Source organism: Pseudophryne corroboree, chromosome 9 (assembly GCF_028390025.1).
Source record: "Pseudophryne corroboree isolate aPseCor3 chromosome 9, aPseCor3.hap2, whole genome shotgun sequence".
Classification (NCBI taxonomy): Eukaryota; Metazoa; Chordata; class Amphibia; order Anura; family Myobatrachidae; genus Pseudophryne; species Pseudophryne corroboree.
This window is the reverse complement of record NC_086452.1, coordinates 91,423,766-91,495,854: the sequence shown is the minus strand read 5'-3', so window position 1 is coordinate 91,495,854 and position 72,089 is coordinate 91,423,766. Positions and strand designations below refer to the sequence as shown.

At 46.4% G+C, this 72,089-nt stretch overlaps 1 protein-coding gene across 1 annotated transcript; it reads right to left on the bottom strand.

Annotated features, from left to right (window-relative positions):
• Positions 1–25,344: 25,344 nt before the first annotated feature.
• Positions 25,345–44,144, bottom strand: LOC134957596 (protein kinase C delta type-like). Its single transcript, XM_063939609.1, has 10 exons — positions 43,618–44,144; positions 40,838–40,938; positions 39,536–39,706; positions 36,918–37,009; positions 35,634–35,696; positions 33,126–33,264; positions 28,915–29,037; positions 28,513–28,641; positions 27,745–27,959; positions 25,345–25,495 (listed from the first exon to the last, which is right to left on the bottom strand). Exons 1-9 carry the CDS (start codon positions 44,096–44,098, stop codon positions 27,813–27,815), a joined length of 1,446 nt encoding a protein of 481 aa, XP_063795679.1. The 5' UTR covers positions 44,099–44,144; the 3' UTR covers positions 25,345–25,495; positions 27,745–27,812.
• Positions 44,145–72,089: the final 27,945 nt, after the last annotated feature.

Sequence of the window (72,089 nt, the reverse complement as noted above, 5' to 3'; positions counted from 1 at the left end):
CTCATTATTGTTTCATACTGTTAACTGGGTATAGTTATCACAAGTTGTACGGTGTGATTGGTGTAGCTGGTATGAGTCTTACCCTGGATTCCAAATCCTTTCCTAGTAATGTCAGCTCTTCCGGGCACAGTTTCCCTAACTGAGGTCTGGAGGAGGGGCATAGGGGGAGGAACCAGTGCACACCAGATAGTACCTAATCTTTCTTTAGAGTGCCCAGTCTCCTGCGGAGCCCGCTATTCCCCATGGTCCTTACGGAGTACCCAGCATCCACTACGGACTACGAGAAATAGAATTACCGGTGAGTAAATTCTTATTTTTGTGCGCAGTATATATATAGTAGTAGGACAGTGCATAATTTTGCTGACCACCAGTATATAATATATAGCAGTACGGTACAGTAGGCCACTGCTCTACCTACCTCTATGTCGTCAAGTATACTAACCTCTATGTCGTCTGGTATACTAACCATCCATACCTGTGGTGCATTTAAGTTTTTGTGCGCAGTATATATAGTAGTAGGATATTGCTATTGATATATTACTGGCATATAATTCCACACATTAAAAAATTGAGAACAAAAATGTAGAGGGTAAAATAGGGAAAGATCAAGATCCACTTCCACCTCTTGCTGAAGCTGCTGCCACTAGTCATGGCTGAGACGATGAAATGCCATCAACGTCGTCTGCCAAGGCCGATGCCCAATGTCATAGTAGAGAGCATGTAAAATACAAAAAAAAAAGTTCAGTAAAATCTAAATTAAAAGCGTCCGAGGAGAAGCGTAAACTTGCCAATATGCCATTTACGACACGGAGTGGCAATGAACAGCTGAGGCCCTGGCCTATGATCATGGCTAGTGGTTCAGCTTCACATGAGGATGGAAGCACTCATCCTCCTGCTAGAAAACTTAAAGGAGTTAAGATTGTAAAAGCACAGCAAAGAACTGCGTTCTTCTAAATCACAAATCCCCAAGGAGAGTCTAATTGTGTCGGTTGCGATGCCTGACCTTCCCAACACTGGACGGGAAGAGGTGGCGCCTTCCACCATTTGCCCGCCCCCTGCAAGTGCTGGAAGGAGCACCCGCAGTCCAGTTCCTGATAGTCAAATTGAAAATGTCACTGTTGAAGTACACCAGGATGAGGCTATGGGTGTTGCTGGCGCTGGGGAAGAAATTGACAAGGAGGATTCTGATGGTGAGGTGGTTTGTTTAAGTCAGGCACCCGGGGAGACACTTGTTGTCCGTGGGACGAATATGGCCATTGACATGCCTGGTCAAATTACAAAAAAAAAATCACCTCTTCGGTGTGGAATTATTTCAACAGAAATGCGGACAACTGGTGTCAAGCTATGTGTTGCCTTTGTCAAGCTGTAATAAGTAGGGGTAAGGACGTTAACCACCTCGGAACATCCTCCCTTATACGTCACCTGGAGCGCATTCATCACAAGTCATTGATAAGTTCAAAAACTTTGGGTGACAGCGGAAGCAGTCCACTGCCAACTAAATCCCTTCCTCTTGTAACCAAGCTCCTGCAAACCACACCAACAACTCCCTCAGTGTCAATTTCCTCCTTAGACAGGAAAGCCAATAGTCCTGCAGGCCATGTCACTGTCAAGTCTGACGAGTCCTCTCCTGCCTGGGATTCCGCCGATGCATCCTTGAGTGTAACGCCTACTGCTGCTGGTGCTGCTGTTGTTGCTGCTGGGAGTTGATTGTCATCCTAGAGGGGAAGTCGGAAGACCACTTGTACTACTTCCAGAAAGCAATTGACTGTCCAACAGTCCTTTGCGAGGAAGATAAAATATCACAGCAGTCATACTGCTGCAAAGCGGATAACTCAGGCCTTGGCAGCCTGGGTGGTGAAAAACGTGTTTCCGGTATCCACCGTTAATTCACAGGGAACTAGAGAATTGATTGAGGTACTGTGTCCCCGGTACCAAATCCCATCTAGGTTCCATTTCTCTAGGCAGGCGATACAGAAAATGTACACAGACGTCAGAAAAAGAGTCACCAGTGTCCTAAAAAATGCAACTGTACCCAATGTTCACTTAACCACGGACATGTGGACAAGTGGAGCAGGGCAGACTCAGGACTATATGACTGTGACAGCCCACTGGGTAGATGTATTGCCACCCGCAGCAAGAACAGCAGCGGCGGCACCAGTAGCAGCATATCGCAAATGCCAACTCGTTCCTAGGCAGGCTACGCTTTGCATCACCGCTTTCCATAAGAGGCACACAGCTGACAACCTCTTACGGAAACTGAGGAACATCATCGCAGAATGGCTTACCCCAATTGGACTCTCCTGGGGATTTGTGACATCGGACAACACCACCCATATTGTGCGTGCATTACATCTGGGCAAATTACAGCACGTCCCATGTTTTGCACATACATTGAATTTGGTGGTGCAGAATTATTTTAAAAACGACAGGGGCGTGCAAGAGATGCTGTCGGTGGCCCAAAGAATTGCGGGCCACTTTCGGCATTCAGCCACCGCGTGCCGAAGACTGGAGCACCAGCAAACACTCCTGAACCTGCCCTTCCATCATCTGAAGCAAGTTGTGGTAACGAGGTGGAATTCAACCCTCTATATGCTTCAGAGGATGGAGGAGCAGCAAAAGGCCATTTAAGCCTATACAGCTACCTACGATATAGGCAAAGGAGGGGGAATGCACCTGACTCAAGCGCAGTGGAGAATGATTTCAACGTTGTGCAAGGTTCTGCAACCCTTTGAACTTGCCACACGTGAAGTCAGTTCAGACACTGCCAGCCTGAGTCAGGTCATTCCCCTCATCAGGCTTTTGCAGAAGAAGCTGGAGAGATTGAAGGAGGAGCTAAAACAGAGCGATTCCGCTAGGCATGTGGGACTTGTGGATGGAGCCCTTAATTCGCTTAACCAGGATTCACGGGTGGTCAATCTGTTGAAATCAGAGCACTACATTTTGGCCACCGTGCTCGATCCTAGATTTAAAACCTACGTTGTATCTCTCTTTCCGGCAGACACAAGTCTGCAGAGGTTCAAAAACTTGCTGGTGAGAAAATTGTCAAGTCAAGCGGAACGTGACCCGTCAACAGCTTCTCCTTCACATTCTCCCGCAACTGGGGCTGCGAGGAAAAGGCTAAGAATTCCGAGCCCACCCGCTGGCGGTGATGCAGGGCAGTCTGGAGCGAGTGCTTACATCTGGTCCCGACTGAAGGACCTGCCAACGATTACTGACATGTCGTCTACTGTCACTGCATATGATTCTGTCACCATTGAAAGAAGGTGGAGGATTATATAAGTGACCGCATCCAAGTAGGCACGTCAAACAGTCCGTACGTATACTGGCAGGAAAAAGAGGCAATTTGGAGGCCCTTGCAGAAACTGGCTTTATTTTACCTTAGTTGCCCCCCCTCCAGTGTGTACGCCGAAAAATTGTTTAGTGCAGCCGCTCACCTTGTCAGCAATCGGCGTTCGAGGTTACTTCCAGAAAATGTGGAGAAGATGATGTTCATCAAAATGAATTATAATCGATTCCTCCATGGAGACATTCACCAGCAATTGCCTACAGAAAGTACACAGGGATCTGAGATGGTGGATTCCAGTGGGGACGAATTAATAATCTGTGAGGAGGGGGATGTACACAGTGAAAGGGGTGAGAAATCGGACGATGAGGTTGACATCTTGCCTCTGTATAGCCAGTTTGGCAAGGAGAGATTGATTGCTTCTTTTTTGGTGGGGGCCCAAACCACCCAGTCATTTCAGTCACAGTCATGTGGCAGACCCTGTCCTGAAATGATGGGTTTGTTAAAGTGTGCATGTCCTGTTTATACAACATAAGGGTGGGTGGGAGGGCCCAAGGACAATTCCATCTTGCACCTCTTTTTTCGTTAATTTTTCTTTGCATCATGTGCTTTTTGGGAACTATTTTTTGACGTGCCATCCTGTCTGACACTGCAGTGCCACTCCTAGATGGGCCAGGTGTTTGTGTCGGCCACTTGGGTCGCTTAGCTTAGTCACCCAGCTACCTCATTGCACCTCTTTTTTTCTTTGCATCATGTGCTGTTTGGGGACTATTTTTTTTAAGTGCCATCCTGTCTGACACTGCAGTGCCACTCCTAGATGGGCCAGGTGTTTGTGACGGCCACTTGGGTCGCTTGGCTTAGCCATCCAGCGACCTTGGTGCACCTCTTTTTTTCTATGCATCATGTGTTGTTTGGGGACTATTTTTTTTGAAGTGCCATCCTGTCTGACACTGCAGTGCCACTCCTAGATGGGCCAGGTGTTTGTGACGGGTCGCTTAGCTTAGTCACCCAGCTACCTCATTGCACCTCTTTTTTTCTTTGCATCATGTGCTGTTTGGGGACTATTTTTTTTAAGTGCCATCCTGTCTGACACTGCAGTGCCACTCCTAGATGGGCCAGGTGTTTGTGTTGGCCACTTGGGTCGCTTAGCTTAGTCATCCAGCAACCTCGGTGCACATTTTAGGACTAAAAATAATATTGTGAGGTGTGAGGTGTTCAGAATAGACTGGAAATGAGTGGAAATTATGGTTATTGAGGTTAATAATACTATGGGATCAAAATGACCCACAAATTCTATGATTTAAGCTGTTTTTGAGGGTTTTTTGTAAAAAAAAAAAAAAAAAAGAATCCAAAACACACCCGAATCCGACAAAAAAATTTCAGGGAGGTTTTGCCAAAACACGGCCGCGGAACTGAATCCAAAACCAAAACACAAAACCCGAAAAATTTCCCTTGCACATCACTATGTTAGACACACACGGCTGGGGCTCTTCAGGATCGCGTGGCCGCACTTCGGGAGGTGGTAAGTGGGTCCCGCTCGCGGGACCCGGTCTTTATCGCGATCCGACGCGGTCAGTGGGAGGCGGGCTGCGCGCGCTGGTGGTGGACACTGTGGATATAGGCGATCCTACTAGATCACCAGGGCATGGGCGCAGGTCAGGTTTTCTCTTAAAACCGATTTTAATATCGCCCACAGTACCCGGTGGTTTTGCCAGCAAGGGGGATAAGGCTTAGACCTGAAGCCCCTCGTCCAGCCCCAGCGCGCCATTTCCAGCAAGTGTTCCCGCCCTGGAGCTGCATCTCTGTCTTTTCCTCACTCCCTGTCAGTGTCTGCGGCGCCATTACTCCTCAGCTCACTGTTCTTGGGACTGCTTGGGCAAATCCTCCTATGTATTGTAAAGCCGCCTGGTTGTCAGCGCTGTGCCTTTACATGACACTTAAGTATTCTACCTGCCTTTTTAGTCAGTGTTAGTAAGAAAGAGTGCATTTAGTCATGGGTTTATAGTACAATTACCTTGTGATATACATCCAGTTTCTTACTGTGTAGTGTTATATCTACTGACTATATAGCTGTGTAAGCTAGTCCAGTACAGTATTATTGTCTGTAATAACCTCTGCATTGTACAAACTCTGACTATTTGTGTGTGCATTGATAGCTGAGTGGTGTCCATCTCGTGTCTTTCACTCAACTTGCTATCTCTATATTCTATAACCTGAGGGGGCTTGGTGCGTCAGGTGTTATTTAATATAGGATTTTCACAAAGATATACTGTATTACGTATTTTTCTCTGTGATTTTGTCACCATATCTCTCCTTTATCTCTGCTGTTGCTGACTACACTGCGCAGGGGCTTGGGTTTAGGGATATAGTGCTGCTAATAATTGTACTGTGTTACCTCATACTGCAAGTTATATCATGTCTGCTTCTGAGGGTAACGGTTCTGGGGCGGAACACACTGCAGGTGTTGCTGAAGCCACAGGCACATATGGGGAGAATATAGCAGCTGTGGGCTCTGGTTCTGGGGGTTCCTTGCTCCCCAGTGGGACTATGGCAACGGAGGCACATACTGACCCTCCGTGGGCCGCTTTTTCCGCGCTTCTGTATATGCTAGTTCATAAACTAACACTCCCTATGGGACCCCCAATGCCGGTACAACCGTATGTGGTCCCTGCAGCTAACCCGCCGTGGGCGGATGATTTATCTGCTCAATTAAAGAAATTGAACCAGTCCCTGGCTACTAAAAAGCCTGACCAACGCTCACCTAAGTCCAAGAGGTCCTCTAAGCGAGCGCTCGTCTCCTCATAATCCACTGCTGTCACTGACACCTCGTCTAATGAAGACAGTACATACACTGACCCCACAGGTTCTGACTCAGATACCGCTGATGGGGAGGGTAGTTCACATGTGGATGTTCCTGATCTTTTAGAGGCTATTAAGTTAATTCTGCAGATTACGGATGATCCCGAGCCATCCGTTCCTCCTAAGAAACCAGATAGGTTCAAGCGTCAGATGGTGATTAAACAAGTTTTACCTCACTTTGACCACCTAGTGGATATACGTCAAAGCCTGGGTACGAAGTTTGTGCCTCAAAAGAAGATGCTGGCTCGCTATCCCCTCGCGCCAGAGCTGTCTAAGAATTGGGAAACGCCTCCTCCAGTAGACTCACATGTGGCTAGGATGGTGGTTTTCTCAGCTCTACCTGTCACTACCATCATGTCTCTAAAAGAGCCTACGGATAAACGTGTCGAGGGTTGTCTAAAAGCGATTTACACTCTCACGGGTGCTGCACAAAGGCCCACTATTGCAACTACAGGGGCGGCAGAGGCTATTGAAGCATGGGCCTTGGAGTTAGAAGCTGAAATCTCCTCTGACCATGCTAGACAATGCTTGTCATATATCGTCACAGCTTCTCGCTATATTAAAGAGGCGGCTTCTGATGCCGATATCCTAGCAGCCAAGGCCTCTACTACGTCAGTCCTGGCTCGCAGGATATTGTGGCTGAGATCCTGGTCTGTGGAAAACCCGGGAGGTACTCCATTTCAAGGGGGATATTCTGTTTGGGGAGGACTTAAATAAGATAGTGGCTGACTTGGCTACTGCCAAAACTGCCTGTCTGCCTAATACAGCTCTTTCTGTGTTGAAGGCCAAAGGCACGTCCTTTCGCCCCTTTCGTCCTTCAGGTAAAGTAAAAGGTCAGGTGTACCATAAGCAGGCCCGCACTTTCAAACCTGGTAAGCCGAAGCCCAAAAGAGCCTGGGCTGCCCGTCAGCCGGCAGCCAAGATCGATAAGCCTGTCGCATGACGGGGCGGGCCTCCCCCTGGGAGATCTCAGGGTGGGGGGCCGGCTACTAGAGTATACCCAGGAATGGTTGAAGACCACTTCAGATGCCTGGGTATGGGAAGTCGTCACTCGAGGTTACGCCATAGCCATTCAAAAACCGACCCCCTCATCGATTTTGCCTGACAGACGTCCCGTCAGACCAGACAAAGGCAAACACTCTGCATTCGGTGGTACAGACCCTCCTGCATTCAGGAGTCGTAGTACAGGTGCCTCTTGCTCAGAGGGTCCGGGGGTACTATTCTCCGCTGTTTCTAGTCCCAAAACCGAATGGGTCCTGCCGGCCCATTTTCAACCTCAAGGCACTGAACAAGTTTGTGAAGGTTTCCAAGTTCCGTATGGAAACCCTTCGCTCTATAGTTCTAGCCTTGGAACCTGGGGACTACATGGTCTCCCTGGACATACAGGATGCTTACCTGCATATTCCTATAGCAGTGTCACATCAACAATACCTGAGGTTAGCTATTGGCAACCTCCATTACCAGTTTCGGACGTTACCTTTTGGTTTAACAATGGCTCCGCGAGTCTTCACTAAAGTTATGGCGGTGATGACGGTGGTACTCCGCCGTCAAGGGGTCAGGATACTGCCGTATCTGGATGACTTGTTAATCCTGGCAAATTCCCCAGATCTTCTCCTGCGTCATCTGGATATGACGGTCCGGTTTCTACAAGCCCACGGGTGGCTCATCAACTGGAAGAAATCCTCCCTGGTCCCTGCTCAGAGCATGGTGCATCTGGGAGCGCTGTTGGACACTCACAACCAGAGGTTGTTCTTGTCTCAGGAGAAAGTCCTGAAACTTCAGGACAGGATTCGTTGCTTCCTTTCTCGTCAGCAAGTGTCGATACATTCGGCAATGCAGGTGCTGGGCCTCATGGTATCAGCATTCGACATGGTGGAGTATGCTCAATTCCATTCTCGCCCCCTCCAGAAGCTGATTCTAGCCCAGTGGGATGGCCTGCCTCACCGGATCAGGTCTCAAATGATCTCTTTGACTCTGGAGGTCCGTCTGTCGCTGCTTTGGTGGCTCCAGGACTGATAATTGTGCAGAGGCCGTCCCTTCTGGATATCCAACTGGGTCCTGTTGACGACAGATGCCAGTCTAAGAGGTTGGGGCGCGGTGCTGGAGCAGCACTCCTTGCAGGGTCGGTGGACCAAGGAGGAATCTCTCATCTCGATCAACATTCTGAAATTGCGGGCGGTCTTCAATGCATTGAACCTAGCCCAGCATTTGATTCAGAACCGTCCTGTTCAAGGACAACGCCACTACAGTGGCTTACATAAATCATCAAGGCGGCACTCGAAGCCGTTTGGCAATGAAGGAAGCCGCATGGATTCTACGTTGGGCAGAACGCCATCTACCGGCAATATCGGCAATATTCATTCCGGGAGTCCTGAATTGGGAAGCAGACTTTCTCAGTCGTCAGGACGTGCATGCCAATGAGTGGGGCCTCCATCCAGAAGTGTTTCAACTCCTCGTGGAAAGGTGGGGTCTTCCAGATGTGGATCCGATGGCGTATCGACACAATCACAAGGTTCCGGTCTTCGGAGCAAGGACAAGGGATCCTGAAGCAGGCTTCCAAGTTTAGTACAGCCAAACTTTTGGCTTTTCTACAGCAGGGCCTAGATTTAAGCCTGCGTATGGCCTCCCTCAAAGTTCATAATTCTGCCTTGTCGGTGTGGTTTCAGAGAAAAATTGCGACTTTACCTGATGTTCATACTTTCACTCAGGGTGTGTTGCGTATCCAACCTCCCTATGTCCCGCCTGTGGCTCCTTGGGACTTGTCGGTGGTTTTGGAGGCGTTACAAGAGTCTCCATTTGAACCTCTTGGTACAGCTGACCTTAAGTGGCTTTCCCTTAAGGTGGTGTTTCTGTTGGTTATTGCCTCTGCTAGAAGAGTGTCGGATTTGGGTGCCTTGTCTTGTAGTTCCTCATATCTGATTTTTCGCCGTGACCGGGCGGTTCTTAGGACTCATCTCGGATATTTGCCTAAGGTGGTTTCTTCGTTCCACCTTAATCAGGAGATTGTGGTTCCAGCTTTTGTCTCTCCTGATTTGTCTCCCAAGAGTCTTTGGATGTGGTACGGGCTCTCCGTATCTATGTGAAGAGAACTGCTTTTATTCGAAAGTCTGATTCTCTCTTTGTTTTGTTTGGATATCACAAACGTGGCTGGCCTGCTCACAAGCAGACCCTGGCCAGGCGGATCAGAATGGTGATTGCGCATGCTTATGTGAAGGATGGTCTGTCAGCTCCTGTTCACATTACGGCCCATTCTACTCGGTCTGTTGGACCTTCTTGGGCGGCCCATCATGGTGCGACCCTTGATCAATTGTGCAAGGCGGCTACGTGGTCCTCCGGGAACACGTTCATAAGGTTCTATGCCTTCGATACTGCCGCTTCCCAGGATGCTTCCTTTGGATGCCAGGTTCTTGTACCCGCTACAGTGCGTCCCCTCCCATAAGGAAGTGCTTTAGGACATCCCCATTGTCCAGACTTGTGGAGTCCAGTGTACCCCGCAGCAGAAAATGAGTTTTATGGTAAGAATTTACCCTTGTTAAAACTCTTTCTGCGAGGTACACTGGGCTCCACAAGGCGCCCACCCTGACTCACTTAGCTTTTTTGGGTTGATATGGCATTAGCCGCTGACACTTCTCTTGTTGTGAGAGTGTGGTGTATGTGGCTACTAACCGTTGTCGTCTCTTTTCCTGCTACTGCATTGGGCTGGTTAACTAAACTGAGCTCCTGTGCTGGGAGGTGGGGTGATATAGGAGGCGGCGCTATGCATCTTGGGAAGAAGGTCAAAGCTTTGATCCTGTTGGTGCCTCGGATCAAGAGCCTACTCTACACCCCATTGTCCAGACCTGTGGAGCCCAGTGTACCTCGCAGAAAGAGTTTTAACAAGAGTAAGTTCTTACCATAAAACTCGTTTGAGCACATCTACGATCAGTCTTCAGACATGTGGGGGGACGCCCAGCACAGGGCTAGTCCTCCCCCCATGTCAGACCCGACCCCCCCTCCCACACAAGTATAAAAGCATTGCACAGCGGTGATTCTTTTGTACTTTAGGAGTAGCTCCCTGCATCTTGCGAGCTGGCAGGAGCTACTTGTCACTGTGAAGGTCACACAGCCGCCGTGGCCCACTCCTCCAATGGTCCAGGCACGCCTGCGATCAGGTTTGAATTAGGCCCATTCTGTGTGACACACTGAGAGAATAGGCCAGCATGGTCGTGTGACACACTGGGAGATTCAGACAGAGTGTGTGAATATGTGACACACAGGGCCGGCTCCAGGGTTTTGAGCGTCCCGGGCAGGCGATGGGGGCGTGGCTTCATACAGGGGGCGTTGTCACTTACGCCCCCTGTACAGTAGTAGCGCCGATGAAAGATGTGCGGTGCGCGATGACGTCATCGCGCACCGCACAGCAAAGGTCCTCTCCACGAAGGGGAACTGATGCTTCGTGTCTAGTTCCCTTCGTGGAGAGGACCTTTGCTGTTCAGTGCGCGATGACGTCATCGCGCACCGCACAGTAAACGTCCTCTCCACGAAGGGAAACTAGACGCTACGCGTCTAGTTCCCTTCACGGCGGGGGACAGCGGCGGGGGACAGCGGGCAGCGGGGGGCGGACGGCACATCAGCAGCGGATCTTGCCGTGGTGCGGCGCCCTCCGGATGGCGCCGGCGCCCTGCGGAAGGCGGCGCACCGGGCAAAAGTCCTGCTTGCCCGTGGCAAGATCCGCTACTGGTGACACACACTACATTGCAATTTAGATTTCAATTTGAAGCCGAACACACCCCACCCAAATCTAACTCTCTCTGCACATGTTACATATGCCCCACCTGCACTGCACATGGTTTTGCCCATTAGAGAAAAATGTTGCTGCTGCGATCAGGTCTGAATTAGGCTCAAAGCACAGTAGGCATCATGATGAGACATTCAAACCAAGAGCTTACTATCTAGTTAGCAGGGCCAGCTCCAGGCACATTCGACTGGAGCGGCCTAACAGGGCGCCGGCTATTTAAGGTCGGCTGCCCATTTCACATATGGTGCTGGCCGTCAGCCAATCAGGAGCCACTGCTGCCGGGCCATGAGCTCTGATTGGCTCAAGGACTGGCGCCATATTTGAGATGACTGGCACCGGGGAGAGAGCAGCCGCAGCACCGACGACATCGTGGTGGGTCACGGGTGAGTCGTCCAGTCTGGGGGTTGAGGGCGGGATGGGTGTCTCTTGTCCCTGCTGCCGTAGCTCGATCTTGTCCCTGCTGCCTGCATGTAGCTGAGGTCCCGGGAGTGAAGTTGGATACAGTTATCTGGCACTGGGGGCATTTGTGTATCTGACAGCACTGTGGGGGCATTTATGTATCTGGCAGCACTCTGGGGGCATTTATGTATCTGGTAGCACTGTGGGGGCATTTATGTATCTGGCATCCACTGTGGGGGCATTTATGTATCTGGCATCCACTGTGGGGGCATTTATGTATCTGGCATCCACTGTGGGGACATTTATGTATCTGGCATCCACTGTGGAGGCATTTATGTATTTGGCGTACACTGTGGGGGCATTTATGTATTTGGCGTACACTGTGTGGGCATTTATGTATCTGGCAGCAGTGCTGGGGGCATATAATGTGTATCTGGCAGCACTGTGGGGGCATTTATGTATCTGGCAGCACTGTGGGGGCATTTGTGTGTCTGTCATCCAATGTGGGGGCATTTATGTATCTGGCAGCACTGTGGGGGCATTTATGTATCTGGTAGCACTGTTGGGGCATTTATGTATCTGGCAGCACTGCTGGGGCTTTTATGTATCTGGCAGCACTGCTGGGGGCATATAATGTGTATCTGACAGCACTGTGGGGGTATTTGTGTATCTGGCAGCACTGTGGGGGTATTTGTGTATCTGGCATGGCACTATTGGGGGCGTATGTATATCTGGCACTACTGAAACGTTTTGTGTATCTGACAATTGAGTTGATCGCAGCAGCAACTTTGTTAGCAGTTGGGCAAAACCATGTGCACTGCTGGGGGGACAGATATAACATGTGCAGAGAGAGTTAGATTTGGGTGTGGTGTGTTCAATCTGCAATCTAAATTGCAGTGTAAAAATAAAGCAGTCAGTATTTACCATGCACAGAAACGAAATAACCCACCCAAATCTAACTCTCTCTGCACATGTTATATCTGCCTCCCCTGCAGTGCAGTTGGTTTTTCCCAATTGCTAACAAACTTGCCGCTGCGATCAACTCAGAATTACCCCCAATATACTGGGGACGTTATATGTGTGTAACACTGCTGTGGGTGTTATATGTAAGCTGCTAATTGTGTGTGTACAGGGGGTGTGGAAATAAATATATATTTAGAGTTTCATAATATAAAGTTGCAAGACCATGCCCACTTTCTCAGGAGCGCGCACGCCTTAGGCATTAGAGGGGTAGGGGGCACTTTAAAATTTCTTGCTTGGGTTGCTAGTAGGTCTGGAGCCAGCCCTGCTAGTTAGTACATATGTGTCCTTTATACTGTGCTCATGTCGCACAAAATAGCCCTTCTCACCGCGCCAGGTTCCGTGCAGCTTGCCTGCGCCAAGTGTCTTATTCACATAATTAAAACAACTGGGAGAAAACTACATTGCTTGCTTTCCCCGACCAATTTAGTGAGTGACTGCTGCCGATTCAGGTATTGATGTTTCCAAAGATAACCGGCATTACACAGAGTGGAGGAGAATTTCCCACCATTATGTACTGTACAGGAATAACGCCGAGATGGGGAGGAGACAGATGGCCGCTGAGAAAGCCAGTTAACGCTGCAGGAGAGGTTAGTACATCCCACCCAGAGAGAGCGAGGAAGAAGGGGAGAGACAACGCAGAGGGAGAGAGGAAGAACGGGGAGACAGCAGATAGAGAGAGATGAATAGGGGGAGATGGAAGAGAGAAAAGGAACAGAGGGAGATGGGGGAGAGAGAGAAGGAACAGAAGGAGATGGGAGAGAGAGAAGGAACAGAAGGAGATGGGAGAGAGAGAGAAGGAACAGATGGAGATGGGAGAGAGAGAGAAGGAGCAGAGGGAGATGGGAGAGAGAGAGAAGGAGCAGAGGGAGATGGGAGAGAGAGAGAAGGAACAGATGGAGATGGGAGAGAGAGAGAAGGAATAGATGGAGATGGGGGAGAGAGAAGCAACATAGGGAGATGGGAGAGAGAGAAGGAACAGATGGAGATGGGAGAGAGAGAAGGAACAGATGGAGATGGGGGAGAGAGAAGGAACAGAGGGAGATGGGATAGAGAGAAGCAACAGAGGGAGATGGGAGAGAGAGAAGGAACAGAAGGAGATGGGAGAGAGAGAGAAGGAACAGAGGGAGATGGGATAGAGAGAGAAGGAGCAGAGGGAGATGGGAGAGAGAGAGAAGGAACAGATGGAGATGGGAGAGAGAGAGAAGGAATAGATGGAGATGGGGGAGAGACAAGGAACAGAGGGAGATGGGAGAGAGAGAAGCAACATAGGGAGATGGGAGAGAGAGAAGGAACAGATGGAGATGGGGGAGAGAGAAGGAACAGAGGGATATGGGATAGAGAGAAGCAACAGAGGGAGATGGGAGAGAGAGAAGGAACAGATGGAGATGGGGGAGAGAGAAGGAACAGAGGGAGATGGGATAGAGAGAAGCAACAGAGGGAGATAGGAGAGCGAAAAGGAACAGAGGGAGATGGGAGAGAGAGAAGGAACAGAGGGAGATGGAAGAGAGAGAAGGAATAGGGGAGATGGGAAGAGAGAGAAGGAACAAAGGGAGATAGGGGAGAGAGAAGGAATAGGGGAGATGGCAAAGAGAAAAAGAGCGGAAGAATAGGGGTATACGGGGTAACAGGAGAGAGGAGAAATAGGGGGAGATAGGAGTGAGAACAGGGGGAGACTGTATACAAAGTTCAGCACCTCCCAGTAGAAATTTAGTTACAGGGAAAGTAAACAGCAGAAGGATGAGTGGGAAAGGGCAGGGGGAGTGGGGGAGACTCAAAAGGGTGGGGAAATATTAGCAACATACCGTACGGGCACGCGCGCGGGGGTGGGAGGGTACCTAGAAACCCTTCCCGGCAAGCGATGTATCATGCAGCTCACCGATGTGCAGCTGCATCCTCTGTCCATACACTATGACCGCTGGCTGTATGTAGCGGAATCAGCTCCTCCCAGGCTGTTCACACGGTAGAGCTTGTGAAGCAGTGGCGACAGACTGTCTTCACTCCCCAGTCCTACACAACACACTAACTCAGCAGCAAGGTTTGTGTGTGCAGGTGGGGGAACGGGCGCCGGTAGTTATGCTGGACGCATACCTCCCAACTGTCCCAATTTTCACAGGACAGTCCCGTCTTTTTGGGACTGTCTCGCTGTCCCACCTGCGGGCCACAGTGTCCCGCAGTTGGGGGGGGGGGCAGTTGGGAGGCTCCTGTACTCGCTGCTCTGGTTAGCAGAGCAGAGGTGAATAAATGCTGTGCGCACAGCGTCTATTCACTAGAGACAGAGGAAGAGGAGGCATGACAGCAGCTCACAGAGTGCTGGGCATGCTCCCAAAGTGATGAAAACTGGGGCGTGGCTTGCGATCGCAGCACTCCCGCGAAGCCACACCCTCTCTGGAGGCCATGCCCCCTATTTCCGGCGGGGCTCCGCCAATGTACCTCTTTATCAGCCACCAAAGTTGGGAGGTATGTGGACTAGTGATGAGCGGGTTCGGTTCCTCGGAATCCGAACCCGCCCGAACTTCACCCTTTTTTGCACGGGTCCGAGCAGACTCGGATCCTCCCGCCTTGCTCGGTTAACCCGAGCGCGCCCGAACGTCATCATCCCGCTGTCGGATTCTCGCGAGACTCGGATTCTATATAAGGAGCCGCGCGTCGCCGCCATTTTCACACGTGCATTGAGATTGATAGGGAGAGGACGTGGCTGGCGTCCTCTCCGTTATAGTAGAACTTAGTTAGTTATAAATTGTGGGGAGGATTGGGGAGTCGGGACGGGGAGCAGCTGTTAGGGAGTACAGTGCAGGGTATTGAGTTTAATCCGTTGTTTCTCTGCCTGAAAATAAACGCTCCACCATATCTGTGCTCACTCAGTGTGCTGCACTGCTGCATGATATATCTGTGCTGAGTGCACTGCTCACACTGCCTAATTGTGGGGACTGGGGAGCAGTTATAGCAGGAGTACAGTCAGTGCACAGTTTTGCTGACAGTGACCACCAGTCCAGTATACGTTTGTCTGCCTGAAAAACACTGTAGTGTTTTTTTTTCTTTTTTCATACTAGTTTAGCAGTCTGCTGACACTGTCCACCAGGTCTGTTATACAGTATATTATAGTTGTATATAAGCACTAAGCAGCAGTACGGTAGGCCACGGCTGTACCTACCTCTGTGTCGACTCGTCACTCGTCGTCCATAAGTATAAGTAATACTATCCATCCAGCTACATTGTATACCTGTGGTGTTTTTTTTTCTTTCTTTATACTAGTTTAGCAGTCTGCTGACACTGTCCACCAGGTCCGTTATACAGTATATTATATTTATATATAAGCACTAAGCAGCAGTACGGTAGGCCACGGCTGTACCTACCTCTGTGTCGACTCGTCACTCGTCGTCCATAAGTATAAGTAATACTATCCATCCATCTACATTGTATACCTGTGGTGTTTTTTTTTTCTTTCTTCATACTAGTTTAGCAGTCTGCTGACACTGTCCACCAGGTCCGTTATACAGTATATTATATTTATATATAAGCACTAAGCAGCAGTACGGTAGGCCATGGCTGTACCTACCTCTGTGTCGACTCGTCACTCGTCGTCCATAAGTATAAGTAATACTATCCATCCATCTACATTGTATACCTGTGGTGTTTTCTTTTTCTTTCTTCATACTAGTTTAGCAGTCTGCTGACACTGTCCACCAGGTCCGTTATACAGTATATTATATTTGTATATAAGCACTAAGCAGCAGTACGGTAGGCCACGGCTGTACCTACCTCTGTGTCGACTCGTCACTCGTCGTCCATAAGTATAAGTAATACTATCCATCCATCTACATTGTATACCTGTGGTGTTTTTTTTTTTTTCTTTCTTCATACTAGTTTAGCAGTCTGCAGACACTGTCCACCAGGTCCGTTATACAGTATATTATATTTGTATATAAGCACTAAGCAGCAGTACGGTAGGCCACGGCTGTACCTACCTCTGTGTCGACTCGTCACTCGTCGTCCATAAGTATAAGTAATACTATCCATCCATCTAAATTGTATACCTGTGGTGTTTCTTTTTTCTTTCTTCATACTAGTTTAGCAGTCTGCTGACACTGTCCACCAGGTCCGTTATACAGTATATTATATTTATATATAAGCACTAAGCAGCAGTACGGTAGGCCACGGCTGTACCTACCTCTGTGTCGACTCGTCACTCGTCGTCCATAAGTATAAGTAATACTATCCATCCATCTACATTGTATACCTGTGGTGTTTTTTTTTTCTTTCTTCATACTAGTTTAGCAGTCTGCTGACACTGTCCACCAGGTCCGTTATACAGTATATTATATTTATATATAAGCACTAAGCAGCAGTACGGTAGGCCACGGCTGTACCTACCTCTGTGTCGACTCGTCACTCGTCGTCCATAAGTATAAGTAATACTATCCATCCATCTACATTGTATACCTGTGGTGTTTTTTTTTTCTTTCTTCATACTAGTTTAGCAGTCTGCTGACACTGTCCACCAGGTCCGTTATACAGTATATTATATTTATATATAAGCACTAAGCAGCAGTATGGTAGGCCACGGCTGTACCTACCTCTGTGTCGACTCGTCACTCGTCGTCCATAAGTATAAGTAATACTATCCATCCATCTACATTGTATACCTGTGGTGTTTTTTTTTCTTTCTTCATACTAGTTTAGCAGTCTGCTGACACTGTCCACCAGGTCCGTTATACAGTATATTATATTTATATATAAGCACTAAGCAGCAGTATAGTAGGCCACGGCTGTACCTACCTCTGTGTCGACTCGTCACTCGTCGTCCATAAGTATAAGTAATACTATCCATCCATCTACATTGTATACCTGTGGTGTTTCTTTTTTCTTTCTTCATGCTAGTTTAGCAGTCTGCTGACACTGTCCACCAGGTCCGTTATACAGTATATTATATTTATATATAAGCACTAAGCAGCAGTACTGTAGGCCACGGCTGTACCTACCTCTGTGTCGACTCGTCACTCGTCGTCCATAAGTATAAGTAATACTATCCATCCATCTACATTGTATACCTGTGGTGTTTTTTTTTTCTTTCTTCATACTAGTTTAGCAGTCTGCTGACACTGTCCACCAGGTCCGTTATACAGTATATTATATTTATATATAAGCACTAAGCAGCAGTACGGTAGGCCACGGCTGTACCTACATCTGTGTCGACTCGTCACTCGTCGTCCATAAGTATAAGTAATACTATCCATCCATCTACATTGTATACCTGTGGTGTTTTTTTTTTCTTTCTTCATACTAGTTTAGCAGTCTGCTGACACTGTCCACCAGGTCCGTTATACAGTATATTATATTTATATATAAGCACTAAGCAGCAGTACGGTAGGCCACGGCTGTACCTACCTCTGTGTCGTCACTCGTCGTCCATAAGTATAAGTAATACTATACTATCCATCCATCTACATTGTATACCTGTGGTGGCTTTTAGTTGTGCGCAAAATATGGAGAACAAAAATGTGGAAGTTAAAAAAATAGGGAAAGATCAAGATCCACTTCCACCTCGTGCTGAAGCTGCTGCCACTAGTCATGGCCGAGACGATGAAATGCCATCAACGTCGTCTGCCAAGGCCGATGCCCAATGTCATAGTACAGAGCAAGTAAAATCCAAAACACAAAAGATCAGTAAAAAAATGACCCAAAAATCAAAATTAAAAGCGTCTGAGGAGAAGCGTAAACTTGCCAATATACCATTTACCACACAGAGTGGCAAGGAACGGCTGAGGCCCTGGCCTATGTTCATGGCTAGTGGTTCAGCTTCACATGAGGATGGAAGCACTCATCCTCTCACTAGAAAAAAGAAAAGACTTGCGGCAAAAGCACAGCAAAGAACTGTGCGTTCTTCGAAATCCCAAATCCCAAAGGAGAGTCCAATTGTGTCGGTTGCGATGCCTGACATTCCCAACACTGGACGGGAAGAGCTTGCGCCTTCCACCATTTGCACGCCCCCTGCAAGTGTTGAAAGGAGCACCCGCAGTCCAGTTCCTGATAGTGAAATTGAAGATGTCAGTGTTGAAGTACACCAGGATGAGGATATGGGTGTTGCTGGCGCTGGGGAGGAAATTGACAAGGAGGATTCTGATGGTGAGGTGGTTTGTTTAAGTCAGGCACCCGGGGAGACACCTGTTGTCCGTGGGAGGAATATGGCCATTGACATGCCTGGTGAAAATACCAAAAAAATCAGCTCTTCAGTGTGGAAGTATTTCAACAGAAATGCGGACAACAGGTGTCAAGCCGTGTGTTGCCTTTGTCAAGCTGTAATAAGTAGGGGTAAGGACGTTAACCACCTCGGAACATCCTCCCTTATACGTCACCTGCAGCGCATTCATAATAAGTCAGTGACAAGTTCAAAAACTTTGGGCGACAGCGGAAGCAGTCCACTGACCAGTAAATCCCTTCCTCTTGTAACCAAGCTCGCGCAAACCACCCCACCAACTCCCTCGGTGTCAATTTCCTCCTTACCCAGGAAAGCCAATAGTCCTGCAGGCCATGTCACTGGCAAGTCTGACGAGTTCTCTCCTGTCTGGGATTCCTCCGATGCATCCTTGAGTGTAATGCCTACTGCTGCTGGCGCTGCTGTTGTTGCTGCTGGGAGTCGATCGTCATCCCAGAGGGGAAGTCGGAAGACCACTTGTACTAATTCCAGAAAGCAATTGACTGTCCAACAGTCCTTTGCGAGGAAGATTAAATATCACAGCAGTCATCCTGCTGCAAAGCGGATAACTGAGGCCTTAACAACTATGTTGGTGTTAGACGTGCGTCCGGTATCCGCCGTTAGTTCACAGGGAACTAGACAATTTATTGAGGCAGTGTGCCCCCGTTACCAAATACCATCTAGGTTCCACTTCTCTAGGCAGGCGATACCGAGAATGTACACGGACGTCAGAAAAAGACTCACCAGTGTCCTAAAAAATGCAGTTGTACCCAATGTCCACTTAACCACGGACATGTGGACAAGTGGAGCAGGGCAGACTCAGGACTACATGACTGTGACAGCCAACTGGGTAGATGTATTGCCTCCCGCTGCAAGAACAGCAGCGGCGGCACCAGTAGCAGGATCTCGCAAACGCCAACTCGTTCCTAGGCAGGCTACGCTTTGTATCACCGCTTTCCAGAATACGCAAACAGCTGAAGACCTCTTACGGCAACTGAGGAAGATCATCGCAGAATGGCTTACCCCAATTGGACTCTCCTGGGGATTTGTGACATCGGACAACGCCAGCAATATTGTGCGCGCATTACATCTGGGCAAATTCCAGCACGTCCCATGTTTTGCACATACCTTGAATTTGGTGGTGCAGAATTATTTAAAAAACAACAGGGGCGTGCAAGAGATGCTGTCGGTGGCCAGAAGAATTGCGGGCCACTTTCGGCATGCAGGCACCGCGTACAGAAGACTGGAGCACCACCAAAAAAACCTGAACCTGCCCTGCCATCATCTGAAGCAAGAGGTGGTAACGAGGTGGAATTCAACCCTCTATATGCTTCAGAGGATGGAGGAGCAGCAAAAGGCCATTCAAGCCTATACATCTGCCCACGATATAGGCAAAGGAGGTGGAATGCACCTGTCTCAAGCGCAGTGGAGAATGATTTCAACGTTGTGCAAGGTTCTGCTGCCCTTTGAACTTGCCACACGTGAAGTCAGTTCAGACACTGCCAGCCTGAGTCAGGTCATTCCCCTCATCAGGCTTTTGCAGAAGAAGCTGGAGGCATTGAAGGAGGAGCTAAAACAGAGCGATTCCGCTAGGCATGTGGGACTTGTGGATGGAGCCCTTCATTCGCTTAACCAGGATTCACGTGTGGTCAATCTGTTGAAATCAGAGCACTACATTTTGGCCACCGTGCTCGATCCTAGATTTAAAACCTACGTTGGATCTCTCTTTCCGGCAGACATAAGTCTGCAGGGGTTCAAAGAACTGCTGGTGAGAAAATTGTCAAGTCAAGCGGAACGCGACCTGTCAACATCTCCTCCTTCACATTCTCCCGCAACTGGGCGTGCGAGGAAAAGGCTCAGAATTCCGAGCCCATTCGCTGGCGGTGATGCAGGGCAGTCTGGAGCGACTGCTGATGCTGACATCTGGTCCGGACTGAAGGACCTGCCAACGATTACTGACATGTCGTCTACTGTCACTGCATATGATTCTCTCACCATTGAAAGAATGGTGGAGGATTATATGAGTGACCGCATCCAAGTAGGCACGTCAGACAGTCCATACGTATACTGGCAGGGAAAAGAGGCAATTTGGAGGCCCTTGCACAAACTGGCTTTATTCTACCTAAGTTGCCCTCCCTCCAGTGTGTACTCCGAAAGAGTGTTTAGTGCCGCCGCTCACCTTGTCAGCAATCGGCGTACGAGGCTACTTCCAGAAAATGTGGAGAAGATGATGTTCATTAAAATGAATTATAATCAATTACTCCATGGAGACATTTACCAGCAGCAATTGCCTCCAGAAAGTACACGGGGATCTGAGATGGTGGATTCCAGTGGGGACGAATTAATAATCTGTGAGGAGGGGGATGTACACAGTGAAAGGGGTGATGAATCGGACGATGATGATGAGGTGGACATCTTGCCTCTGTAGAGCCAGTTTGTGCAAGGAGAGATTGATTGCTTCTTTTTTGGTGGGGGCCCAAACCAACCAGTCATTTCAGTCACAGTCGTGTGGCAGACCCTGTCGCTGAAATGATGGGTTGGTTAAAGTGTGCATGTCCTGTTTATACAAAATAAGGGTGGGTGGGAGGGCCCAAGGACAATTCCATCTTTTTTCTTTTTTTCTTCTTTGCGTCATGTGCTGTTTGGGGAGTATTTTTTGGAAGAGCTATCGTGCGTGACACTGCAGTGCCACTCCTAGATGGGCCAGGTGTTTGTGTCGGCCACTAGGGTCGCTTAGCTTACTCACACAGCTACCTCATTGCGCCTCTTTTTTTTCTTCTTTGCGTCATGTGCTGTTTGGGGAGTATTTTTTGGAAGGGCCATCCTGCGTGACACTGCAGTGCCACTCCTAGATGGGCCAGGTGTTTGTGTCGGCCACTAGGGTCGCTTAGCTTACTCACACAGCTACCTCATTGCGCCTCTTTTTTTTCTTCTTTGCGTCATGTGCTGTTTGGGGAGTATTTTTTGGAAGGGCCATCCTGCGTGACACTGCAGTGCCACTCCTAGATGGGCCAGGTGTTTGTGTCGGCCACTAGGGTCGCTTAGCTTACTCACACAGCTACCTCATTGCGCCTCTTTTTTTTCTTCTTTGCGTCATGTGCTGTTTGGGGAGTATTTTTTGGAAGGGCCATCCTGCGTGACACTGCAGTGCCACTCCTAGATGGGCCAAGTGTTTGTGTCGGCCACTAGGGTCGCTTAGCTTAGTCACACAGCTACCTCGGTGCAAATTTTAGGACTAAAAATAATATTTTGAGATGTGAGGTGTTCAGAATAGACTGAAAATGAGTGGAAATTATAGTTATTGAGGTTAATAATACTATGGGATCAAAATGACCCCCAAATTCAATGATTTAAGCTGTTTTTTAGGGTTTTTTTGAAAAAACACCGGAATCCAAAACACACCCGAATCCGACAAAAAAAATTCGGTGAGGTTTTGCCAAAACGCGTTCGAACCCAAAACACGGCCGCGGAACCGAATCCAAAACCAAAACACAAAACCCGAAAAATGTCCGGTGCACATCCCTACTTCCTACTACACTGGCTAGAACACCTATGGTGCCTGAGTGCCCATGCTGCGCAAACTTTACAGCTGTCTTCCTAGCCCTGTCATAGCTATCTGAAAATGACTCAGAGAAAGTCCTAGGGCGATCACCGACCGACATCCTAGCAGACGCCACATCCACCAGAGCATCCAGATCATCTGACAGCTCTTCCTCAGACCCTGCAAATAAAGGAAAAGACCCATCACAGGCCGACAAAGAGGACGGCCCTGCAACAGTATTAGCAGTAGAGATAGGAGAGAGAGGAGAAACCAAAGGCACAGCAGAAGGCAAACCAGCTGTTGCTAAAGCCTGGTACATCTGGGCAACTATCGGGGTTAATTGATCAATGGATCTTATCTGCCGTCAAATTCTATGTTTCTAAGATCAGCGGAAAGGGGTAAAGGAGACAAAGATGTATTCTCGGCCGCAACAGGTGACATAACAACTGACTGGGACAGTAAGGGGTTACCAGCCGACAGACATTAGAATCCCTGTCTCTATGCCTGTGTGGGGTAGGTAAGGGGCATCCTGCCTGCTGAGAAGTAGCCAGGGAGGATACAGCCTGGTTGCCAGCAGCCATAGTGTCTAAAACAGGCAGTGATACAGCAGCTGCAGTCAGGAGGGAAGGCACAGCAGTAGCTGGCACTTGGCTGTCATCAACCTCAGGGGAAAATGGCCTCCAATGCCCTTTCCCCCTAGCCCTCCTGCAGCAAGCATAATGGCAGTCATGATGGGACACCCTACTGACTGCATTGTGGGTGGCCGGCAACCTGTTTAAACTTTATGCCCCACCTACAACAGGAGAAACCCAAGTGGCAGGTCCCACAACCACCTCTAAGCTTCGCTCCCGGTTAGTGGCTGCTGTGGGCACACGCCTTCCGCGTATCAAGCAAGGAGTGCTGACTAGAAGAACCCTGCTAAAATAGCCAGACCCCCCCGGGAGCAACAGTGCTGGCCGCATCCAGCAAGCCACAGCATGTTGCAGTCCCATGTCAGGTGACAGATGAGTCAGTCAGACGGGCAGTGGCTGCAATCTGGCGGTGGGAGCGCTGCATGCTGGTTCCACCAAAAGAAGGAGGACAGGGAGAATAGGAAGAACGGATAAGGAGTACAGGGAGCAGCATAAAGAACAAAAGCTAGAGAGGGAGAAATAAAGGCCTGGAGCAACTAAGTAAAGAAAGAAAGACAAATGACAGCAAAAACATTTAAACACCAAATTTATTCAAATAATAAAAATATTTATAATAAATTATTCTTTTATAATAAAAAGAAATGAGCAATGTGACTACACAGACAGTGTCACCTCTGGTACAGCAAAGCCTAGAACCCCATCCCTAAAAAAACCTAACTGGATAAAAATAAACTGTGTATCTCACACAGATATATATAGTAGGACACTAAAAATTAAAATCTAAATGTAAAAAAAAAAAAAAAAAAAGCCGGCCTCCAAACCGCCCCCTCTAGCCGGGCCAATCACACACCTTATTTTGTGTTGTTATGGTTCGATGGAAAAATACATTTTAACTCACTTAGGGGCCCATTTATCAAGGGTTGCATATAATGCGATCTGGACTGGATCTTAACACCCAGAATCGCATTGCAATATGTGTGAATGTATCACGTGGCACCCGCAGGGACAGGGATCCTGGGCCTAATTCAGATCTGTTCGCTCGCTAGCGTTTTTCGCTGCCCAGCGATCAGGTAACTACTGCGCATGTGTATGCACCGCAATGCGCAGGCGCGCCATATGGTTACAAAGCGGATTGTTGTTGTGCACTGGTTCTAGCAAAGAAACCATTCGCACAGCCGTTCACAAGGAGATTGACAGGAAGAGGGTGTTTGTGGGTGGCAACTGACCGTTTTCTGGGAGCGGTTGGAAAAACACAGGTGTGTCGAGGTGTTTGCAGGGCGGGTGTCAGACATCAATTCCGGGCTCAAATAGGCTGAAGTGATTGCAGCGGCTGAGTAAGGTCAGAGCTACTCAGAAACTGCACAAGCTGTTTTTATACAGGGCGGCTGCACACGCGTTCGCACACTTGCAAAGCTTAAATACACTCCCCTATAGGTGGTGTCTATCTGTTCGCAGCGCTGCAAAAAATAGCGAGCGAACAGATCTGAATTAGGCCCCCTGTGCATGCGTGCACAGAGACATTTCAGATGGAGGGTTCCCAGGGAACCCAGATGGATTTACTTTTCGCGATCTGTAGCCCATAGGCTACAATAGGCTATCGCAATCAAAAGATTGCGGTAGCTGTGGGGGTGACCGCAATGCACAGGGCATTTCCGGCGGAGAGTTCCCAGGGAACCCAGCCGGATCTTCTTTTCGCGATCCATAGCCCATAGGCTACAATGGGCTACAGCAATACTGGAGGGACAATGGGGGTAATTCAGACTGCATTGCTGCATCGGCAGGGATTGCTGTCTGTATTACTATGCGCAGTACGCTCGCGCGGTGGTGCACTGTGCATGTGCAGCCAGTGAGATGAGAAAGCATCTCACTGGTGCGATCGCCTGATTGACAGGCAGAGGCAGTCGCAGGACGGGAGGGGGCGTACCAACAGCCTTAGAATGCCGTTGGTGGGGCACGGTCCTAACAATGGAGGCGTGTCTGGACTGTTGGGTGGGCGGGCCGCAGTGGCTGCGTGATGTCATACGCAGCCGCTGCGACCCGGGACATGGCAGTTAGCCCTCTGCCAGCTAGCAGGAGCTGTGCTGGCAGGGAGCTACATGTCAGGTACAAAAGCATCACCACTGTGCGATGATTCTGTACCTATGTAGGGGGGAGCAGGGCCTGACATGCGGGGCGTCCCCCCCCCGCATGTCAAAGTAAAGGGTCGTAGATGTGCTAAATTTAGCACATCTACGATCAACTTTGAATTACCCCCAATATTGGGAATGCTTTGCGTTCCCGATATTGATACATTGGCCAGCATCGCATCCCCCATAGAAACCAATGGGGAATGTTGCTGCGGGCAGAAATGGAGGGATTGCAGCAGGTATAGCACAAATATTATTTGATAAATGGGCCCCTAACTATTAAAATGTTAATGTTAAAAAAAAAAAAAAAAAATACCGGCCTCCAACCATCCCCTATAGCCGGCCCATCACACACCTGATGTTATGCTTGTATTCAAAAAAAATTTAAAATTGAAAAATATAAAAAAATTTAAACTTTTAAATAAAATACTTATAAAATCTAATAATTAAAATGTAAATGTAAAATTGTAAATACAAAAATGTAAAAATAGTAAAATTTAAAATTGTTTCATTATAAAATACCCTCCCACTAAATTTGAAAATGTAAATTTAAAAAATGTTAATATTCAAATTTAAAAAAAGTTAAATTTAAAAACTTATAAAAAATAAGAAAATAATAAACAATCTTCCAAGTTGTAATCAATCTTCTTATCACAGATGTTCTATATAATTACAAAAAAAAAAATATCAGTACATTGGTAACATCTTCATACAAGATACAATATAACATAATATACATCTTTAACTCCATGCAGAAAAAATATAGACTTTTTTTAAACAATCCTTAGTACAGTGCAACATGACGGCTCCGCAGAACATAAGATGCTTTGTGATGCTTCTTTTTGCAGTAATGCGCTCATTTATAAAGTAAGCACCTGGACCTGCACATCAAGGGGGGCCTATTTCAATGGTGTGGAGCAACATCGTAATGGGAAAAGCTGGATGGAACAGAGTGTTTGCAACTATGGGGGTAATTCTAAGTTGATCGCAGCAGCAAGTTTGTTAGCAATTGGGTAAAACCATGGTGGTCATTCCGAGTTGTTCGCTCTGTAAATTTTTTCGCATCGCATCGATTTTCCGCTTAGTGCGCATGCGCAATGTTCGCACTGCGACTGCGTCAAGTAAATTTACTATGCAGTTAGGTATTTTACTCACGGCTTTTTCTTCGTTCAGGCGATCAGAGTGTGATTGACAGGAAGTGGGTGTTTCTGGGCGGAAACAGGCCGTTTTATGGGTGTGTGTGAAAAAACGCTACCGTTTCTGGGAAAAACGCGGGAGTGGCTGGAGAAACGGAGGAGTGTCTGGACGAACGCTGGGTGTGTTTGTGACGTCACACCAGGAACGACAAGCACTGAACTGATCGCAGATGCCGAGTAAGTCTGGAGCTACTCCGAAACTGCTAAGAGGTGTGTAATCGCAAATTTGAGAATCTTTCGTTCGCAATTTTAAGAAGCTAAGATTCACTCCCAATAGGAGGCGGCTTAGCGTGTGCAATGCTGCTAAAAGCAGCTTGCGAACGAACAACTCGGAATGAGGGCCCATGTGCACTGCGGGGGGGGGGGGGGGGGCAGATATAACATTTGTAGAGAGAGTTAGATTTGGGTGGGTTATTTTGTTTCTGTGCAGGGTAAATACTGGCTGCTTTATTCTTACACTGCAATCTAGATTCCAGTTTGAACACCCCACACCCAAATCTAACTCTCTTCGCACGTTATATCTGCCCCTCCTGCAGTGCACATGGTTTTACCCAACTGCTAACAAAATTGCTGCTGCGATCAACTCGAAATGACCACCTAAATGTTGGGTGGCTGCATTTACTGGACACAATATATCAATGAGACTGAAAGGGCGGAGACTGAGAATCTACAGAGGCATTCTCTGGCTAGCAAGAGGTCACAGAGTCTCTTCCCTACTTAAGGATCTTTCTTTTACAGGTTCTCACAAGATCCTGGAAAGTCAGAGATGTTCTTTCAGTAGGACGGCTTTTGTATCAACCAGGCACTTTTGATATAAAAGTGTCTTACTAGGTGCACAAATACTCATTGTAATAAAAGCATTGATATGTAAAAGGGAAACATACAGTAAGGACGGTCCACATCCCCTACAGTCCCCTCACTCATGATTAATGTCACGTGATGATGCTAGTTTTAAACAGAAAGTGCAATATGGGAAAATAACGGCAATTAATAGTAGGCAGGAAAATAAATTAGTGATACACAAGTGACAAGTTGGGCAAATCAATGTATTGGCCTATTGGAAGTGCTTGCAAGGGAGGGGCTGATCCAGACACAAACACAGAATTCCCCCCTCCTATATGATAGTAGTAATGCAGAGAAGTCAGGTTATATATGTAACTGAGTTCTCTACATTACTACTACCATACATGTATTCCAATGCACTGATCACACTATTGCTGTATATACCATCTATGTATATTACATCATACTTCATGAGCGCTGGAATACATTTACCAGTGTCTCTTCCCGTTGGATCACACACCAGGAGGACCATGAAACAATGGATCATGTAGGGTTACATTGCATCTTCTGAGCATGCAGCAGGTGCACCTTACTCTTCCTCCTCCTCCCTTTGTTCTCCCTCTAGTAACACCCCTGACATGCCCCTTTTCCTCACCCACTGTCCTCCATTCCCCTCTACCATTGTTATATCTCTTACGCTATATCTCTGTTTATGTAATAATCTGCAGACGGTTATTGTTTCTGCATTGCTTTGTGTGAGGAGCTTTTTGTATAACTTTCCATTAGGAAAATGTATTAATGCTTCTTACAATACTGCTATACCCAGCTCTATCTACCTTTCTCCTTCTTTATTCTTCCTCCGTTTAATATTGAAAACTTAAACTAATCATGTTTAAAAAATCAGAAGAAAACTAAATCCATAATGTACATACCTGCAGAAACTCCAACTCCTGCATCCAGCAGTGCTGCTGCCTCAGCTAGACGGTCGTAGGCCCGGTGCCTATGGGGGGGTTCTCCAGGTGGAGGTGGTAAATGAGAACCCTGCAAACCGGTCCTGCTGGGGGGCTGTTACAGGTGGATTATTGGCCTCTTCTGCCTCCATTATTGCTAGCTGGTTATTTATGGAGGCAGAGGGTGGAAAGGTCGGCTACAGAGATAAGAAGTAAAAGTGTATCAGTGATTATTACATCTTTCATATGACTTGTAAGAGAGAAAAAGAGGCAATTACCAAACTTCCTATTGTAGAGGTTATTTACAGTAGTTACATATTAGACCCTGACAACATATCTATATAAAGCTAAAGAAAGAGGCATTACAGGTGCACAAATATAACGCACTGTCGCTCAGCCCATATATAACCACAGTATTGCAGTAGATGTAGGTTGCTCTGGTGCAAGTAAAGGTGTCCGTCTACTCAGTGCTCTCAGGAGAAGGCTACGTAACTACAAGTGCAGAGAGGAGAAGGACTTTCTAGAGCATTGACCACCCCACCCCCACCCCCACCCCGCGACTGTCTCTGCCTGATTGACAGGCAGAGGTGATCGCATTTTCTGCGGCCTTCCTGCAGTACGAGCACTGTACATGTGCTGCATCTTTGTCTCAGAATGTGCGGTCGGATCGCTTACTGTGATCCAACCTGAATTAGGCCCTATATGCTGACCGGCATTCAGAAGCTCATGGAAGTTCTGTTTTATACTTACTGGTGCAGGAATGTATGGTGGCTCCATCTCAAGGGCTTCCAAGGCGACCCAGTTGATGTGCCGGAAGAAGCGATGGAGGCGGATGTTATCATTCACTCCTGGGCGTCTGGCTGGCATGATACTGAAGAGCTGAAAAAGATATTTGTATTTAATGATTTGTACAGTACAGATGCTCAATACAATCATGTTACAAACATTTCTGCTGCCTGGCACAGAGGAATATAAAGTGATTGTTCCATGGCCGCAGTCTGGTATTACTGAGTTCTATCTGCTCGCAGTGCCACAAAAGCTGCAGCATGACTGACATGCTGCTGGCGGACAGTGTTCCAGAAAACGGGGGCATGACGGCCCTGTTTCCTGGGTATTCTGAAGCCAGAGGCTGCGCCCTGCGTCCTCATTTACCTCGTCAATGATGTTCCTGACTTCAGTGCCTGGTCCAAAAGATCTTCCATTGACCATTTTGCTGAGAATGATGCCAAAGCAAAACCAATCATGACCGATAGCTCTCTCTTCGCGAAAACGTACCTACCGGAAAGAAGAGAGACAGACAGTCATTACCAGGCTTTTACTAATAACTTTTTCCATTTTTACTTTTCTAATTACGGGGACAAACACAAGATTTCTATTTTCTGGGTGGAGGATACATACATACATATATATATATATATATATATACAGAAAGTCCACACTCACTGCTCCAATTTGCAACCTGGGCGGTGCTCCATAAGAGATTCACAAGAAATCCAAAAATATATCCGAAAAAAGATACAGGCACTCACCACTTCCTTGATGATGAAAACTTTATTGGTATGTCTCACATAGAGACAGTTAACAGCATGTCAGCAAAAGGTGTCAACGTTTCGGCTCCATCTGAGCCTTTTTCAACACTAACAAGATTACAGCAGGTTCTCACCCAGCAGCCCATGACACACAATGAACCCTGGAGCACTTTTATAGCAGAGGCATATCACAAACCCCGCCCATCAATCATCCAACAGGAAATAACAAAAAACACTGGTATTCAAGTGTTTAACATGTGTAATCAAGGATACATGTGCAGCCAATCGAATGTCCTATAACATCAACTAATTACACAACGTGAACACAATCACAACCATTTAAAACCAAAAGAACAACCGATAGCGGCTGATAGTCGCGTTACCGGAAGTGTTGTGCGTTCCATTGCCAGTGGAACGCACACGTCTATCCGGCTGAAGTGGATTTAGCAGACGTGAGGCAGTTACGACAACGAGAGGCTAAATGGATATATGAGCTGGACACTCTGACACCACGGGGCCTAAATGAGGCAAATCCATTCAATATTTTTCTTGGATAGGGCTATGACTAGACTTTTTTAATATCCGTACTTTTCATAGAATTTGAAACATAGAAACATAGAATTTGACGGCAGATAAGAACCACTTGGCCCATCTAGTCTGCCCCTTTTTTATTTTATCCTTTAGGCAATCTCAACCCTTTTTTAACCTTGATTCTTTGTAAGGATATTCATATGCCTGTCCCAAGCATGTTTAAATTGCCCTACAGTCTTAGCCTCTACCACCTCTGATGGGAGGCTATTCCACTTATCCACTACCCTTTCTGTGAAGTAATTTTTCCTTAAATTTCCCCTGAACCTCCCCCCCTCCAGTCTCAATGTATGCCCTCGAGTTCTAATACTTCTTTTCCTTTGAAGAATGTTTCCCTCCTGAACTTTGTTAAGACCCTTTATATATTTGAAAGTTTCTATCATGTCTCCCCTTTCCCTTCTCTCCTCCAAACTATACATGTTAAGATCTTTTAGCCTTTCCGGGTAAGTTTTGTGATGTAGGCCATGCACCATTTTAGTTGCCCTTCTTTGTACACTCTCTAATGTATTTATATCCTTCTGGAGATAGGGTCTCCAGAACTGGACACAGTATTCCAGATGGGGCCTTACCAATGACCTATACAGTGGCATTATCACTTCTTTTTTCCTGCTACTGATTCCTCTCCCAATGCAACCAAGCATCTGACTTGCCTTTCTCATTGCTTTGTTGCATTGCTTTCCTGCCTTCAAGTCACTTGAAATAGTGACTCCTAAATCTCTTTCCTCCTCAGTAGTTTCCATTATAGTACCCTTGATACTATACTTAGCCTTTGGGTTTTTGAGACCCAAGTGCATGATTTTGCATTTTTTAGCATTAAACTGTAGTTGCCACGTTCTTGACCATTTCTCAAGCCTACCTAGGTCATCAATCATTTGTTTGACCCCTCCCGGTGTGTCTACCCTGTTGCATATCTTTGTATCATCTGCAAAAAGGCATATCTTCCCTTCAATACCATCTGCAATGTCACCAACAAAGATATTAAAGAGAACTGGACCTAGTACAGATCCCTGGGGTACTCCACTGGTAACATTTCCCTCCATAGATTGCACTCCATTAACTACAACTGTCTGTTTCCTATCCTGCAACCAGGTTCTTATCCATTTCACTAATTTATAATCCACCCCCAGGCTTTCAAGTTTATTTAGCAGTCTGTGATGTGGGACAGTGTCAAATGCCTTACTAAAGTCTAGATATGCTACATCTACAGCTCCCCCTTGATCTATTATTTTCATCACAGAGTCAAAAAAGTCAATAAGATTTGTTTGGCATGATCTCCCACCAGTAAATCCATGCTGTTTTGGATCCTGTAAGTTGTTTGATTTAAGATATTCCACTACTCTTTCTTTTAATAGTTTTTCCATTACTTTCCCTACTACTGATGTAAGGCTTACTGGTCTGTAGTTACTTGCTTCTTCCTTGCTTCCACTTTTGTGCAGTGGAACTACATTTGCTCTTTTCCAGTCCTCTGGAATATCACCTGTATTTAGTGACTGGTTAAATAATTCTGTTAAAGGTGTAACCAGGACATCTTTTAGCTCTTTGAGTATCCTTGGGTGTATTCCATCTGGTCCCATTGATTTATCCACTTTTAGTTTTGAAAGTTCTGTTAGGACCTTCTCCTCTGTAAATGTATTTTCATCTACCTTATTTTTATGAATGTCCTTGCAATTTAACTGTGGCCCCATCCCTTCTTCTGTAGTAAATACTGAGCAAAAATAATTATTTAGGTGATCTGCTATTGCCTTGTCTCCCTCCACCAAATGCCCACTCTCTGTCTTAAGTCTTATTATTCCTCCATTTGATTTTCTCCTTTCACTTATATACTTAAAAAAAGTTTTGCCCCCTTTATCTACTGACTGGGCCATTTTCTCCTCAGCTTCTGCCTTTGCACGTCTGATCACTTTCTTAGCATCCTTCCGTCTGTCCAGATACTCCTCTTTGTCGTTATTATTTTGAGTCTGTTTGTATTTCCTAAAAGCCATCTTTTTTGCTTTCACACTAGTTGATACTACTTTTGTGAACCACACTGGCTTCCTTTTCCTGGTGCTTTTCCTAACCATTTTGATACAAAGGTCTGTTACACTTAGTAATGCACTTTTAATTTTTTTCCACCGTGTATGTGTATTCATAATGTATGTTCACAATTATGTGTGTTGTCTTGTTTGTGATTTTCTTGTCTTTTGTGTTGGTGATCACTCTGGTTCACCTAGTGGCAGAGGCAATATCACACACCCAATACGGTCCCCATTAAGTCCTGGGTTCCATTTATATCCATATTATGTGTTTTAAACTTCTATTACACATTTCTCAGCTAAGCTGTATAAGTTATTATGAATTATTCTATATATATGTATAAAGGCGAGAATGTGTGGTTCTGGAGCCGAAACGTCGACACCTTTTGCTGACATGCTGTTAACTGTCTCTATGTGAGACACACCAATAAAGTTTTCATCATCAAGGAAGTGGTGAGTGCCTGTATCTTTTTTCGTATATATATATATATATATATATATATATATACAGGTTGAGCATCCCATATCCAAATATTCCGAAATACGGATTCTTTTTGAGTGAAAGTGAGATAGTGGAATCTTTGTTTTCTGATGGCTCAATGTAAACAGACTTTGTTTTATAATTTATACACAAAGTTATTGTGTATATACACAAAGTTATTAAAAATATTGTATTAAATGACCTTCAGGCTGTGTGTTTAAGATGTATGTAAAACTTAAATGCATTCTGTGCTTAGACTTGGGTCCCATTGCCATGATATCTCATTATGGTATGCACTTATTCCAAAATATGGAAAAATCCGATATTCAAAATACACACACACACACACACACACACACACACACACACACACACACACACACACATATATATTTATTTATACGTATGCAACAATAATCAGAATTGTCACCTTGACAAAGGGGCGGGACGTCCCTGAAACATTGGTATCATGCTGTGAACCTTTTGAATATATCACTTTTGGATTAAGACTCGGAGTGCCGCTATCTTTTGTTCTACATTATATGTATACGTACATATATAATTTGACTGATCGGCCATAACATTAAACCCACATGTCTAATATTGGGCAGGTTCCCCTCATGGCACCACAACAGCTCTGACCCACCACGGAAGGAACTCCACAAGACCTCTGAAGGTGTTCTGTGTACCTGAGAATCAGGCCCAGTGTATATAATTACATGAGTACACAGTAGAATACCCTTTGCACCTCACCTCAGGAGTGATGTCGCCACATCTTCCAGCACAGCCAGTGGCACTCCAGTTTCTAGGTGTGATGTTACTTGCGAGACCGAAGTCGGCGATCTTGAGGTGGCCTGTTGCAGCCACTAAGATGTTATCTGGCTTGAGGTCGCTGTGAAGAAAATAACATCTTTGTAAATACAGTGTGCTTTCATACAAACATGATTTATTGATACATACATCAGCACTTTATATGTGTAAATAATAGTGGTTTTGAATGTATGTTTAGGAACAAGGACTAGAGTGTCAGTACCTACTGTAATCATTTGTAGGTCAGTGTCCATGGGGGTTATTCAGAGATAGATGCAGATCACTGCATACGCAAGATCTGCATCCATCTCCTCACATGCTGCGGGCGGCCCAGCACAGGGCAAGGCAACCTGTGGTTCCGAATCATGATCCAATCTAATTGTGGACGCATTGATTTAAGGTTGACTCCTGCCAGCTCAATCTGGCTATGTGTGACATCATGCAGCCTCCCTGAAAACACTCCCGGCATGCCACGTTTGGCCCACCACACCCACAAAATGCTATGTCGCCACCCACCCAACACATGCCACTGTTAATCATCCTTTGGGGATGCGCCTGCAATGTGAATGACCACGCAGGTGCAATACAGACGCTGCAGGTGTACAGTGCAAACTGCGATGCGGCTACTTTCACGGCCAAGTCTGGAGGAGATCCCATGTGATTCCACTATGTCATGTACAGTTGTGTGTGCTCAGCAGAATTCTGTTATGTAGTAGTATAGGCTCAATCAGCCCATTAACCCTTCTGGTGCTAATATGTGTGGTTACTGCATAATAATTAGTGATATTGGTCACAGGGAGCGACACCTGGGGGCTGATGCTGATCCTTCCCAGCTGGTGAAGGGGAGAACCTTATAAATGGGGTAAGTTTATTCTTGTATGTAACCCTAAAGAGATTGTAAAAGTCCATTGACACGTGGGTCAGACAGTATATTGTGCTTACTGAGCTTTTTATTCCCCAAGTGCCGCTGCTGCAATTTATCATTGGGACTCGGTAACTTTCAGAGGGCAGTGGGGTGAATTATTTACTTGTGCAGTGAGTGCCAGATACCTGCAGGATTATATATATAGTGGTTGGAGAAGGAAATAAGAAGTTGGGGTATGGGAATAAAATAGCCGGGGTCTGGGGTACACCTAGAGCCACAGAAGCCTTAGAGGTGTTGCTAGTATAAAAACAATCCTTGATCCTTTTTAAAACTATATAGCAGTGTTGGACTGGGGCATGAAGGGCCATTGGGGGAATGCAATGGTAGGGGCCCATGATTAGGTGCAGGACCAGTCCCAAGAGAGGGTGTGGTCAGCCACCATATTGGTTTGCCAATTAGAGGCTGGGCCCCTTGATAAATATATATAGTAAATACTGCTAGTGCATACAGAATAATGAACCAGATTAATAACAAGAATGTACTGTAGAAGAAGATACATCATAGTCCTGTGCAGTATAACATAACATAGAGTATGTACAATGTATAATTCCAGTGCTCAGTCTGGGATCTGATCCCTAGAGGAAGAAGTGGTGCCTCAGGCAGTGGGGCCCCCCGGGGGGTTTCCCCTGTTCCCCTGTGGGACAGTCCAACCCTGCTATATATTATTAGGTAACCCATATTATGTGATATAAAGTTATCAAACCTGTGTTCCCCACCATCCCGGTGTCCATCCACCTCTTCTCCATATGTTTTATTGCACATTCCCTTAATGTCTCCCATGTGACCCCTGCTCCTCTTACTTCCTCCTTCCCTTACTTACCACCTGCACCTCTCATACCCTCTATCCCTCTTTAACCCTGCACCTCTCACTCCCTCCTTCCACCTCCTTCCACTGCACTTCTCACTCCCTCCTTCCCTCTATCATCCCTACACCTCTCCTTCCCTCTCTCACCCTGCATGTGAGACCCAGATTGGATGGCAGGGAAGGCACATTCTGGGTGTACATGATCTGGGGTCTCAGTGCAGCCCCCCATGACCTGCTAGGTGTATATAGTTACAGAGCTGGGTGGCAGGTGTGTGGTGATGTAATAAAAAAGTATGTAAAAGTTTCTAAAATTAATGTTTCCCTCCTCTTCCTCAGGGGTCCTCTCTGACAGTGTTAGACAAGTGCAGGAAGAGTATGACGCCACTATATTACAGGAGAAAGGGATTTCCCTGAGCAGAGAGCAGATGTGAGGGTGCACAACCAATAGGGCCCCACGTGATGCCACTGAAAAGCTTCTGGAATGAATGTTAGTACAATATTTTCAAAACTCTGAAATGACATGAAAAGAATAGAACACTTGTGCAGAGAGATCCCCTGTGTCCCCCGAGAGCTGGTCATATAGATTGTACTTTGGGAGAGAGGCAGGTGTAACATGTAAGAAGAAGATATGTGACAATGACTGTATAACATGTACAGTATTAGAATCCATAGTATAATATCACATTATTATACTATTGTTATAGTGTAACTCTATACTTACCCATGGGCGATGCCCTTGTAATGCAGGAATTGGAGCCCACATACAATCTCCGCACTGTAGAATCTGTTAGATAGAAAATAAGTTAATGTTACAATGTTAGGATGTGTACATAATGGCTGAGGGATTTCCAGACAATACTCCCCACATTTTCTGACAATGGGCCTAATTCAGACCTGATCGCTCGCTAGGCTTTTTTTGCAGTCCTGCGTTCACATAGTCTCCTCCATTAGGGAGTGTATTTTAGCTGTGCAAGTGTGCGAACGCATGTGTAGCAGAGCTGTGCAAACAGATTGTGTGCAGTCTCTGCACAGCTCAGGACTTACTCAGCCGCTGCAAACACCTCAGCCTGTCCAGGACCAGAATTGACATCAGGAACCCTCCGTGCGAACGCTTAGGCACGCCTGTGTTTTTCCAACCACTCCCTGAAAACGGTCAGTTACCACCCACAAACGCCCTCTTCCTGTCAAATGGATTTTTTGCACAAACCCATCGCAGAGCAATGAACTGCTTTGTACCTGTGCGATGCGCCTGCACATTGTGGTGCATACGCATGCACAGTTCTAACCTGATTACAGAGGGGCAAAAACCACTAGCGAGCGACCAGGTCTGAATTAGGCCCAATGTCCCCATTTATTTTGTTTTGAATTTACATAACCATCAGTGCTTCTCTATCCAATTACATATTCTCTGTACAATACACATAACATCACATATCTTGTCTTTCTTTAGTCTCACACCCTCCTGACACTTGGCCAACATTGCGGGGTGATCATATCATACAACCCACTAAGAACCTAGCAATCTGGTGGACCATTATGCAATAGGTAGCATCTATCCTTGTGTATCAATGCCTATTTCCCTATAGATTGTAAGATTGCGAGCAGGGCCTTCCTACCTCTATGTCTGTCTGTTTTTACCCAGTTTTGTTCTATTACTGTTATTCTAATTGTAAAGCGCAATGGAATATGCTGCGCTATATAACAAACTGTTAATAATAATAATAATAATAAATTTACCAACTGCCTAATAAGATATTTCTAGTGTTGTACATTGGTGATAGTCGCTATATATTGTATATGGCTTATTAGAGTTTATCTAAAAGGAGTATTGGAATGCCTTCAAGATGACACTCACAAAGTATCCTTATATAATAACAGCTGCTTTGTTTGTCAGGATGGAAGACAACTTACAGAAACAATTATGATAAATCAGAAGGATAAAGTGCTGTTTCTAATAGAGATGAGCGGATTCACACAATACTAACAAGATATTTTATGTTCTCACCTTGCATTAGAGATGGTAAGAGGCCCATTCCTCATCAGAAGATGTTCCAAGTCACCACCACTCGCATATTCCATACCAAGGAGCACGTGCTCCTGTTTATGGGAGAAGCAATAGTGTTACTATACATGTCAGGAGGGAAAGAGTTGGGCCGTGGGGAATATCATCTGACCAAAATAAGTAAAGATAAATGATATACATTATTCATTTGTAAAAGTGTCCTTCACTTCTTTTCTCCTCATGGGAATATAATGGACAGACATGGGGAGGACAAGGAGAACAGAGAGAGGGCATGGGAGAAAAGAGGCAGAATCTTACTATACCACAGTCTATGGAACATGTTCTATAATCGTTTTACAGTGAGTTAGTAACACATAACACCAATAAAATGATTATTTTTACACCAAAATAACAGGTAGTAAATTGTCCTACATGCCAACATTATTAGTAATTGCTGCATCTAAAATAATAAAACTATGAATAATTGCAGAAGAGCTACAGGTGTATTAGTTGTAGCAGCTGTTATTAATAGCATTGATCCTCAGACCATGGAGCACATGACACAAGGCCATTCTCACCTCCCTGCAGGAAGCATGTGTACCTGATACAGAAATACCACTGTCTCTCTGTACCTGTCCTGTCTCACATGGTCCAGGGTCTCAGTGTGGCTGTTACCATTCATCCCCACAGCCACAATGAGGCTTCATGTAAGTAATGTCAGCCAAGCAGCCAGTATCCGCTACACCAGGCCTAGCCAACCTGTGGCTCTCTAGCTGCTGTGAAACCACAAATCCCAGCATGCCTGATGACAGTTTTGTTATTAGAGGATATTAAAACTGTGGCAGGGCATGCTGGGATTTGTAGTTACACAACAGCTGGAGAGCCACAGGTTGGCCAGGCCTGATTTACACTGTGATCTGCCACCAGACCATCGGTGACTACAGGGGAGCATGGTCTCACAAGAGTTTTATTGCCTGGGGGGGCAGGTTAGTAATACATAGGGGAACATGTAACTGTAGAGGTGGAAGGGATGGAGAAGAAATACTGTACATTATATCACTACAGGGGAGAGGGGAAATCTGTCACTACAGAGGTTAGTGGGGAAAGTTTTACAGCCGTGATTGTGTTATAATAATATATCCATTATGATAAAATAAACTGTGGATTGCTGGCTCTTATCAGTATTTCCATGTGAGAATTCTCATTATCTGCTCTGCCCTCCTATGTACTAGCAGTGGTGCCAAGAGAGGGGGGAGAGGGTACAAATTACCCAGGCCCAGATCTGATGGAGGGTTCTAGAGGGGGCCCCAGACTTTCTCCCCCTTAAGCTGCAGCTCTTCTCCTCAGTCCAGCACACGCTGCTGTCTGCTGGGCTGTAGTGTGGCCATGGTTGCACTTAAAATAAAATAAAAAATCAGATTTTTTTCAAAGGTACAGGACCACGCCTCTTGTGATTAGGCCACGCCCCCTGAAAAGTACCTGGACCCAGCCAGGCTCTCTACTGCCCTGTGTACTAGTCCAGTAGATGCCACCAATAAGATAGCCCCACTTATTCAATCACCACTGACTTAGGTCTGTGGCATATTTACACCAAGTATCCAGCCCAGTTCCAGCAGTGGAGCAGTAGACGTGGCAGGAGACATATGGACAGGAATGTAAAACAGAAGGCAGCACTGGGAGAGAAGCTACGGACATATACTCAGATACAACATTCAGTTCCGTCTTCAATAATTACTTATCATCAAGTGCTTGATATTCCCTTTATCACCAAGTGTTCAATAATCCCTTTATCACTAAGGGGCCCATTTACCATTGATCGCATATACCAGAGGTTCTTAAACTCGGTCCTCAGGACCCCACACAGTGCATGTTTTGCAGGTAACCCAGCAGGAGCACAGGTGTATTAATTACTCACGGACACATTTTAAAAGGAACACAGGTGGAGCTAATTATTTAACTTGCGATTCTGTGAGGAGACCTGCAAAACATGCACTGTGTGGGATCCTGAGGACCGAGTTTGAGAACCTGTGGCATATACAATGCAATCCGGGGCATTAATATTGCCCCAGATTGCATTGCATAAGGCGATCATATTGTGTGGCTGTATCACACAGCACAGACAGGGACAGGAGCTGCCAGGACCACTGCACATGAGCAGTCATCATGACCATCGTGCACAGCAGCCATTTCTGCCAGAGGTTCCTCTGGAACTTCTAAAGTGTAGCTCATCGGTCACCATAATCAGAAGATTGCGGTAGCACGAAAGCCAATATCCCGATATTGATACATCGTGCAGTATTGCATCCCCCAAAGAAACCTATGATGGATGTGGCTGCTGGTGGAAATAGAGTGATCGCAGCAGGTATGAGATACCTCCTTCTTACATTGGGGGATACATAATATTTGCAGCTAGTATTGTGTGATAAATGGACCCCTAAGTGCTATGGATACAGTATACATGCAGTTCTGGAGAAGTATTAACATTTATATAATGCCAGTATATTGTGCTTTCCATTTAGATGAGAGTTACTTTATAGGAAATAAAAGTCACAGCAGAAGATAACAAACATATAGGATGTATGTCTGGATATTTAGCAATAAAGAGGCATTTACAGCCGTACCTTGGTCTGGTGGGCGAAGTGGCCGTGAATGAGGAAGGCGCTTTCTGATGCAAGTTCTAGCACTTTCCTTTCCACAAAGGCAACTTTTTCGCCCACATGAAGCAGATTTCGTTTGCTCATGATCTTCACAGCTAACAACTCGTTGGTATGTGAGTCGGCTGCCAGCAGGACCTAGAAGAAATATTACAGTGTCAGCCTCATAACAACACAGAGATATAAAGGCAAATGCATTGCTGTCCAACAAGGATTATTTCTTTATTAACATTTTTATGACCACAAAAGAAAAAGAAACAGAAATGCAGATCCATATCCATGGTCCCAAGCATTGCTAATCAGAATAATTACAACGACCTCTGCAATCTAACAGAACAAAATCAAGGTGCCTGGCATACTTTTTGGCCAAAAAATACCGGCCCACAAACCAGCGTCCAGGTGACCTTGTCTCTGGTGGGTTCCTAACACTAAGATTCAAGTCTGGAGCGTGGCTATAGTGTTAGGAAGTGGTAATAAGAAAAACATGAGCTATTTGATAAGCAGTATTACTGTACATAAGTTAAAGTGTTAAGACCAGTACTCACTGGCAGATGTGGGGAGAGATGTGGGCTGAGCGTACCGCTCAGCACACATCTCTTCCCCCTTCCCCCGCTCAGCACAGTGCGATGTGTGCTGAGCGTCCGGGGAGAGCGGGGTGGGGGGCGCTCATTTCACCCAGCGGGTGAAGTGAGAGACCCTCTAGAATGGCCTGAATGCAGGCCAATCTAGCACCAGCGGAAGGGGAACACATGGAGAGATCACTGCTTAAAATCTAAGCAATCTATTCAGATTGCTTAGATTTTAAGCTGCGATCGCTCCGTAAGTACCCCCCTTTACATTGGTAAAAAAAATATTAAAGTGCTAAATTGAGTGTTACAATGCGATTCCCCAAGCAGCCAGGTCACACCAATTCAGGGGGCACCGTTCCCCTAACCCACATCCAAAACTGACAAACTGTATAAATGTAATCAGGCCTTACTATAATTGTGCCTTTCCCAATCTGTAGTCTGTGTGTGCTAAAGATACATGCTAATAGAAACACCTTTGGGTAGGTGGAGAGGTGCTAATTCTAGCTAAAGGAGTATCCACCTTCAAATATACATAAAATGGAGTCTAATGGGGAGGGGGGGCTGCACTACCTAACTACAAATGTCTGTTCTTTCTTTTTACCATTAAATAAAGTTGCACCACAGCCTTGTTCATCTCTAATAACATCCATATTGAGACATATAGTAAATCCCCTGTGACAACTGAAACCTCATTGCTTACCTTCCCAAAGGCACCTTGGCCTAACTGATGGTAAAACTCCAGTCTCTGAATGGTGCTAGAGACTGCATCTCTGAGGCAGGGGGTTGAAGCACTGCTGGTTTCTAATGGAGTGAAAAGTGATATGAGAACATTACAACAACCCCCATATATTATACTGTAGAACATTAATTAAGCTCACATCTTTATTATAGAAGAAAACCATGGTTATTTATTTTCCATTCAATTATCCTAATTCCTGCTGAGTGCAAAGTGCAGTCATACATAGTAATTATTTAATACTAATCACATACGTCCTGACTGTCCTGGTTACAGCAGGACAGTCCCGCTATTCAGACACTGTCCTGCTGTCCCACCCACCGGCAGCAGTGTCCTGTGAGCCAGAGGGGTTGGCAGTTGGGGAAGGCTTTGATCACCCATTTCTCTGCTCTACAAAGCAGCAAGTGATCTTTGAATAGGTGCCGTGCATACGTACACAGCATGCAGTCAGCACTGGGAGGGGAGCGGGGCCTGCCCAGCCGCTCGGAGAGCACTGGGTATGCCCCTAAAATGATGGAAAATGGGTTCATTCATGATGCGCGGCCATGCCCACTCGGCCGAGGCCACATTCACACCCCTTTTTTGGGTTGCTCGTGGCACAGCCGCACACAAGTGTGTACACAAGTGTGATTTTGGAATCCATTGGGGCATATGTGATTTGGGGGCATACTGGGGCACATTGCAGTATGTAATTTGGGGGCAAACTGAGGCACATTATATGATATGGGGCACATTGGGGCATATTATGTGATTTCAGGGCACACTGGGGCACATAATGTGATATGGGGCATATTGTGGTATAAATGGGCACACAATGAGGTATTATATGTGATTTGGTGACATTGGTGTATTTGATGTGATTTGGGGCACAGTGTGGAGTATAATGCAAATTAATGGCACATTGTGCAATATGTTAATTGGGGTCAGCGTGCATAGTATATGCATTGAGAGCACTCTTTTGCATAGTGGTGGTGGTGGTTGGGAGGGCCCAATGCATATTTTTACACCTGGGCCCACCATTCGCTAGTTCCGCCTCTGGGGAGAAGTCGTTATCAAACTCCACAAAATGTATCTTGGCCTCTTGGGTAATGCCATCTTCATATAGGGAGCGTGTAACAAATAATTACTGGCTTAGTGCGTTACATGCTCAGAGGATTTATTATATGGTTGAGTGGAGACTTCATCTGGGGGACACTTTGGTCCCTCCCTTATTGGATGAGTATATGAGAAGGATGCTAGAAGCTGTTTATTAACGCCTTTTCAGTTTAGGGGCTGGAGGGGAGGAGCTTATTTACAGCTAGAAAAAGTTATCTCATTAATTGCTGACACTTCTATCCCTCATGATAAGAAGTGACCCCCTGATGAAGGAAAGAGATAATCATGCTTCCATCCTCCTGACCGCAGGCCAATATTGCTGTGTGACCCCATCATACAGCCCACCAAGAACCTTTGCAATCTCATGGACCATTACACAATATATAACACCTATCCTTGTGTATCAATGCCCATTTCCCTATAGATTATACGCTTGTGAGCAGGGCCTTCCACCCCTGTGTCTGTCTGTTATTACCCAGTTTTGTTTTATTACTGTTTGTTTCCAATTGTAAAGCGCAATAGAATTTGCTGCGCTATATAAGAAACTGATCATCAATAAATATGTCTAATTAAAGGTTAAAAACATTAACGATTAAAGTGGCGATTCTGTATCCTGTATTGTATAATGCAATATTATGCTGACAAATATGAATGTAAGTTAGTGTGTGGGTTTCTCTCACAGACACAGTATCATCGCTGCGCCTCACACAGATACAGTAACTATAATGACTACTATATAACTGACACTAAACTTAATATTAAATGTGATTCACAGAAATCATCTATAAAAGTTTTGATTAATTGATAGAATAATTGGTCTATTAAATCAATACAAATAAACATAAGTTGAAAATAGCAGAAATACCTCCTTTACTTTCAATAAGAAATGAAACACATCTAGCTGTAAATGTAATACCCTGCAAGTTGCCGGCAGCTGCAAGATTTCAGCCATTTAGCTTCTAGATATAAGACTTATACTGGCAAACTTGGTTTTGCTTTTTGTATTATTGCTGCTTTACATCGAAAGGTTATGTCGCCAAAATCTCCCGGCTGCCTGCAACCCACAGACTTTACATTTAGCCCATAATCTTTACTACTAATTCACAATAATCAGTATAGCGAATTACTACCCACACTGCAAGTGACTGACGCTTCCTTGTCACTGGCAGCTCCACATTACCCTCTACACATACACTTACATCACCCGCATCCTTACCCTGAGTATCATTACTCCAAACCAGAGCTCTTATTTGTCTCTGATTCCAAAGAGCAGAACTATGGCAGAAACTGATTGCACAGTAATACATGTGGTGTAAATGGGGCTTTACTGACACTTGTGGAGAAGATACAATACATAAAAGTTGGGTTGTTCCATGAGGCACAGTATTTTACCCTGGATATAATTCACACCTTATTATTAATAAATACAAATAATATAATTTATAAGCATTATTTACAAATAAGACAAATACCAGGAAATTAGATGATGATGCAAGTAGGTTAGCATGTTGTACATAAATTCATAGAAATGTATTTTCACATATTAGTAGTAGAAATAGAGGCCTCAGCACTTGTCTACTATAGTACATCCTACCAAAATACATTTAGTGTCTGTATAAAAACAGTTTGTATGTATGGGTTTCACTTACTCCCTCCTTCTGCATCTCCCTGAGGGCCTCTACTTTGCGTCCTCTCATCACTGGTCTCATCTGAGCTTGATGACAACTTTCTAGCAACCTTTCTCTTGATGGAGACCTTCTCATCATCAGAGGAGTCAGATAGTATTCTCCTCTTCCAGCCACATCTGGGCTTGATGTTTAAATCTGCCGCCTCAAAGGTGTTGGAATAAATTGTCTTCTTCATCGCTCTCTTTTTAATTGTTGGTTTCGGCATCTCTGACTTTGGTCTCTCTGTCTTCTTCATCTCTGGTTTTGGCATCTCTGGCTTTGGCATCTCTGGCTTCGGCATCTCTGGCTTCGGCATCTCTGACTTCTTCAACATGGCCGCCGGCTTTATCTCTGGTCCAACTGTCACCAGTGCCTTGACAGTAAACGGCTGGGTTGCCATGACGACAGCTGCCCATATACCTGTACTACATACATGCTGTATGCTGGGGGTGTCTGTGTGCATGTAACATCAATGGGGGGGCATGTGTGAAATTAGCACTAGATTAAATAGGGGTTTCCTAAATTATGGGGTGGAAGTAATTTTATCAATGCATACTGATTAGAATAAAATGTATCTATAATAAGGTACATATTGAATTGGGTTTGTCACTTCATAAAAAAATGTTATTAAAAACATCAATGGATTATTTATTTATACATTACTACGTTATTTATGTATCACACACATATTGGACAGTGCTCCACCGGTAACATTTCAGTTACTGACATCAGTCCCTGTCCCAGTGGAGCTTACAATCTGTATTCCCTATCATACTGGTACCAGGACACCACACAGGTCACATGTCCCAGTCCCCCGGCAGGTGCCCTGTGTATCACCAACTGTCACATGTGACATATCTACAGGTGACCTGGAAACAGGAACTGTGTGGGGTCCTGAGGGCCGAGTGTGAGAACCTGCGCCCTATCATATGGACAGTTATATCAATACCAAATAGTTATTGAAAGGATAAAACACAGGACAAACGGATGTAAAATAAATCACATTATTTGCACTGAGAGGTGAACACAGATGTGTCTTACAGGATACACTGAAAATGGTGCTCAGCCATGGACCTGTCCCCGCCGGCCGCGCAGAGTTGTCAAAAATAAAATAATAAACTAATAAAACTAAGCAGCAGGAGCAGCTAAAGCAGTGTCCAGCTCCTTAGGGCAGGTCAGAGGGCGGGGTATAGGGGAGGAGGAGCCTGTGCTTCTGACCTTTAACTATTAGTGTCCCAGCCTCCTCCAGCATCATCTACAGATGCATCCTTAAACATCGTTGCGGTGTTGCAAGCAAATTGTGGTATATCGGGTAACGTTCTGCACTGCAGACTCAATATGTCTGTGAATGACGTAGTTCAGACATATCTTTGGCCTACACCTGCCTACCCGATAGCGATATATTGGCTGTTCGCTCAGACGTATAAGTACCCAGCATAAGATGTATTTGTTATTTCAGTACAGGTGAGTCATGTGTACTCCAGGCCCATGTAAATTGGTCTGTTTGTCCATAAGAGATACAGCCAGTCACATGATCTGCATACAGTAAGAAAGGAAGCGTAATGAAATTGCTCATAGTTCAGGTATTTACTATTAGATGTTTTACACTCTGACCACAAGGAGCAATGTGACAGAGTATTAGCCACATGATATTTCTGAGCAGTCTAAAATATTTTTGTAACTTAGAGGGGTTATCTTTTTAGAAGGGTTATCCAATAGCGTTGTCTCAATCCCCCCTAATTAGTATATTGGTGATGCCAATCCCACTAGCCACCCCCGCCCCCACCCCCAGACACCTGTCATTCTTGATTGCAGCTAATGTCACAAGTAGTGAAGCTGGGAACATACTACAAGATATACTGACCAATCTGTTGTGTATTCACATTACACCACAGTAGTGTCCGTTATTATAATTACACCAATCAGTAGTACCCCTTATATACAGTAGAGCCCCGTATACACATTACACAACACAGTAGAGCCGCTTACACATGTTATGCTGCAGTAGAGCCGCTTATACATGTTACTCTGCAGCTGTTAATGCAGAGAGAGGTGCTGCTGCAGCAGCTGGGACAGAGAGATGTGCTGCTGCAGCATCTGGGACAGAGAGGTGCTGCAGCAGCTGGGGCAGAAAGAGGTGCTGCAGCCAAGGGAACAAAGAGTGATGTAGCAGGACAGAAGTAACCCAGCTGCACAGCTACAAGCAGACAGTGAGACATATAAAGAGGGTGGGCAGAGTTCCAGCATGTGCCGGCTGTCAGTGTTTCCTGCTGTCGCCTCTGGCCTGTCCTGTTCCCTACCTAGTCTCAGAGACCAAGTCAGTGTGTGCCTCTCTGCTTTTCCTTCTCCTGCTATGCGGCTGCCTCTACAGCGGCCTGCAGTATATTGGGCAGAGTGAGGGGGGGGCAGGTGGTGGCGCGCCCTCTAACTTTTCCGGCGCCCAGAGCTTGAGCTCCACTGGAGCCACCCTCACTACACCCCTGGCTGTAATGATATAGTGTGCCGTCGTATTCCGGATCTGGCAGTGCGCACTCGGGCACCATAAATCATTACATCATATTGGCCCATAGCAAGATCGCTGAATCGTTCAGGTGTGTACTCGGGGTAAGAGGAAAGCTGCATCCAAGTCTTGGGTTTTTATTTAAACCAGGTCAGACTTGAGGTGTGTAATAAATGCGGCACCTGATTGGACAGGAACTGTAGCCAATCCTGTCTAATGCTGCAGTATTAGTGTACCTCCCATTAAATACTAATATGGCCACGTGGCGCCATCGCTGGGTGGGTTATGACCCTCTGGGGATTGCAGCACAGACTTTCAAATTGACTGACGAGATCTGTGTGTGGACAGCTTCCCTTTTATCAGTGGAGGGGATTTGTTTCATATATAATATATTTGTGATTTTTTTATTGTTATGCACTGCCCTGTTGTGATGCTTCAGTGACTCTTGTAGTGGAATACATCCTCTGCACAGGGCCGGTTCTAGACCTTGTGGTGCCCTGGGCAAAAGTTTCCTTTGGTGCCCCCCCCCCCTCCCCTCCTGACAGGCAAAATAGGGTTGGTGCAAAAATAGGGGTGTGGCTTCATAGTACCGATTCACTTTACACCGCACAGTAGAGTCCGTCAGTCACATTACATCACATAGTAGTGTCCATTATTCACATTACACCCCACAGTAGTGTCCATCAGTCACATTACATCACACAGTAGTGTCCATTATTCACATTACACCACACAGTAGTGTCCATTATTCACATTACACCACACAGTAGTGTCCGTCAGTCACATTACATCACACAGTAGTGTCCATTATTCACATTACACCACACAGTAGTGTCCGACAGTTACATTACACCACACAGTAGTGTCCGTCAGTCACATTACACCACACAGTAGTACCCATTATACTATGTTAGAGCCCCTTACACACATTATACCACAGTAGAGCAGAGCCCCTTATACACGTTACGCCAGGTAGCCCCGTACACACATTGCACGATGTTGACCCTTATACACACTGTGACAGGTAGACCCTTACACACATTGCATTTATTAAGTGACCCCTATGCAATGCCCTCAATAATAGTGCCCCCAGTAGTAATGCCCCCTGTAGGTATGCCCCTGTAGTTGTGCCCCAGTAGATATGCTCCCAGTAGTTATGCCCCCTGTAGTTATGCCCCCTATAGATATGCTCCCAGTAGTTATGCCCCCAGTAGTTATGCCCCCTGTAGAGATGCCCCCTGTAGATATGCTCCCAGTAGTTATGCCCCCTGTAGATTGCCCCCTGTAGATGTGCCCCCTGCAGATTTGCCCCAGTAGCTGTGCCCCCTGTAGATTTGCTCCCAGTAGATGTGTCCCCCTGTAGATTTGCCCCCAGCCTGGGTGTGGTCGGGCAGTGGGTGCCTGCGGGGTGACTGCCGCCGCGCCCACAGGCTGCAGCGCTCCGGGCTCCCGCCTGGCTTGCCCGTGCCTAGGTCCGCTCCTGCCTCTGCAGAAATGAAAGCTTGTTATATATCTAAAATAACTTCCTATATAGAGCACACCCTAACTCATAATATGTAATACTAAAGGGCCCTACACACTCAGTGATCCGCCGCCGAGCTGCCCACAGCTGATATGGGTGACACGGCAGCAGGGGGGAGGTGACGGGGGGAGTGACTTCACTTCACTCCCCCCATCACCCGGCTCCATAGCAATTCATGCTAATATGGATGAGATTGTCCATATTGGCCTGCATGTATAAGCGACCCGGCACCAACAATGAACGAGCGCGGGGCCACGTGCCTACACACTGAACGATATGAACGAGTTCTCATTCAATAATGAACGAGAACGTTATATCGTTTAGTGAAATCTATAAGTGTGTAGGGCACTTAAATATTACAATGGTAAAATAACTTGTAATGTTTGTAAATAAAAGAAACACCAAGTTCTGGTCTTGTGCTAAGCCTGATCAGATAATATATGTATTTGTGTCTTGTTTACTTATAGGAAAAGAGTAAATGTTTGTGCTATTCTGTAAATGCTATATAATAACTGTAAATGACTATTATATTAATAATTGAATCTGCCTCTTACTGAATTATCTTTAATTAAACCTTTACATTCAGCATTCTGCAATTTAATTCATATAGAAAAAACATCCCCCTACCAACTAACTACATGCTGCTTCACTGACATGGCCATCTATTACTGTACTGTGTGCGTGTTACAGTATAGGGTTAGCGAAGCAGCTGTCAGTGACATATACTGAGGATTACATGCTTTACAAAGGATTACACAAGTGGTACTGTGCAGCTGTCAGTGACATACAGTATACAGAGAATGACATGCTTTACAAAGGATTACACAAGTAGTACTGTGCTGCTGTCAGTGACATATACTGAGACTTACATGCTTTACGAAAGATTACACAAGTGGTACTGTGCAGCTGTCAGTGGTATATACTGAGATTTACATGCTTTACAAAAGATTACACAAGTGGTACTGTGCAGCTGTCAGTGACATATACTGAGACTTACATGCTTTACGAAAGATTACACAAGTGGTACTGTGCAGCTGTCAGTGGTATATACTAGAGATGAGCGGGTTCGGTTTCTCTGAATCCGAACCCGCCCGAACTTCATGGTTTTTTTCACGGGTCCGAGCAGACTCGGATCCTCCCGCCTTGCTCGGTTAACCCGAGCGCGCCCGAACGTCATTATGACGCTGTCGGATTCTCGCGAGACTCGGATTCTATATAAGGAGCCGCGCGTCGCCGCCATTTTCACACGTGCATTGAGATTGATAGTGAGAGGACGTGGCTGGCGTCCTCTCCATTTAGATTATAAGAGAGAGAGATTTACTGGAGTTTAGGACTAGGAGGAGTACTGTAGAAGTGTAGAGAGTGCAGAGAGTTTACTAGTGAGTGACCACCAGACAGTGCAGTTTATTTAATATATCCGTTCTCTGCCTGAAAAAAGCGATACACACAGTGACTCAGTCACATACCATATCTGTGTGCACTGCTCAGGCTCAGCCCAGTGTGCTGCATCATCTATATATATTATATATCTGTCTGACTGCTCAGCTCACACAGCTTATAATTGTGGGGGAGACTGGGGAGCACTGCAGTGCCAGTTATAGGTTATAGCAGGAGCCAGGAGTACATAATATTATATAGTGAGTGACCACCAGACAGTGCAGTTTATTTAATATATCCGTTCTCTGCCTGAAAAAAGCGATACACACAGTGACTCAGTCACATACCATATCTGTGTGCACTGCTCAGGCTCAGCCCAGTGTGCTGCATCATCTATATATATTATATATCTGTCTGACTGCTCAGCTCACACAGCTTATAATTGTGGGGGAGACTGGGGAGCACTGCAGTGCCAGTTATAGGTTATAGCAGGAGCCAGGAGTACATAATATTATATTAAAATTAAACAGTGCACACTTTTGCTGCAGGAGTGCCACTGCCAGTGTGACTGACCAGTGACCTGACCACACTGACCACCAGTATAGTAGTATACTTATATTGTGATTGCCTGAAAAAGTTAAACACTCGTCATGTGACTTCACTTGTGTGTTGTTGTTTTTTTTATTCTATAAAAATAAAACTCATTCTGCTGACAGACAGTGTCCAGCAGGTCCGTCATTATATAATATATAATATATACCTGTCCGGCTGCAGTAGTGATATATATATATTTTTTATATCATTTATCATCCAGTCGCAGCAGACACAGTACGGTAGTTCACGGCTGTGGCTACCTCTGTGTCTGCACTCGGCAGGCAGTCCGTCCATAATTGTATACCACCTAACCGTGGTTTTTTTTTCTTCTTTATACATACATACTACTACGACATCTCTTTATCAACCAGTCTATATTAGCAGCAGACACAGTACAGTACGGTAGTTCACGGCTGTGGCTACCTCTGTGTCTGCACTCGGCAGGCAGTCCGTCCATAATTGTATACCACCTAACCTTTTTCTTTGCATCATGTGCTGATTGGGGAGGGTTTTTTGGAAGGGACATCCTGCGTGACACTGCAGTGCCACTCCTAAATGGGCCCGGTGTTTGTGTCGGCCACTAGGGTCGCTAATCTTACTCACACAGTCAGCTACCTCATTGCGCCTCTTTTTTTCTTTGCGTCATGTGCTGTTTGGGGAGGGTTTTTTGGAAGGGACATCCTGCGTGACACTGCAGTGCCACTCCTAGATGGGCCCGGTGTTTGTGTCGGCCACTAGGGTCACTAATCTTACTCACACAGCTACCTCATTGCGCCTCTTTTTTTCTTTGCGTCATGTGCTGTTTGGGGAGGGTTTTTTGGAAGGGACATCCTGCGTGACACTGCAGTGCCACTCCTAGATGGGCCCGGTGTTTGTGTCGGCCACTAGGGTCGCTTATCTTACTCACACAGCGACCTCGGTGCAAATTTTAGGACTAAAAATAATATTGTGAGGTGTGAGGTATTCAGAATAGACTGAAAATGAGTGTAAATTATGGTTTTTGAGGTTAATAATACTTTGGGATCAAAATGACCCCCAAATTCTATGATTTAAGCTGTTTTTTAGTGTTTTTTGAAAAAAACACCCGAATCCAAAACACACCCGAATCCGACAAAAAAAATTCGGTGAGGTTTTGCCAAAACGCGTTCGAACCCAAAACACGGCCGCGGAACCGAACCCAAAACCAAAACACAAAACCCGAAAAATTTCAGGCGCTCATCTCTAGTATATACTGAGATTTACATGCTTTACGAAAGATTACACAAGTGGTACTGTGCAGCTGTCAGTGACATATACTGAGAATTACATGCTTTACAAAAGATTACACAAGTGGTACTGTGCAGCTGTCAGTGACATATACTGAGACTTACATGCTTTACGAAAGATTACACAAGTGGTACTGTGCAGCTGTCAGTGGTATATACTGAGACTTACATGCTTTACGAAAGATTACACAAGTGGTACTGTGCAGCTGTCAGTGACATATACTGAGAATTACATGCTTTACAAAAGATTACACAAGTGGTACTGTGCAGCTGTCAGTGACATATACTGAGACTTACATGCTTTACGAAAGATTGCACAAGTGGTACTGTGCAGCTGTCAGTGGTATATACTGAGATTTACATGCTTTACGAAAGATTATACAAGTGGTACTATGCAGCTGTCAGTGACATATACTGAGACTTACATGCTCTACAAAGGATTACACAAGTGGTACTGTGCAGCTGTCAGTGGTATATACTGAGATTTACATGCTTTACAAAGGATTACACAAGTGGTACTATGCAGCTGTCAGTGACATATACTGAGACTTACATGCTCTACAAAGGATTACACAAGTGGTACTGTGCAGCTGTCAGTGGTATATACTGAGATTTACATGATTTACAAAGGATTACACAAGTGGTACTGTGCAGCTGTCAGGAACATATACTGAGATTTACATGCTTTACAAAGTATAACAGAAGTGGTACTGTGCAGCTGTCAGGAACATATACTGAGATTTACATGCTTTACAAAGTATAACAGAAGTGTTACTGTGCAGCTGTCAGGGAAATATACTTAGACTTACATGCTTTACAAAGTATAACAGAAGTGGTACTGTGCAGCTGTCAGGGAAATATACTTAGACTTACATGCTTTACAAAGGATTACACAAGTGGTACTGTGCAGCTGTCAGGAACATATACTGAGATTTACATGCTTTACAAAGTACAACAGAAGTGTTACTGTGCAGCTGTCAGGGAAATATACTTAGACCTACATGCTTTACAAAGGATTACACAAGTGGTACTGTGCAGCTGTCAGAGACATATACTGAGAATTACATCCACTATACAGTAATACATAAGCGGCACAGCTGTCAGTGACATATACTGAGAATTAGTGACATATACTGAGAATTACATTCACTATACAGGAATATAGACATGTTGGGCTGTGTTATGTGTAAGGTGCATACACATGGTGAGATATTGACTATCTCCGATTTCGACTATGTGATTTCCTTTGAACTCCCCCAGAGCAAAGAAGCACCGACTTTGACTGTTTCTTTGATTTTGACTAAGTGCTCATTTTGATTATACTTTGTACCAGATAGTACACACTATATAGTCAAGATTGCCTGTACAGTCTGTCTTTCCTAGCGTTATCGACCCCGCGGGACCACTCATCGGTATCGCATTGGTATTGCAAGCTGCCTAACACAGTGCGATTTGCACTAACTTTCCTTGTGATTTTGACTATATAGACAAAATCGAAAGGATAAATCTCAGTGTGTGTACACACCTGGTCTGTGGGTTACAACTCCCAGCGCTGCAAAAATAAAAGAGCAACAATGTAAGCTGAGTGACAAGCTGCAGAGATTAACCCTTTCTGTGACTGCTGCACGGGGATCTCTCTATTCATAGGGCTGAATTCAGTTAGTTCAATTGCAAGTACAGTTTATACCGCAGTTACCATACCATTGAATTTGCAGATATTTTCTTGCAGTGCACCATATACACAGAAACACAGCATTTTACGGCAGATAAGAATGACATGGCCCATCCAGTCTGGCCTTTTAGGTTAAGGCATTAGGGTTAGTTTAGAGGTCTGGGTTAGGGTCAGGGCCGGCAACAGAAATCTTGAGACCCTATATCTCTGGGGCCTCCCGCAACCCACCTAGACCACCCCTATTTAAAAAAATAGTAGATGATAGATCGGGCCTGATTGTGCTGACAGCCACCATTCCTCTCCCCCAGTCCTGCCACTTTACCTACATGCCCTGGAAGACAAGAATTCCTGTGTTTTAGTTTTCTACACCCTGGGGTATATTTACTAAGATCCCGATTTTGACCGAGATGCCGTTTTTTCTTCAAAGTGTCATCTCTGTCATTTACTAAACTCAAATCACGGCAGTGATGAGGGCATTCGTATTTTTTTGGAAGTCCAAGAAAAAAAATACGAATGAATACACCATCGGTCAAAAACGCCAGCAAATTAGCAGAACTCGGTCATTTACTAAAAAGTGCAAATTTCAAAAGAGCCAAACACTGCCGTGAAAAATTACAAATCGTAAAAAAGTGCTAAAAAAACCCAGACCTGCTTTTTTGAGCCGTGATTGGATAGGCATGCACGGATCCATGAGATCCGTGCATGTATATCAGTGGGAAGGGGTGGGAAAGTGTTATTTTTACCAAAAAAAAATGCGTGGGGTCCCCCCATCCTAAGCATAACCAGCGTCGGGCTCTTTGAGCCGATCCTGGTTGCAGAAATATGGGAAAAAAATGGACAGGGGTTCCCCCATATTTAAGCAACCTGCATCGGGCTCTGCGCCTGGTCCTGGTTCCAAAAATACGGGGGCCAAAAAGCGTAGGGGTCCCCCGTATTTTTGAAACCAGCACCGGGCTCCACTAGCTGGACAGATAATGCCACAGCCGGGGGTCACTTTTATACAGTGCCCTGCGGCCGTGGCATCAAATATCCAACTAGTCACCCCTGGCCGGGGTACCCTGGGGGAAGGGGACCCCTTCAATCAAGGGGTCCCCCCCCAGCCACCCAAGGGCCAGGGGTGAAGCCCGAGGCTGTCCCCCCCATCCAATGGGCTGCGGATGGGGGGCTGATAGCCTTTTTGGATAGTTATGAATATTGTTTTTAGTAGCAGTACTACAAGTCCCAGCAAGCCTCCCCCGCAAGCTGGTACTTGGAGAACCACAAGTACCAGCATGCGGCGGAAAAACTGGGCCGCTGGTACCTGTAGAACTACTACTAAAAAAATACCCCAAAAATGACAACACACACACACCTTGAAAGTAAAGTTTTAATACATCCATCCACACAAACATATACACATACTTACCTTATGTTCACACGCAGGTCGGTCCTCTTCTCCAGTAGAATCCATGGGGTACCTGTTGAAAAAATTATACTCACCAAATCCTGTGTAGAAGGCTCCTCGGATAATCCAGTTGTAATCCACGTACTTGGAAAAAATAAAAAAACGCAGACCCGACCTCGCACTGAAAGGGGCCCCATGTTTTCACATGGGACCCCTTTCCCCTAATGCCAGAAACCCACTTTGACTTCTGTCTAAGTGGGTTTCTTCAGCCAAATAGGGAGCGCCACGTTGTGGCACCCTCCTGATCGGCTGTGTGCTCCTGTACTGACTGACAGGCGGCACACGGCAGTGTTACAATGTAGCGCCTATGCGGTGGGAACTTTCTGCTCAGCGGTGAGGTCACTTTCGGTCAACCGCTGAGCAGAAAGTTCCCACCATTGGTTACAATGGAGCGCATAGGCGCTACATTGTAACACTGCTGTGTGCCGCCTGTCAGTCAGTACAGGAGCACACAGCCGATCAGGAGGGTGCTACAACGTGGCGCTCCGTGATTGGCTCCACCCAGTTCTGGAAACCCCCATGCAAATCCTGCTTTTGCCACTGTTACATACTGCGTCTCTGCATGTTAAATATTGTTCTTACCCCCAAAAAGTCTTGTATTAATTAGAGATGAGCGCCTGAAATTTTTCGGGTTTTGTGTTTTGGTTTTGGGTTCGGTTCCGCGGCCGTGTTTTGGGTTCGAACGCGTTTTGGCAAAACCTCACCGAATTTTTTTTGTCGGATTCGGGTGTGTTTTGGATTCGGGTGTTTTTTTCAAAAAACACTAAAAAACAGCTTAAATCATAGAATTTGGGGGTCATTTTGATCCCAAAGTATTATTAACCTCAAAAACCATAATTTACACTCATTTTCAGTCTATTCTGAATACCTCACACCTCACAATATTATTTTTAGTCCTAAAATTTGCACCGAGGTCGCTGTGTGAGTAAGATAAGCGACCCTAGTGGCCGACACAAACACCGGGCCCATCTAGGAGTGGCACTGCAGTGTCACGCAGGATGTCCCTTCCAAAAAACCCTCCCCAAACAGCACATGACGCAAAGAAAAAAAGAGGCGCAATGAGGTAGCTGTGTGAGTAAGATCAGCGACCCTAGTGGCCGATACAAACACCGGGCCCATCTAGGAGTGGCACTGCAGTGTCACGCAGGATGGCCCTTCCAAAAAACCCTCCCCAAACAGCACATGACGCAAAGAAAAAAAGAGGCGCAATGAGGTAGCTGTGTGAGTAAGATTAGCGACCCTAGTGGCCGACACAAACACCGGGCCCATCTAGGAGTGGCACTGCAGTGTCACGCAGGATGTCCCTTCCAAAAAACCCTCCCCAAACAGCACATGACGCAAAGAAAAAAAGAGGCGCAATGAGGTAGCTGTGTGAGTAAGATTAGCGACCCTAGTGGCCGACACAAACACCGGGCCCATCTAGGAGTGGCACTGCAGTGTCATGCAGGATGTCCCTTCCAAAAAACCCTCCCCAAACAGCACATGACGCAAAGAAAAAAAGAGGCGCAATGAGGTAGCTGACTGTGTGAGTAAGATTAGCGACCCTAGTGGCCGACACAAACACCGGGCCCATTTAGGAGTGGCACTGCAGTGTCACGCAGGATGTCCCTTCCAAAAAACCCTCCCCAATCAGCACATGATGCAAAGAAAAAGAAAAGAAAAAAGAGGTGCAAGATGGAATTGTCCTTGGGCCCTCCCACCCACCCTTATGTTGTATAAACAAAACAGGACATGCACACTTTAACCAACCCATCATTTCAGTGACAGGGTCTGCCACACGACTGTGACTGATATGACGGGTTGGTTTGGACCCCCCCCAAAAAAGAAGCAATTAATCTCTCCTTGCACAAACTGGCTCTACAGAGGCAAGATGTCCACCTCATCATCACCCTCCGATATATCACCGTGTACATCCCCCTCCTCACAGATTATCAATTCGTCCCCACTGGAATCCACCATCTCAGCTCCCTGTGTACTTTGTGGAGGCAATTGCTGCTGGTCAATGTCTCCGCGGAGGAATTGATTATAATTCATTTTAATGAACATCATCTTCTCCACATTTTCTGGATGTAACCTCGTACGCCGATTGCTGACAAGGTGAGCGGCGGCACTAAACACTCTTTCGGAGTACACACTTGTGGGAGGGCAACTTAGGTAGAATAAAGCCAGTTTGTGCAAGGGCCTCCAAATTGCCTCTTTTTCCTGCCAGTATAAGTACGGACTGTGTGACGTGCCTACTTGGATGCTGTCACTCATATAATCCTCCACCATTCTATCAATGTTGAGAGAATCATATGCAGTGACAGTAGACGACATGTCCGTAATCGTTGTCAGGTCCTTCAGTCCGGACCAGATGTCAGCATCAGCAGTCGCTCCAGACTGCCCTGCATCACCGCCAGCGGGTGGGCTCGGAATTCTGAGCCTTTTCCTCGCACCCCCAGTTGCGGGAGAATGTGAAGGAGGAGATGTTGACAGGTCGCGTACCGCTTGACTTGACAATTTTGTCACCAGCAGGTCTTTCAACCCCAGCAGACTTGTGTCTGCCGGAAAGAGAGATCCAAGGTAGGCTTTAAATCTAGGATCGAGCACGGTGGCCAAAATGTAGTGCTCTGATTTCAACAGATTGACCACCCGTGAATCCTTGTTAAGCGAATGAAGGGCTCCATCCACAAGTCCCACATGCCTAGCGGAATCGCTCCGTGTTAGCTCCTCCTTCAATGTCTCCAGCTTCTTCTGCAAAAGCCTGATGAGGGGAATGACCTGACTCAGGCTGGCAGTGTCTGAACTGACTTCACGTGTGGCAAGTTCAAAGGGCAGCAGAACCTTGCACAACATTGAAATCATTCTCCACTGCGCTTGAGACAGGTGCATTCCACCTACTATATCGTGCTCAATTGTATAGGCTTGAATGGCCTTTTGCTGCTCCTCCAACCTCTGAAGCATATAGAGGGTTGAATTCCACCTCGTTACCACTTCTTGCTTCAGATGATGGCAGGGCAGGTTCAGTAGTTTTTGGTGGTGCTCCAGTCTTCTGTACGTGGTGCCTGTACGCCGAAAGTGTCCCGCAATTCTTCTGGCCACCGACAGCATCTCTTGCACGCCCCTGTCGTTTTTTAAAAAATTCTGCACCACCAAATTCAAGGTATGTGCAAAACATGGGACGTGCTGGAATTTGCCCATATTTAATGCACACACAATATTGCTGGCGTTGTCCGATGCCACAAATCCACAGGAGAGTCCAATTGGGGTAAGCCATTCCGCGATGATCTTCCTCAGTTGCCGTAAGAGGTTTTCAGCTGTGTGCGTATTCTGGAAAGCGGTGATACAAAGCGTAGCCTGCCTAGGAAAGAGTTGGCGTTTGCGAGATGCTGCTACTGGTGCCGCCGCTGCTGTTCTTGCGGCGGGAGTCCATACATCTACCCAGTGGGCTGTCACAGTCATATAGTCCTGACCCTGCCCTGCTCCACTTGTCCACATGTCCGTGGTTAAGTGGACATTGGGTACAACTGCATTTTTTAGGACACTGGTGAGTCTTTTTCTGACGTCCGTGTACATTCTCGGTATCGCCTGCCTAGAGAAGTGGAACCTAGATGGTATTTGGTAACGGGGGCACACTGCCTCAATAAATTGTCTAGTTCCCTGTGAACTAACGGCGGATACCGGACGCACGTCTAACACCAACATAGTTGTCAAGGCCACAGTTATCCGCTTTGCAGCAGGATGACTGCTGTGATATTTCATCTTCCTCGCAAAGGACTGTTGAACAGTCAATTGCTTACTGGAAGTAGTACAAGTGGGCTTACGACTTCCCCTCTGGGATGACCATCGACTCCCAGCAGCAACAACAGCAGCGCCAGCAGCAGTAGGCGTTACACGCAAGGATGCATCGGAGGAATCCCAGGCAGGAGAGGACTCGTCAGAATTGCCAGTGACATGGCCTGCAGGACTATTGGCATTCCTGGGGAAGGAGGAAATTGACACTGAGGGAGTTGGTGGGGTGGTTTGCGTGAGCTTGGTTACAAGAGGAAGGGATTTACTGGTCAGTGGACTGCTTCCGCTGTCACCCAAAGTTTTTGAACTTGTCACTGACTTATTATGAATGCGCTGCAGGTGACGTATAAGGGAGGATGTTCCGAGGTGGTTAACGTCCTTACCCCTACTTATTACAGCTTGACAAAGGGAACACACGGCTTGACACCTGTTGTCCGCATTTCTGGTGAAATACCTCCACACCGAAGAGCTGATTTTATTGGTATTTTCACCTGGCATGTCAACGGCCATATTCCTCCCACGGACAACAGGTGTCTCCCCGGGTGCCTGACTTAAACAAACCACCTCACCATCAGAATCCTCCTGGTCAATTTCCTCCCCAGCGCCAGCAACACCCATATCCTCCTCATCCTGGTGTACTTCAACACTGACATCTTCAATCTGACTATCAGGAACTGGACTGCGGGTGCTCCTTCCAGCACTTGCAGGGGGCGTGCAAATGGTGGAAGGCGCATGCTCTTCACGTCCAGTGTTGGGAAGGTCAGGCATCGCAACCGACACAATTGGACTCTCCTTGTGGATTTGGGATTTCGAAGAATGCACAGTTCTTTGCTGTGCTGCTTTTGCCAGCTTGAGTCTTTTCATTTTTCTAGCGAGAGGCTGAGTGCTTCCATCCTCATGTGAAGCTGAACCACTAGCCATGAACATAGGCCAGGGCCTCAGCCGTTCCTTGCCACTCCGTGTCGTAAATGGCATATTGGCAAGTTTACGCTTCTCCTCCGACAATTTTATTTTAGGTTTTGGAGTCCTTTTTTTTCTGATATTTGGTGTTTTGGTTTTGACATGCTCTGCACTATGACATTGGGCATCGGCCTTGGCAGACGACGTTGCTGGCATTTCATCGTCTCGGCCATGACTAGTGGCAGCAGCTTCAGCATGAGGTGGAAGTGGATCTTGATCTTTCCCTAATTTTGGAACCTCAACATTTTTGTTCTCCATATTTTAATAGGCACAACTAAAAGGCACCTCAGGTAAACAATGGAGATGGATACTAGTATACAATTATGGACTGCCTGCCGAGTGCAGACACAGAGGTAGCCACAGCCGTGAACTACCGTACTGTACTGTGTCTGCTGCTAATATAGACTGGTTGATAAAGAGATGTCTATGTAACTATGTATGTATAAAGAAGAAAGAAAAAAAAACCACGGTTAGGTGGTATACAATTATGGACGGACTGCCTGCCGAGTGCAGACACAGAGGTAGCCACAGCCGTGAACTACCGTACTGTACTGTGTCTGCTGCTAATATAGACTGGTTGATAAAGAGATGTCTATGTAACTATGTATGTATAAAGAAGAAAGAAAAAAAAACCACGGTTAGGTGGTATACAATTATGGACGGACTGCCTGCCGAGTGCAGACACAGAGGTAGCCACAGCCGTGAACTACCGTACTGTACTGTGTCTGCTGCTAATATAGACTGGTTGATAAAGAGATGTCTATGTAACTATGTATGTATAAAGAAGAAAGAAAAAAAAACCACGGTTAGGTGGTATACAATTATGGACGGACTGCCTGCCGAGTGCAGACACAGAGGTAGCCACAGCCGTGAACTACCGTACTGTACTGTGTCTGCTGCTAATATAGACTGGTTGATAAAGAGATGTCTATGTAACTATGTATGTATAAAGAAGAAAGAAAAAAAAACCACGGTTAGGTGGTATACAATTATGGACGGACTGCCTGCCGAGTGCAGACACAGAGGTAGCCACAGCCGTGAACTACCGTACTGTACTGTGTCTGCTGCTAATATAGACTGGTTGATAAAGAGATGTCTATGTAACTATGTATGTATAAAGAAGAAAGAAAAAAAAACCACGGTTAGGTGGTATACAATTATGGACGGACTGCCTGCCGAGTGCAGACACAGAGGTAGCCACAGCCGTGAACTACCGTACTGTACTGTGTCTGCTGCTAATATAGACTGGTTGATAAAGAGATGTCTATGTAACTATGTATGTATAAAGAAGAAAGAAAAAAAAAACCACGGTTAGGTGGTATACAATTATGGACGGACTGCCTGCCGAGTGCAGACACAGAGGTAGCCACAGCCGTGAACTACCGTACTGTACTGTGTCTGCTGCTAATATAGACTGGTTGATAAAGAGATGTCTATGTAACTATGTATGTATAAAGAAGAAAGAAAAAAAAACCACGGTTAGGTGGTATACAATTATGGACGGACTGCCTGCCGAGTGCAGACACAGAGGTAGCCACAGCCGTGAACTACCGTACTGTACTGTGTCTGCTGCTAATATAGACTGGTTGATAAAGAGATGTCTATGTAACTATGTATGTATAAAGAAGAAAGAAAAAAAAACCACGGTTAGGTGGTATACAATTATGGACGGACTGCCTGCCGAGTGCAGACACAGAGGTAGCCACAGCCGTGAACTACCGTACTGTACTGTGTCTGCTGCTAATATAGACTGGTTGATAAAGAGATGTCTATGTAACTATGTATGTATAAAGAAGAAAGAAAAAAAAACCACGGTTAGGTGGTATACAATTATGGACGGACTGCCTGCCGAGTGCAGACACAGAGGTAGCCACAGCCGTGAACTACCGTACTGTGTCTGCTGCGACTGGATGATAAATGATATAAAAAATATATATATATCACTACTGCAGCCGGACAGGTATATATTATATATTATATAATGACGGACCTGCTGGACACTGTCTGTCAGCAGAATGAGTTTTATTTTTATAGAATAAAAAAAACAACAACGCACAAGTGAAGTCACACGACGAGTGTTTAACTTTTTCAGGCAATCACAATATAAGTATACTACTAACTATACTGGTGGTCAGTGTGGTCAGGTCACTGGTCAGTCACACTGGCAGTGGCACTCCTGCAGCAAAAGTGTGCACTGTTTAATTTTAATATAATATTATGTACTCCTGGCTCCTGCTATAACCTATAACTGGCACTGCAGTGCTCCCCAGTCTCCCCCACAATTATAAGCTGTGTGAGCTGAGCAGTCAGACAGATATATAATATATATAGATGATGCAGCACACTGGGCTGAGCCTGAGCAGTGCACACAGATATGGTATGTGACTGAGTCACTGTGTGTATCGCTTTTTTCAGGCAGAGAACGGATATATTAAATAAACTGCACTGTCTGGTGGTCACTCACTATATAATATTATGTACTCCTGGCTCCTGCTATAACCTATAACTGGCACTGCAGTGCTCCCCAGTCTCCCCCACAATTATAAGCTGTGTGAGCTGAGCAGTCAGACAGATATATAATATATATAGATGATGCAGCACACTGGGCTGAGCCTGAGCAGTGCACACAGATATGGTATGTGACTGAGTCACTGTGTGTATCGCTTTTTTCAGGCAGAGAACGGATATATTAAATAAACTGCACTGTCTGGTGGTCACTCACTATATAATATTATGTACTCCTGGCTCCTGCTATAACCTATAACTGGCACTGCAGTGCTCCCCAGTCTCCCCCACAATTATAAGCTGTGTGAGCTGAGCAGTCAGACAGATATATAATATATATAGATGATGCAGCACACTGGGCTGAGCCTGAGCAGTGCACACAGATATGGTATGTGACTGAGTCACTGTGTGTATCGCTTTTTTCAGGCAGAGAACGGATATATTAAATAAACTGCACTGTCTGGTGGTCACTCACTATATAATATTATGTACTCCTGGCTCCTGCTATAACCTATAACTGGCACTGCAGTGCTCCCCAGTCTCCCCCACAATTATAAGCTGTGTGAGCTGAGCAGTCAGACAGATATATAATATATATAGATGATGCAGCACACTGGGCTGAGCCTGAGCAGTGCACACAGATATGGTATGTGACTGAGTCACTGTGTGTATCGCTTTTTTCAGGCAGAGAACGGATATATTAAATAAACTGCACTGTCTGGTGGTCACTCACTAGTAAACTCTCTGCACTCTCTACACTTCTACAGTACTCCTCCTAGTCCTAAGCTCCAGTAAATCTCTCTCTTTTATAATCTAAATGGAGAGGACGCCAGCCACGTCCTCTCCCTATCAATCTCAATGCACGTGTGAAAATGGCGGCGACGCGCGGCTCCTTATATAGAATCCGAGTCTCGCGATAGAATCCGAGCCTCGCGAGAATCCGACAGCGTCATGATGACGTTCGGGCGCGCTCGGGTTAACCGAGCAAGGCGGGAAGATCCGAGTCGCTCGGACCCGTGAAAAAAAACATGAAGTTCGGGCGGGTTCGGATTCAGAGAAACCGAACCCGCTCATCTCTAGTATTAATACTAGAGTTGTATTTCTTCAGGAGCTTTTTGCAGCTTTGCAGCTAGTGGTCTGTGCATAGAATATGATGGAGATTTCACTCGACAGCCTCAAGAATGTGGTGCCGCCACCCAAATTTGTAAGAAGCATTTTATTCCAGATATTGACAGCTCTCCTTTTTTCTGACAGTTTGATGTCTGATATATTTGACACACAAAGTCTCGAATATTGGGGGTCATTCCGACCCGATCGCTCGCTGCAGTTTATCGCAGCGATCGGGTCGGAATTGCGCATGCGCCGGCACCGCTACGATCAACTCAGAATGACCTCCATAATATCAATTCATTTAACCAACATCTAAGGTTTCCAAAGTTGGACTGGGCTGTGACTATTTTTCGGGATCCGGTCTGAAGATCGACACTGTCTAGGTCGACAATGTTTAGGTCAACCACTATAGGTTGACAGGGTTGGAAGGTCGACAGGGTTGGAAGGTCGACAGGTCAAAAGGTCGACATGAGCTTTTAAATTTTTTTCTTTTTTTGAACTTTTTAATACTTAACGATCAACGTGGACTACAATTGGAATGGTAATCTGTGCCAAGCGAAGTGGCAGCGGAGCGAGGCACCTTGCCCGAAGCATGGCGAGCCATGCAAGGGGATACGGTACACTAATTGGGGTTCCCGGTCACTCTACGAAGAAAACAACAACAAAAAAACAAAACTCATGTCGACCTGTTGACCTAGCACATGTCGACCAATAAATCATGTCGACCTTCCAACCCTGTCTACCTAGTGACTGTCGGCCTATAGTGGTCTACCTAAACATTGTCGATCTAATGATCCACACCCCTATTTCTCTTACGTCCTAGAGGATGCTGGGGACTCCGTAAGGACCATGAGGAATAGACGGGCTCCGCAGGAGACAAGGGCACTAAAAAGAACTTTAGATATGGATGTGCACTGGCTCCTCCCTCTATGCCCCTCCTCCAGACCTCAGTTAGATCCTGTGCCCAGAGGAGACTGGGTGCACTACAGGGAGCTCTCCTGAGTTTCTCTGAAAGAATTTTGTTAGGTTTTTTATTTTCAGGGAGCCCTGCTGGCAACAGGCTCCCTGCATTGCGGGACTGAGGAGAGAGAAGCAGACCTACTTAAATGCTAGGCTCTGCTTCTTAGGGTACTGGAAACCATTAGCTCCAGAGGGAGTCGGAACGCAGGTCTCCCCTCGCTGTAAGTCCCGGAGCTGCGCCGCCGTCCTCCTCACAGAGCCAGAAGATAGAAGCCGGGTGAGTATAAGAAGATAGAAGACTTCAGAGGCGGCAGAAGACTTCAGATCTTCTCAGAGGTAACGCGTAGCGCCATTGCTCCCACACACACAACACACACGGCAGGCACTGATGGGTGCAGGGCGCAGGGGGGGCGCCCTGGGCAGCAATAATAAACATCTAGGACTGGCCATAGATCTGCGGGCTGTATATTTAAAACCCCCGCCAGTTTTGAAGAAATCGAGCGGGACCGAAGCCCGCCGCTGAGGGGGCGGAGCTTGATCCCTCAGCACTAACCAGCGCCATTTTCTCCACAGCACACCGCTGAGAAGCTGTCTCCCCGGACTCTCCTCTGCTGAACACGGTGACAGAGGGTTTTAAAGAAGGGGGGGGGGCACATCATTTGGCGCAGTTATTATATAAAGAAAAGGGCTATATATATCTGGGATATTTCCAAGGTCATTGGCGCTGGGTGTGTGCTGGCATACTCTCTCTCTGTCTCTCCAAAGGGCCTTGTTGGAAACTGTCTCCAGATTAGAGATTTCCTTGAGTGTGTGGGGTGTCGGTACGCGTGTCGGCATGTTTGAAGTGGAAGGCTCTTCTAAGGAGGAGGTGGAGCAAATGAGTGTGGTGTCTCCGTCGGCAACGCCGACACCTGACTGGTTGGATATGTGGAATGTTTTAAATGCAAATGTGAATTTCTCTGACGTCCTAAGTGGATGCTGGGACTCCGTAAGGACCATAGGGAATAGCGGCTCCGCAGGAGACAGGGCACAAAAGTAAAGCTTTAGGATCAGGTGGTGTGCACTGGCTCCTCCCCCTATGACCCTCCTCCAAGCCTCAGTTAGATTTTTGTGCCCGAACGAGAAGGGTGTAGGCTAGGTGGCTCTCCTGAGCTGCTTAGAAGTAAAAGTTTAAATAGGTTTTTTATTTTCAGTGAGACCTGCTGGCAACAGGCTCACTGCATCGAGGGACTAAGGGGAGAAGAAGCGAACTCACCTGCGTGCAGAGTGGATTGGGCTTCTTGGCTACTGGACATTAGCTCCAGAGGGACGATCACAGGTACAGCCTGGATGGGTCCCGGAGCCGCGCCGCCGGCCCCCTTACAGATGCTGAAGAGTGAAGAGGTCCAGAAATCGGCGGCAGAAGACGTTCCTGTCTTCATTAAGGTAGCGCACAGCACTGCAGCTGTGCGCCATTGCTCCCAGCACACTTCACACTGCGGTCACTGAGGGTGCAGGGCGCTGGGGGGGGGGCGCCCTGGGCAGCAATGTAAATACCTCCTATGGCAAAAAATACATCACATATAGCCCCTGGGCTATATGGATGTATTTAACCCCTGCCAGTTTTCCAGATAAAAGCGGGAGAAGAGCCCGCCGAGAAGGAGGCGGGGCCTATCTCCTCAGCACACGGCGCCATTTTCCCACACAGCTCCGCTGGTAGGAAGGCTCCCAGACTCTCCCCTGCACTGCACTACAGAAACAGGGTACAACAGAGAGGGGGGGCACTTATTTGGCTAAAAATATATATAAGCAGCTATAAGGGATAGACACTTATTATAAGGTTGTCCCTATACAGTTTATAGCGCTTTGGTGTGTGCTGGCAAACTCTCCCTCTGTCTCCCCAAAGGGCTAGTGGGGTCCTGTCCTCTATCAGAGCATTCCCTGTGTGTGTGCTGTGTGTCGGTACGTTTGTGTCGACATGTATGAGGAGAAAAATGATGTGGAGACGGAGCAGATTGTCTGTAATAGTGATGTCACCCCCTAGGGGGTCGACACCTGAGTGGATGTACTGTTGAAAATTACGTGACAGTGTCAGCTCTGTATAAAAGACAGTGGTTGACATGAGACAGCCGGCTACTCAGCTTGTGCCTGTCCAAACGTCTCATAGGCCGTCAGGGGCTCTAAAGCGCCCGTTACCTCAGATGGCAGATACAGACGCCGACACGGATACTGACTCCTGTGTCGACGGTGAAGAGACAACCGTGATTTCCAATAGGGCCACACGTTACATGATTGAGGCAAGGGAAAATGTTTACACATTTCTGATAATATGAGTACCACCAAAAAGGGGTATTATGTTTGGTGAGGAAAAACTACCTGTAGTTTTCCTGAATCTGAGAAATAAAATGAGGTGTGTGATGATGCGTGGGTTTCCCCCCGATAACAATTGATAATTTCTAAAAAGTTATTGGCAGTATACCTTTTCTTGCCAGAGGTTAGGGTGCGTTGGGAAACACCCCCTAGGGGGGATAAGGCGCTCACACGCTTGTAAGAACAAGGGCTCTACCCTCTCCTGAGATGGCCGCCCTTAAGGATCCTGCTGATAGAAAGCAGGAGGGTATCCTAAAATGTATTTACACACATACTGGTGTTATACTGCGACCAGCAATCGCCTCAGCCTGGATGTGCAGTGCTGGGTTGGCGTGGTCGGATTCCCTGACTGGAAATATTGATATCCTAGATAAGGACAGTATATTATTGCCTATAGAGCATTTAAAAGATGCATTTCTATATATGCGTGATGCACAGCGGAATATTTGCCGACTGGCATCAAGTATAAGTGCGTTGTCCAATTCTACCAGTAAAGTGGTCAGGTGAGGCGGATTCCAAACGGCATTTGGAAGTATTGCCTTAAAAAAGGGGACATTTGGGGTCGGTCTTTCAGACCTGGTGGCCACGGCAACAGCTGGGATATCCACGTTTGTACCCCAGGTCGCCTCTCACAATAAGATATCAGGCGCAGTCCTTTGTTGGCAAGCGGACAAAAGGTTCCTCTTTTCTGCTCGTGACAGAGGGAGAGGAAAAAGGCTGCAGAGATGAGCCAGTTCCCAGGAACAGAAACCCTTTCCCGCCTCTGCCAAGCCCTCAGTATGATGCTAGGGCTTTACAAGCTCAGGCACGGTGGGGGCCCGTTCTCAATGAATTTCAGTGCGCAGTGGGCTCACTCGGAAGTAGACCCCTGGATCCTTCAGGTAATATTTCAGGGGTACAAATTGGAATTCGAGACGTCTCCTTCTCGCCGTTTCCAAAAGTCGGTTTTACCGACGTCTCCCTCTGACAGGGAGGCAGTTTTGGAAGCCATTCACAAGCTGTATTCCCAGCAGGTGATAATCAAGGTACCCCTCCTGCAAAAGGGAACGGGGTATTATTCCACACTATTGTGGTACCGAAGCCAGACGGCTCGGTGAGACCGATTCTAAATCTAAAATCTTTGAATACAGAGGTTCAAATTCAAGATTGAGTCACTCAGAGCAGTGATTGCGAACCTGGAAGAAGGGGACTACATGATGTCTCGGGACATCAAGGATGCTTACCTTCATGTCAAAAAATTTACCCTTCTCACCAAGGGTACCTCAGGTTATGGTACAGAACTGTCACTATCAGTTCAGACGCTGCCGTAGGGATGGTCCACGGCACCCCGGGTCTTTACTAAAGTAAGGACCGAAATGATGATATTCCTTCAAAGGAAGGGAATTTTAGTTATTCTTTACTTGGACGATTCCCTGATAAGGGTAAGATCCAGGGAACAGTTGGAGGTCAGTGTAGCACTATCTCAGGTAGTGTTGCGGCAGCACGATTGGATTCTCAATATTCCAAAATCGCAGCTGGTTCCGACGACTTGTCTTCTGTTCCTAGGGATGATCCTGGACACAGTCCAGAAAGAAGGTGTTTCTCCCGGAGGAGAAAGCCAGGGAGTTATCCGAGCTAGTCAGGAACCTCCTAAAACCGAGCCAAGTCTCAGTGCATCAATGCACAAGGGTTCTGTGTAAAAATGGTGGCTTCCTACGAAGCAATCCCATTTGGCAGATTCCACGCAAGAACTTTCCAGTGGGACCTACTGGAAAAATGGTCCGGGTCGCATCTTCAGATGCATCAGCGGATAACCCTGTCACCAAGGACAGGGGTATCCCTCCTGTGGTGGTTGCAGAGTGCTCATCTTCTAGAGGGCGGCAGATTCGGCATTCAGGACTGGGTCCTGGTGACCACGGATGCCAGCCTGCGAGGCTGGGGAGCAGTCACACAGGGAAGGAATATCCAGGGCTTATGGTCAAGCCTGGAGACATCACTTCACATAAATATCTGAAGCTAAGGGCCATTTACAATGCTCTAAGCTTAGCAAGACCTCTGCTTCAAGGTCAGCCGGTGTTGATCCAGTCGGACAACATTACGGCAGTCACCCACGTAAACAGACAGGGTGCCACAAGAAGCAGGAGGGCAATGGCAGAAGCTGCAAGGATTCTTCGCTGGGCGGAAAACCATGTGATAGCACTGTCAGCAGTATTCATTCCGGGAGTGGACAACTGGGAAGCAGATTTCCTCAGCACGACCTCCACCCGGGAGAGTGGGAACTTCACCCAGAAGTCCTCCACATGATTATAAACCGTTGGGAAAAACTCGACAGGTATTGCGCCAGGTCAAGGGACCCTCAGTCAATAGCTGTAAAGGCTCTGGTAACACCGTGGGTGTACCAATCAGTGTATGGGTTCCCTCCTCTGCCTCTCATACCCAAGGTACTGAGATTGATAAGATGGAGAGGAGTAAGCACTATATTCGTGGCTCCGGATTGGCCAATAAGGACTTGGTAACCGGAACTTCAAGAGATGCTCACGGAGGATCCGTAGCCTCTACCTCTAAGAAGGGACCTGCTCCAGCAAGGACCCTGTCTGTTCCAAGACTTACCGCGGCTGCGTTTGACGGCATGGCGGTTGAACGCCGGATCCTGAAGGAAAAAGGCATTCCGGATGAAGTCATCCCTATCCTGATCAAAGCCAGGAAGGATGTAACCGCAAAACATTATCACCGCATTTGGCGAAAATATGTTGCGTGGTGCGAGGCCAGTAAGGCCCGACGGAGGAAATTCGACGATTCCTACATTTCCTGCAAACAGGAGTGTCTATGGGCCTGAAATTGGGGTCCATTAAGGTTCAAATTTCGGCTCTGTCAATTTTCTTCCAAAAAGAACTAGCTTCAGTCCCTGAAGTTCAGACGTTTGTAAAAGGGGTACTGCATATACAGTCTCCTTTGGTGCCTTCAGTGGCACCTTGGGATCTCAATGTAGTTTTTGGGTCCCAAAAGTCACATTGGTTTGACCCACTTAAATCTATGGAGTTAAAATATCTCACAGGAAAAGTGGTCATGCTGTTGGCTCTGGCCTGGGCCAGGCGCGTGTCAGAATTGGCGGCTTTATCCTGTAAAAGCCCTTATCTGATTTTCCATTCGGACAGGGCGGAATTGAGGACTCGTCCTCAGTTTCTCCCTAAGGTGGTTTCAGCGTCCACCTGAACCAACCTATTGTGGTGCCTGCGGCTACTAGGGACTTGGAGGACTCCAAGTTGCTAGACGTTGTCAAGGCCGGAAAATATATGTTTCCAGGACGGCTGGAGTCAGAAAATCTGACTCGCTGTTTATCCTGTATGCACCCAACAAGCTGGGTGCTCCTGCTTCTAAGCAGACGATTGCTCGTTGGATTTGTAGTACAATTCAGCTTGCACACTCTGTGGCAGGCCTGCCACAGCCAAAATCTGTTAAAGCCCATTCCACAAGGAAAGTGGGCTCATCTTGGGCGGCTGCCCGAGGGGTCTCGGCTTTACAACTTTGCAGAGCAGCTACTTGGTCAGGGGTAAACACGTTTGCTAAATTCTACAAATTTGATACCCTGGCTGAGGAGGACCTGGAGTTCTCTCATTCGGTGCTGCAGAGTCATCCGCACTCTCCCGCCCGTTTGGGAGCTTTGGTATAATCCCCATGGTCCTTACGGAGTCCCAGCATCCACTTAGGACGTCAGAGAAAATAAGAATTTACTTACCGATAATTCTATTTCTCGTAGTCCGTAGTGGATGCTGGGCGCCCATCCCAAGTGCGGATTGTCTGCAATACTTGTATATAGTTATTGTTACAATAACATCGGGTTGTTTATTGTTGTGAGCCATCTTTCAGAGGCTCCTACGTTTTATCATACTGTTAACTGGGTTCAGATCACAAGTTGTATGGTGTGATTGGTGTGGCTGGTATGAGTCTTACCCGGGATTCAAAATCCTTCCTTATTATGTACGCTCGTCCGGGCACAGTATCCTAACTGAGGCTTGGAGGAGGGTCATAGGGGGAGGAGCCAGTGCACACCACCTGATCCTAAAGCTTTACTTTTGTGCCCTGTCTCCTGCGGAGCCGCTATTCCCCATGGTCCTTACGGAGTCCCAGCATCCACTACGGACTACGAGAAATAGAATTATCGGTAAGTAAATTCTTATTTTATTACACAAGAGGTTGGACCAAGCGGAGTCCAGGTAATGTACAGGGAGTCAAGCCCTGCCTTTCACTATGACGCAGGGACCTTCTGGGTCTCAGAAGCAACCACTATCCCAAGTAGTTGACACTGATACCGACACGGATTCTGACTCCAGTGTCGACTATGATGATGCAAAATTGCAGCCTAAATTGGCTAAAAGTATTCATTATATGATTATTTCAATAAAGGATGTGTTGCATGTAACAGATGACCCCTCGGTACCTGACACGAGGGTCCACATGTTTAAAGAAAAGAAGCCTGAGGTTACTTTTCCCCCTTCACATTAGATAAATGAGTTGTTGAAAGGGCTTGGGAAACTCCAGACAAGAAACTGCAGATTCCCAAAAGGATTCTTATGGCGTATCCTTTCCCGGCTAAGGACAGGATATGGTGAGAATCCTCCCCAAGGGTGGACAAAGCTTGATACGCTTATCCAAAAAGGTAGCGCTGCCATCTCAAGATACCGCAGCCCTCAAGGATCCTGCTGATCGCAGGCAGGAGACTACTTTGAAGTCAATTTACACACATACTGGTACATTACTCAGACCGGCGATAGCGTCGGCTTGGGTTTGTAGCGCTTTAGCAGTGTGGACAGATACCTTATCTGCTGATATTGATGCGCTGGATAAGGAAACCATTTTATTGACCTTGTGTCATATTAAGGATGCTGTCCTATATATGAGAGATGCTCAGAGAGACGTTGGCCTACTGGGTTCCAGGGCCAACGCTATCGCGATTTCTGCTAGGCGAGCCCTATGGACCCGACAATGGACGGGTGATACCGACTCAAAGAGGCATATGGAGGTTTTGCCTTACAAGGGTGAGGACTTATTTGGGGAAGCTCTCACGGACCTGGTTTCCACCGCTACTGCAGGTAAATCAACTTTTTTGCCTTATGTTTCCTCACAGCCTAAGAAAACGCCACATTATCAGATGCAGTCCTTTTGGTCGCATAAATCCAAGAGAGTACGGGGATCTTCCTTTCTTGCCAGAGGTAAGGGCAAGGGGAAAAAGCTGCCAACTACAGCTAGTTCCCAGGAGCAGAAGTCCTCCCCGGATTCTACAAAATCCACTGCATGACGCTGGGGTTCCGCTGAGGGAGTCCGCCCCAGTGGGGGCACATCTTCGACTTTTCAGCCACGTCTGAGTTCAATCACAGGTGGATCCCTGGGCTTCTCCTCGCCGGTTTTTCAAATCGGCCCTACCGGCTTCTTCCCCAGAGATGGAGGTAGTTTTAGCAGCAATTCAAAAATTGTGTCTTCAACAAGTGGTGGTCAAGGTTCCCCTGCTACAGCAGGGGATGGGGTTTTACTCAACCCTGTTTGTGGTCCCGAAACCGGACGGTTCGGTCAGACCCATTCTGAATTTAAAATCCTTAAACCTATACTTAAAAGGTTCAAGTTCAAGATGGAATCGCTCAGAGCGGTCATCGCCAGCCTGGAAGGGGGGATTATATGGTGTCCCTGGACATAAAGGATGCATACCTTCATGTCCCCATATATCCGCCTCATCAGGCGTTTCTGAGATTTGCTGTACAGGATTGTCATTACCAATTTCAGACGTTGCCGTTTGGGCTTTCCACAGCCCCGAGGATTTTCACCAAGGTAATGGCGGAAATTATGGTGCTCCTGCGTGAGCAGGGTGTCACAATTATCCCGTACTTGGACGATCTCCTAATAAAAGCGAGATCAAGAAAGCAGTTGCTGAACAGCGTATCACTCTCCCTGAGGGTGTTGCAGCAGCATGGCTGGATTCTCAATCTCCCGAAGTCACAGTTGGTTCCAATGACCCGTTTACCTTTCTTAGGCATGATTCTGGATACAGACCAGAAAAGGGTTTTTCTCCCGATGGAAAAGGCCCAAGAACTCCTGAACTTGGTCAGGGACCTCTTGAAGCCACAAAGGGTGTCGGTGCATCACTGCACTCGAGTTCTGGGAAAGATGGTGGAGTCTTACGAGGCCATTCCATTCGGCAGGTTCCATGCGAGGACTTTTCAGTGGGACCTTCTGGACAAGTGGTCCGGGTCGCATCTACAGATTCATCAGATGATCAGCCTGTCCCCCAGGGCCAGTGTATCTCTACTGTGGTGGCTGCAGAGTGCTCACCTACTAGAGGATCACAGGTTCGGCATTCAGGACTGGGTTCTGGTAACCACAGACGCGAGCCTCCGAGGATGGGGAGCAGTCACACAGGTAAGAAACTTCCAAGGTCTATGGTCAAGCCAGGAGGC

Excerpts from the sequence above, each read along its gene's own strand:
- LOC134957596 (XM_063939609.1), bottom strand. The coding sequence starts at position 44,098 with ATGCACACAGACACCCCCAGCATACAGCATGTATGTAGTACAGGTATA. Across the intron at positions 35,697-36,917 it reads CTTACCATCTCTAATGCAAG|ATTCTACAGTGCGGAGATTG; the intron begins GTGAGAACATAA and ends TCTATCTAACAG. Across the intron at positions 29,038-33,125 it reads GTGGCGACATCACTCCTGAG|GTACGTTTTCGCGAAGAGAG; the intron begins GTGAGGTGCAAA and ends TCTTTCCGGTAG.